Genomic DNA, 72,089 nt, shown 5'->3' on the forward strand with positions numbered 1-72,089 from the left:
GACTTGAGATGGTAATGGCAGAAGTTAGAAAAAGATTTGTTTAGATAGGGTGTGAATGGCAGGATAAATACCAGCTGTCATGGGAAACACAGAGAGAGAAAAAATATATGAGCAAAATATGGGCAGAGGTTAAGCTCTGAAATTCTGTGTTGAACTCTATGTTAACCCCTTAAATACTATTCACCTCAACTACTCCCTGTGGTAGCGAGATCCACATTCTAACCAATCTCTGGGTAAAGAAATTTCTCCTAAACTGCCTATTGGATTTATTAGTGACTATCTTTATTTATAGCCCCTGGATTTGGTCTCTCTCTGATGCTGAACAAAAGGAAAAAAGGGAAAGCAGATAAAAAGGATCGGAGGTGCAAGTCCTAGTTAAAGAGAAGAGTTTCTGAGAGGCTTTTGGAAGAAGTGAGGGTGATGGCAGTTATTTGGGAATGGAGTTTTAGGCAGCAGGGTGTAAAGGGTTTATGAACGATTATTGATGGTAAAGTGGAATGTGCGAGAAAAAGGAGTAAAGCAACGTGAGGAGCAGTGGGTGTGTGCAGATGTGTAGGTTTTGGGGAAGATAATTGAGATAGGGTGGGGCATGGTCAGGATGGGATTTGAAAACAAGGGTGAGATCGCTAAATCAATTCGCTGGGGCATGGAAATTAGGCAAGGAAAGTTAACCTTTTTTATTAGAGATGCTGGCAGGTCTGCTGTCTATTTCTAGCATGTTCTTGTTTTTATTTGGGATTTCCAGCAGTTGAAGTTGTTTCATTTTTTTCTTTACAGATGACTGAGTCCCTTTTTTGCAACATTGATTAAGAGGGTTTTTTTCGCTTTGATGAAGCAAACAGTTCAATGTCTTGTTGCATGTCGTGCTGGACAGATAACAGAATAAAAGAAAGTGTATAAGGGATACATCGGGGACAACCAGGCTTCTTATTAAGCTTAGCAGAATTAAAGAGAAAACAGTTCAGAGATATAGGGCGAAAATGCAGCGTGACAAACAAAGTATGACAGAAAGCGATATTGCTGAAGTTCATGGAAAACTGTACACAGCACAGTCTGCACACAAGGGACAATGATTCCGCCACAGAGGAAATGATGTTGTGTGTGTACAAAGTGACATCAGATACAATATTTTTCTTTCATGCTGGCACTCCTGAGGAAAAAATCTGCTAAAAGGTTTATACACAAAAAAGCCATTTGTCTTCAAACGCCTATAGACTAAATTTCCCTCTTAAATGGCATTAGCTTTTGTCTCCAATGCAAATGCACTGGGTAAATTGACTGAATCTGTTCTGGAGAGAAAAATGATAATATTTAAACCCATAGCACAACTAGCTATTTGAAGTTTTAATTAAATTGCCAACTTGGGCTGGACATGAGTTTAATACCAAATAGGGGATTCAAAGTCTGGCGTCAGGTAAGGCTCTTTCTCATATTGATTTGTTTTTGTTATATTAATGTTCTCCCTCAATTAAAGGACCACGAATACATTTGGTGATGTTATTGTACAAATAGTTAACACACTCAAACTACATTTCTCTCTCCACTATTTTAAAAGAGAATTAAATTGTTTCAAGTAACAGAATTCGATGTAAGTACATTAAATATTCATATCTGTCTTTCAGATGAGATGTTAAACTGAGGACCATCTAAGGTGAACATAAATGATCCCATGTCACTATTTCCAAGAAAAACAGAGGAGTTCTCTCCATTGTCCTGCCCAATCTTTATTCCTCAAACGAACATCGCTAAAAACAGATTGTCTAGTTATTATCTCATTGCTATTTGTGGAAGCTTGCTGTGCGCAAATTGGCTGCCGGGTTTCCTACATTGCAACGGTGACTACACGTCCAAAAAAGTACTTCATTGGCGGTAACACGCTTTGGGGCGTCCTGAAGTTGTGAAAGGTGCAAGTTCTTTCTTTCTTATTTAGTAACATTACTGACAGTGATTTATACCCGAATATGTCTGTAGCAATTGAAAGCTTTCATTGATAATTTAGGTGGCAGAAGATAAAAGAAGCTGACCAACATCTCTTGAACTGGCCTTCCCCTGTCACATCGCTGCAGCAGCAACTCCACATCACACATACTGCTAGGGGAAGAAAAGAACTGCAGTTGTGACAAAAGTGCAAGTTTGTAAACAGGAAATTTCAGAATCACAACAGCCCTAACCAAAATCATGAATGACATTCTCTGTAACTCTCCCCATGGAGCCTCATCCTTCCTTATCCTCGACCGCTCTGTGCCTTAGGCACAGTTGACCATACCAACTTCCTCCAATGCCTCTCCTTCATTATCCACCTTTGTGGGACTGCATCGCTTGGTCCCACTATTACCTAAGGGCCGGAATGTTGCCGGTGCTGAGGGTAGGTTTGGAGGCGGGTTTGCTATCAAAATATAAAAGATTGACAGTGGATCAACAGCCAGCTGTAAACCCGCAGCGATGTCAGTTCCCCAAGTGCCGGGTCTGCCTGCACTTTACAGACCCAACACCAAATGGCGAGGGAGCCAATTGGTTTAGTCAAGAGTTTGGTAAAAGGTACTTAAACAGCATTTTATCATGTACTTAACATTTTTCTGGCTTTTTCACCAGGTTCCCGGCACTCGGGGATCACGTCAGTAAGTAAGTCGGGTTTTCAATGCCTCTCCATTCCTCTGAATCGTTGACAGCTGCAAAAGTGGTATAAAAACTACCATTACACAGCTGTTCACTTTCCAATCTTGGAAGCTGGAGACTTCAGGATTTGGAAAACACTTTTCAGCTTTATGCAGGTTGGAAGTGTTTGAAGTAAATTCTCTATCCACTGTCACCTCCTTGGAGCAAGCTCTCTCATGATTGACAGATCGCTTCTGTCATCTCAACTTCAGCTGCCATCTATTCCATCAGCACCGCTGCCCTTGAAAAAATCTCACCTTGGTCCTCAAAATCCCACTACAATCAGTCCCAACACCAGCAGCACCAACAATAACACCAACCTTCTCTGCAATCACCTAATACTGCACAGGACACATGGCATCAGCACCTGACCACATTTCTGCCCGGGAAGCCAGGGAGGGTCTCACTATGGCCAGATTTGCATCAGTTGAGGCTGTCCACCCTGGCTGCCACATGATGCACCAGGTTGGCACCACACCAGCACCTTAAAGCAGCCCTGCAATGCCCAAACCAATCCTTTCACACTCATCACCATTGTGCGGGGTACCGTTATGTCTCACCATTCACTAAAACTCACTAAACCACTTCCAAAAGTGCACACAAATCTGTCCAAGAAGGCAAAATGTTGAAAATAAAGATTTCAATGTATGGCAACACATCAACAGAAACTTTATATAAACATTGGCTAAAAGACACGAATGCCTACCATTGAGTGCTGTTAGTTGGTATGAATGGACAAGGATGAGTGTGAGGGGTGGCTAGTGAAGTGGGGATGTGATAATGCAGATAAAGAGAGAGGGATGGGTGGAGGGGCAAGGTAAGTTGGTGTGAATAAGGATGTGCAGGAATCGGGTAGGGAAGGCAGAGTGATGAGGATGTGATGAGTGGCGCAGCAGGATGAGGTTGAGTGTGGCTTTGCAGTAACGGTTCATGATCTACTGAGATCATTGAAAGGTTTGAGCCACTGCAGCCAGATCCTGTGATGACAGCCCTGCTTGTGCCCTCCTGTGCAATGTGCAACCAGGCTGCGTGGTGTCCTGGGGAGGTCTCTTCAGTCAACTGGAAGGAAAGAGAACCTCCCTGCATGCTGTGCCTCCCTCCATAAGTATCTGGAGGGAGACATGGGAGAGCCTGGGTGCAGCCGTGCACCTTTGTGCAGTGCTTGTCAGTGTTTGCTACACCTCAATGCTGCAGAACACTGACAGTACAACTGTCAACATTAATGTGGCCATGGTTCCTTTAAGGAAACAGCTGATGACACTTCATCAAATGATGTAATCAGGCCCACTTCCTTTTAATTGGCCAGGAATCTCGCAGGGCTGGCTTAGCAAGCCCCATCAATGGAAGATTCTTTTCATAGAGCGCGATGGAGCCGAGAGTGGGGTCACAACCTGCCACCTACCTCGGCCGCACTGAGCCCGACACGGTAGGCGAAATCGCGGCCAAAGTGTGTGACTTGGAGGGCAACTTGGAGATGACGGTGTTCCCGTGTGTCTGCGGCCCTTGTCCTTCTAGGCAGCAGAGGTCACAAGTTTGGGAGGTGCCGTCTTATTAGACTAGGGAAGTATTATTTAGCCATAATAAAGTGAAAAGGAAAACTGCAAGTGCTGGAAATCTGAAATAAACCAGAAAATGCTGGAATCGAAGCTAAGTAATAAACTTGCATTTTAGTTATAGAGAGAAACAGGGAGAGGGGGGAGAGGGCCAACAGATATACCAATCACAGACAGGGTGGTCATGGGTTAATTGAATTGCCATATTTGTTTAACAGTTTTTTGTTCGGTAGACTTTCTGACAAGATGATATTTGCATGGTGCATCATAGATCTATTACACGTTTTATAAGATTATCCACTCTCACAATGTCATGTGCACTAATCTAAGCTCTCTCCATTATTATTAGGATCAAAGCTCTATATTGTAAAGGACAGCATCCTATATTTGTCTGCTCAGTAGCTATTTCCATGTTTCTAATCGTTGCAAGTCATAGCCATCTGCTAAACCATTTTTATTTAGGTGTCTATAATTTATCAGCTTTATCATGATTACAGTGCTGTCCACAACCCTAGGACATTTTCAAGACTGTCAAATGGACCACATTTGATGAAGTTGACCTCAATGTCGGAAAATGAGACAATCGAAATTAATGACTTCTATTAGTGGAATAAATGTGGTATTGTTTTGTGAAAGGTTCAGTTTAATGTCTATAATGAAAAGTAACAATATCTTATGGATTGCAATAAATTGTTAGAAATATACTCATAGCAAAATGGATTAAAGCAATATTAAACAAATGGGCAATTGGTTTTAAACCCAGTCGATAAATTGGATCCCATTTGTTCTGTAGCTTAATGATTTAGTCTGCCTTTATTATATATGTGCTTCTCAGATTTCTACAAAAGTTTTTTTTTTCAGTTGGTCTTTGCAGTAAGTATTTAAAATGTTCAGGAGGTTCAATGGAATACATTTGAACCCAGTTTCACGTCATACGAGAGTTATAATTCCATCAGATACCAAGCCAAAGGAGACCATCTCACATCACTTAGTTTTAGTGCATTCTGAAGTCAGGCAAGTACCTGATTCCAGAATTATGCTGAAATTTTGCCTCAATGTGTCTGAAAAGGCTTGTGTTTCTGCAAAATTAGCAGTGTAAGAGCAGTCTGGATGAGTGCACGATGATGAATATCATATCAATGTTAAATTTCCAGGTAAAACAAATACTGACCATGATCTTGGTGCTTTATGCATCCAAACTCTGGCCTCAGTCCGCAGGCACTGTTTCAATCTATGTGTTGTAGACATTGGGGAACCGTAACCATATTCTACCATTGCACAACCTTAAAAGATTTGATTGCTACATTACCTCAGAGGCCATGTAACAGTCCAGATATATCAAAGCAGTTAAAGGGATACAATATATTTTAGAAGAGTTAAAAGCCACAAAGGGTTCAAATGTGCTCTCTGGGCAAAGTAGAATAATAGATTACCCAAAGTGGCAGTATTGGCTGATAGTGAGAAAACAAAAAGAGAAAGCGTTTTTGAACTAAGGGCATGAAATGGATGGAAACATTATACTTGACAGGTAGTCAGTTCAGGCTAGCTTCCTCTGGTGCTCGTGCCATGACCTTAACAATTGACACAATATTTGGACTATTGGAAAACTTCGAAGGAGCTATTTGGAAAAGCTTTATTTGCAAAACTAGGCCACATTTCCACAGGGGAAAGAAAATCACTTGCAAGTTCCCCACCAGCTGATGCCAGTTTCAGCATTTTCCACCAGAAGAGCAAGCAGGTGTGTAATGCGTCCAGAATTGAGCACCCAATCCAGGCTAATTCTGCTGAGGGAGCACTGCACTGTTGGAGGTGCCGTCTTTTAAATGAGACGTTAAACCTAAACCCCGTCTGCCCTCTCGGGTGGATGTAAAAGATCCCATGGCACTATTTCAAAGAAGGGCAGGAAAGTTCTCTCTGTTGTCCTGCCCAAAATTTATCCCTTAACTAACATCACTAAAATAGATTATCTGGTCCTTTATCTCATTACTGTGTGGCAGACCTTGCTGTGCACAAATTGGCTGCTGCGTTTCCCACATTACAACAGTAACTATACTCCAAAAGTATGTAATTGGCTGTAAAGTGCTTTGGGATGTCTTGAGGTCATGAAAGGGGCCACATAATTGCTAATCATTCTTTCTTCTCATCCAAAGATGGATGGAAATATTTGATGCAAATAACGGAAATAAATGTTTCCTGTCATTGGCACCTTAGCACCAATTGGCGCAAGGTATTTTGACGTCCAGTTTTGCTCTGGGCTGAGTGAGGGTGTGGGTTAAATTTTAACGGGCTGCTTTGCCTACGTTAATCAATTGCTGAAAAATTTATTGCATTTGGCAACGGAATACTTGTGAAAAGATTTTGGCACCGAACTTGGTGCAAGCATTGGGCCGCCCGTTTCTCAGCGGTCCCCGGGCGGAAGGTGAGTTTTTCCCGCCCGCTGCCGCTGGGGCCAGTCGGGCGCGAGTTTAATCGCGCTTTTGTCAGCGGCAGCAGGAGTGGCAGGCAGCGGGAGTCGGCGGGCAGGAGCAGGCACGAGCGAGTGGAAGCAGTGGGCGGTAGGTGCAGGCCTCTCGACTCGGCAAACATCGGAAGCCATGCACCACGCATGCATGAGCTTTCAAAAAAAAAATTGTAATTTCTTGTGGCTGATGACTTCACTTTCACCGCGATTGGGGCTGAGGGCTCAGCTGTGCATGCGCATATAACCTCAGTACTCACTTGCACCTGTCAGTTGCAGAGGGGTCTAACTTAGAGAGAGAGAAGCAACATTATCATCAGACATCCATCTTACAAAGCTCTCATGAAAGAAAGAAGAGCTGCCAAGAAGTCTAATGGAGGGAGGCCCAGAGCTCCCTGGTTTACTGAGGAGGAGCTGGAGGCACTTGTCTCAGAGGTGGAGTCCCGTTATATAGACCTCACCCAGGATAGTCGTGGCAAGCATGCACCACCCCAATATAGATGCATTTGGAGGGAGATTGGTGAGGCCGTGTCCTCAGTGGGCAACACTGTGCTGTATGGAGACCAGTGCAGGAAACGATGGAACGATGTGGTTGCATCAGCAAAAGTAAGTAAATATCTTATTGTTGCACTCCCGTACCAATTAAAAAGGTTCTGTGGCCGTTGTGTCTGTGTGTGTGTGTGTTACATAGAAACATAGAAAATAAGTGCAGAAGCAGGCCATCCGGCCCTTCGAGCCTGCACCACCATTCAATAAGATCATGGCTGATCATACCTTCAGTACCCCATTCCTGTTTTCTCTCCATACCCCTTGATCCCTTTAGCCGCAAGGGCCACATCGAACTCCCTCTTGAATATATCTAATGAACTGGCATCAACAGCTCTCTGTGGTAGGGAATTACATAGGTTAACAACTCTCTGAGTGAAGAAGTTCCTCCTCATCTCAGTCCTAAATGGCTTACCCCTTATCCTAAGACTATGTCCCCTGGTTGTGGACTTCCCCAACATCGGGAACATTCTTCCCACATCTAACCTGTCCAGTCCCGTCAGAATTTTATATGTTTCTATGAGATCCCCTCTCATCCTTCCAAACTCTAGTGAATACAGGCCCAGTCAATCCAGTCTCTCCTCATATGACAGTCCTGCCATCCCAGGAATCAGTCTGGTGAACCTCCACTGCACTCCCTCAATATCAAGAATGTCCTTCCTCGGATTAGGAGACCAAAACTGAACACAATATTCCAGGTGAGGCCTCACCAAGGCCCTGTACAACTGAAGTAAGACTTCCCTGCTCCTATACTCAAATCCCCTAGCTATGGAGGCCAACATACCATTTGCCTTCTTCACCGCCTGCTGTACCTGCATGCCAACCTTCAATGACTGATGAATCATAACACCCAGGTCTCGCTGCACCTCCCCTTTTCCTAATCTGCCGCCATTCAGATAATATTCTGCCTTCGTGTTTTTGCCCCCAAAGTGGATAGCCTCACATTTATCCACATTATACTGCATCTGCCATGTATTTGCCCACTCGCCTAACCTGTCCAAATCACCCTGCAGCCTCTTAGCTTCCTCCTCACAGCTCACACCACCACCCATTTTAGTGTCATCTGCAAACTTGGAGATATTACACTCAATTCCATCATCCAAATCATTAATATACATTGTAAAGAGTTGGGGTCCCAGCACTGAGCCCTGCGGCACTCCACTAGTCACTGCATGTGCAAAAGGGGTAAAGGCTGCAAATGTTATTTCTGCAGAGGAAGAGAACAGCCAACGCGTCAAAGCAGAGTGGCACGGGAGGGGCCCACCAGATGTCATTGAGGTGAGTAAAATAGAGCAGTGTGCATTGGTGGATGACCAGCCCCGTGCCACCACACATGGTGGTGTCGTTCCCGTGCTCGAGGATGGAAAGTTTAAACAACTCACCGGTCTGTGTGATGCTCATGTCATGGATGATCATGTAATGTGATGGCAAATGATTTTTTATGCACTGTCTGTCAGCCATTCATGGTGTGGTGATGTGCCGATGGTAGTCCTTGAAGTAAGAATGTGAGATGTGACAGGACTCATGTCAGCTTGACCAACCACACCCTCCAGCTAAACACTTAAATGTTGTCTTGTACGTACAGATGATCAATCGGACAGCACCGATCTATACACCCCATCCACCTCTGACACACAAAGGCAGTGTCTAACACCAACACCTTCCACCTCGACTTCACCAGGAGCCCAACACACCGGCTCCTTCTGCCCAAGATCCCCCATATCCACCGCATCCACCTCCACCACTCAGAGACACGAAGACCAGGAGGAAGAGGAGGGAGAAGGCCCAGTGTTTGTACCACTTGAGGTTACAGAGGTGGAAGAGGGGGACTGCAGCCTCCTGACGTGTGTGCCACCTGTGCGGCTAACATCAGTCTCGGGGTCCGACTTTTTGGGCTTCGAGTTGGACAAAGCGGGATCAAGTGTTGGGAAGTACAGAAGCCGTGCCGGGAAAGCCACCAAGCCGTAGCCACTCAGGATAACACCACAAGCAGATGAGGATGCAGGACGGGTGGCAGCAATGCAGGAAATGGTGCAGCTGTCCAGGACGAGCATCGACCTAGGCCGCGATCTGCTGCAGGCCATGACTGGGATAGCTGCCAGCATCGCCACCTTTGCAGAGCAGCATACTGCCAGCATGTCGCGGCTCATCAGTGCGGTGGAGTGAAACACCGACACTGTAGATGCCATGCGTCAATCGACCATGTCATGGAACCCCCCCCCCCACCGATGCCACACCAGTGACCCCGACAGACCCCGAGGAGCCGGAGATGCCAGCGGCTTCCATCTCACCCCCTACATTCTCTCCACAACGCACACGACAGCAGCACTCCGGCTGGCTGCCCTCCTGCACAATGTCATGGAGCAGAGGCGCTGAGGGGCAGGGGTGCAGGTCGCCGTGGTGATGGCGGAGCCATGAAGAGGACAATGGGCCTCACATCGCGGGGGGGGAAGAGAGGTGGTGGTAGTGGGTAGAGGGTTGGGTGTTGGTGCTGGTGATGTTGTTAAATCTTCTTAATGTTGTTGGTCTTCTTTCACATGTTTCCTTTTGATTGTCACTTAAATGTTTTTTGAAATAATGTAAAAGATTTGGCTTCACGTGTTTGCATGTTCTGTCACTTTGGAATGCTGTACAATTCAATACAGACACATTTTTGAACAACTCTTGTTCAGTGTTTCACTTTTAGATAATCTTGGGTACGTGCTGAGAAACAGACAAATCTCCTTCAAGTGTACTGGTCTCTGAGCAATATCTGGCCCTGCACTTATGATGCAACTCTATAATGGGTCCTGACATCAGACAATTTAGCTCCGATAAGGAAGGGTCACCAATGCAGGAAGGCTGCCATTGAATCACAGATAGTTGCAGAACTTGAAGGGCAGACATTAAGGCTGGCATTTGAGTCCACATTCTTGTAGGTGCAATATCACCGAGACCCCCCCCCCTCCCGACATGTTCAGTCACATCGCGATCCATTACAGATAGTTTTCCGTCTTCTGTACTTGAGCTCATGTTGTTCTCAGGATCACATCCTGCCACATAAGAGAACCTCACAGGATTTAATTGTTGCCTATTTTTGTTTACATTACCTCATACCATCTGTCCATTGGGCCCAAGTTTGCCCCCCACCGCCCCGGTTAAAATGGCGTACCTCCGTGAGGTGCGCCGACTTTCTACATTAAAAACGACGCCGAAAACTTACCTAGGTATTCTCCCCGCTCCTTGGAACGTCGCTGGCCTTCGTATGGGGCAGCACAAACAGTGGGGGGGGCGGAGCCAGGCTGAAAACAACGGCGGGACCTCTGCAAATGCACGCTAGAGTGTGCGCGCATGTGCAGTAGCTCCTCTTCTCTGCAGGCTGTGTGGGAGGGGCCCGAAGCATGCCGCCCCAGCCCTGGACAAATGGGCTCCCTCATCGGCTTTCCCTGCCACATTCAGCCTCCCCCCACCCTTTACCAATGCTGCATTCAGCCTCCCCCGCCCCCCCTTTACCAATGCCGCATTGAGCCTCTCCCCCCCCCTTTACTGATGCTGCGTTCAGCCTCTCCCCCCCCTTTACCAATGCTGCATTCAGCCTCCCCCCCTTTACTGATGCTGCATTCAGCCTCTCCCCCCCCTTTACCAATGCTGCATTCAGCCTCCCCCCCCTTTACTGATGCTGCGTTCAGCCTCTCCCCCCCCTTTACCAATGCTGCATTCAGCCTCCCCCCCCTTTACTGATGCTGCATTCAGCCTCTCCCCCCCCTTTACCAATGCTGCATTCAGCCTCCCCCCCTTTACTGATGCTGCATTCAGCCTCCCCCCCCCCTTTACTGATGCCGCGTTCAGCCTACCCCCCCTTTACCAATGCTGCATTCAGCCTCTCCCCCCCCTTTACCAATGCTGCATTCAGCCTCCCCCCCCTTTACTGATGCTGCATTCAGCCTCCCCCCCCCCTTTACTGATGCCGCGTTCAGCCTACCCCCCTTTACCGATGCCGCATTGAGCCTCTCCCCCCCCCCCCTTTACCGATGCCGCGTTCAGCCTAGCCTCCCGGTGTGTGTCTTACCGCCCCTAGCCCTGGCCAAATGAGCTCCCTCATCGGCGGCCAGCTGCTAGTGTTTTTCTGCAATAAAGCTTTGTTGAAGGTAGGACTTCTATTTTTTATTTGTTTACTTATTTATTTATTGATTGTTTATGTGGTCCTAAATTATTGTTTGATTTACATTCAAGTTTACTCTTCATCTGCTTTCAAAAGGAATTCTGTAAAATAGTTTGGCTGAAACTGTTATTTACAGGTCTTGCTATAATGTATTTGCTAGTTTACCAATCCATTTTTAATCTAGTTGTTTAGTGATTTGTAAGTCTTGGTGCTAGGTGCAGGTCCTCTCAGCTTCCTTGTATTTTTTATTTGTTATTGAATGCTTATTTTTGTGCTTTGTTTAGTGCTTGGTGCTTTAAATGTACTTACCTGTGCTGATTTCTTAGCTCACCATAAGGTTTTTCTGTGCAGCCACAAATAGCCACATACGCTGGCCTAAGTTAGTTTGGAATAACTTTTAGCTGTCTAAACTTACTTAAATGGCCAAAACAGTTGGAAGTGGCTGGTAACGCCACCTTTTGAAAAAAAAAACTAAAAAAAAAAACCTAACTAACTCACTTACACTGGAGCAAATTAAATGGGCAGAATTGCGATTTTTAAGATACTCCAAAGAAATCTAGTTGCTCCTGTTATATATGTAAACCTGTAAATACCTTGTTTAACCACCAGAGAGCTCATCCCCTGGCCTCATCCCCTGAACGCACCGAGGCCACAGAACGTGATGGAGCTGCGGTCGTTTCTAGAACGCCTGAACTACTTTGGTAACTTTTTACCGGGTCTTAGCACACTGTTAGAACCACTGCATTCTTTACTGCATAAAGGAGATGAATGGGTATGGGGTAAAAGTCAAGAAAATGCCTTTGAAAAAGCAAGGAAACTGTTATGCTCAAACATATTGCTTGTGTTGTATGATCCATGTAAGCGTTTGGTACTAGCATGTGATGCATCGTCATACGGTGTCGGGTGTGTATTGCAACAAGCTAATGAATCTGGGAAATTGCAATCGGTTGCTTATGCATCGAGAAGTCTGTCTAAGGCTGAGAGGGCCTACAGCATGATCAAAAAAGAAGCATTAGCGTGTGTTTATGGGGTAAAGAAAATGTTTGGGCTCAAATTTGAATTGGAAACTGACCATAAGCCACTGATATCCCTCTTTTCTGAAAGTAAGGGGATAAGTACAAAAGCATCGGCCCGCATCCAGAGATGGGCGCTCACGTTGTCTGCATACAACTACTCCATCTGCTACAAGCCAGGCACAGAAAACTGTGCCGATGCTCTCAGTAGGCTGCCATTGCCCACCACAGGGGTGGAGATGGCACAGCCCACAGATTTACTTATGGTAATGGAAGCATTCGAGAGTGAGCAATCACTTGTTACCGCCCGACAGATTAGAACCTGGACGAGCCAGGACCCCTTTCTGTCCTTAGTAAAAAACTGTGTGCTACACGGGAGTTGGTCTAGTTAGAGATGCACGATGAAATAAAGCCGTACCAGCGGTGCAGAGATGAAATGTTCATACAGGCAGACTGCCTCCTATGGGGTAACCAGGTAGTGGTGCCAAAAAAGGGCAGGGATACCTTCATTAGTGACCTCCACAGTACCCACCAGGCATTGTAATGATGAAAGCGATAGCAAGGTCCCACGTGTGGTGGCCCAGTATCGATGCAGACTTAGACTCCTGCATGCACAAATGTAACACATGTTCACAGTTAAGCAATGCACCCAGGCAGGCACCACTAAGTTTATGGTCTTGGCCCTCCAAACCGTGGCCCAGGGTCCATGTCGACTATGCAGGCCCATTCTTGGGAAAAATGTTCCTTGTGGTTGTAGATGCGTACTCCAAATGGATTGAATGTGAGACAATGTCGGCGAGCACGTCTGCTGCCACCATTGAAAGCCTGCAGGCCATGTTTGCCATGCAAGGGCTGTCTGATGTCCTTGTGAATGACAATGGGCCGTGCTTCACCAGTGCTGAGTTCAAAGAATTCATGACCCGCAATGGGACCAAACATGTCACATCTGCCCCATTTAAACCAGCATCCAATGGCCAGGCAGAGCGAGCAGTGCAAACAATCAATCAGAGCTTGAAGAGGGTAACTGAAGGCTCACTGCAGACTCACCTATCCCGAGTCCCGCTTAGTTACCGCACAAGACCCCACTCACTCACTGAGGTTCCCCACGCTGAACTGCTCATGAAAAGGGCACTTAAGACAAGGCTCTCGTTAGTTCACCCTGATTTACACGAACAGGAGAGAGCAGGCGGCTTCAACAGAATACATATCATGATCGCGTAAATGTGCCACGCGAAATCGAGATTAATGATCTGTATTTGTGTTGAACTATGGACAAGGTCCCAAGTGGCTTCCTGGCACTGTCGTAGCCAAAGATGGGAGTAGGGTGTTTCTGGTCAAACTTTCAAATGGACTCACCTACAGAAAACACTTGGACCAAACCAAACTCAGATTTAGAATATCCAGAATGACCCACAATAGACTCTACCTTTTTTGAACTCCCAGCATATACACAAGTGGCAACCAACCCAGCGGTTGGCCACGAAGCAGAACCCATCACCTTCAGCAGCAAAGCAGGACAAAGAATTCTACCATTTTATGGTCATTCTTCCCCAAAGAGCCTTGCACAACAAACATAGAAAATAGAAACATAGAAAATAGGTGCAGGAGTAGGCCATTTGACCCTTTGAGCCTGCACCACCATTCAATAAGATCATGGCTGATCATTCCCTCAGTACCTCTTACCTGCTTTCTCTCCATACCCCGTAAGGGCCATATCTAACTCCCTCTTGAATATATCCAATAAACTGGCATCAACAACTCTCTGCGGCAGGGAATTCCACAGGTTAACAACTCTCTGAATGAAGAAGTTTCTCCTCATCTCAGTCCTAAATGGCCTACCCCTTATCATAAGACTGTGTCCCCTGGTTCTGGACTTCCCCAACATCGGGAACATTCTACCCGCATCTAATCAGTCCCGTCCCGTCAGAATCTTATCTGTTTCAATGAGGTCCCCTCTCATCCTTCTAAACTCCAATGTATAAAGGCCCAGTTGATCCAGTCTCTCCTCATATGTCAGTCCTGCCATTCCTGGAATCAGTCTGGTGAACCTTTGCTGTGCTCCCTCAATAGCAAGAACGTTCTTCCTCAGATTAGAAGACCAAAACTGAACACAATATTCCAGGTGTTGCTTCACCAAGGTCCTGTACAACTGTAGTAAGATCTCCCTGCTCCTTTACTCAAATCTCCTAGCTATGAAGGCCAAGATACCATTTGCCTTCTTCACCATCTGCTGTACCTGTATGTCAACTTTCAATGACTGATGAACCATGACACTCAGGTCTCATTGCACCTCCCCCTTTCCTAATCTGCTGCCATTCAGATAATATTCTGTCTTTGCGTTTTTGTCCCCAAAGTGGATAACCTCACATTTATCCACATTATACTGCATCTGCCATGCATTTGCCCACTCACCTAACCTGCCCAAGTCACCATGCAGTCTCTTAGCGCCCCCCTCAAAGCTCAGACCGCCACCCAGTTTATTGTCAGCTGCAAACTTGGAGATATTACACTCAATTCCTTCATCCAAATCATTGATGTATATTGAAAAGAGCTGGGGTCCCAGCACTGAGCCCTGCGGCACTCCATTAGTCACTGCCTGCCATCCTGAAAAGTACCCGTTTATCCCGACTCTCTGCTTCCTGTCTGCCAACCAGTTCTCTATCCACGTCAGTATATTACCCCCAATACCATGTGCTTGGATTTTTCACACCAATCTCTTGTGTGGGACCTTGTCAAAAGCCTTTTGAAAGTCCAAATACACCATATCCACTGGATCTCCCTTGTCTACTCTACTAGTTACATCCTCAAAAAATCCAGAACATTTGTCAAGCATGATTTCCCCTTCATAAATCCATGCAGACTTAGACCGATTCTGTCACTGCTTTCCAAATGCACTGCTATTTGGTCATTAATAATTGATTCTAACATTTTCCCCACTACTGATGTCAGGCTAACCGGTATATAATTACTGGCTTTCTCGCTCCCTTGTTTCTTAAAAAGTGGTGTTACATTAGCTACCCTCCAGTTCATAGGAACTGATCCAGAGTCGATAGACTGTTGGAAAATGATCACCAATGCATCCACTATTTCTAGGGCCACTTCCTTAAGTACTCTGGGATGCAGACTATCAGGCCCCGGGTATTTATCGGCCTTCAATCTCATCAATTTCCCTAACACAATTTCCCGCCTAATAAGGATATCCTTCAGTTCCTCCTTCTCATTATACACTCAGTCCCCTACTACTTCCAGAAAGTAATTTGTGTCTTCCTTCATGAAGACAGAGCCAAAGTATTTGTTTATTTGGTCTGCCATTTCTTTGTTCCCCATTATAAATTCACCTGAATCCGACTGAAAGGGATCTCCGTTTGTCTTCACTAATCTTTTTCTCTTCACCTATCTATAGAAGTTATTGCAGTCAGTTTTTATGTTCCCTGCAAGCTTCTTCTCGTACTCTATTTCCCCCCTCTTAATTAAACCCTTTGTCCTACTCTGCTGAATTCTAAATTTCTCCCAGTAGTCAGCTTTGTTGCTTTTTCTGGCCAATTTATATGCCTCTTTCTTGGATTTAACAGTATCCTTAATTTCCCTTCTTAGTCACGGTTGGGCCACCTTCCCCATTTTATTTTTACTCCAGACAGAGATGTTATATTGCTGAAGTTCATCCATGTGATCTTTAAATGTTTGCCATTGCCTATCCACCATCAACCCTGTAAGTATCATTTGCCAGTCTATTCTAGCCAATTCAAGCATCAAACCATCGAAGTTACCTTTCCTTAAGTTCAGGACCCTAGTTTCTGAATTAACTGTGTCATTCTCCACCTTAATAAAGAATTCTACCATGTTATGGTCACTCTTCCCCAAGGGGCCTTGCACAACAAGATTGTTAATTAGTCCTTTCTCATTACACATCACCCAGTCTAGGATGGCCAGCTCCCTCGGATGGTTCCTTGACATATTGGTCTAGAAAACCATCCCTAATACACTCCAAGAAATCCTCCTCCACCATATTGCTACCAGTTTGGTTAACCCAATCAATATGTAGATTAAAGTCACCCATGATAACTGCTGTACCTTTATTGCATGCATCCCTAATTTCTTGTTTGATGCTGTCCCCAACCTTACTACTACTGTTTGCTGGTCTGTACACAACTCCCACTAGCATTTTCTGCCCCTTGGTATTCCGTAGCTCCACCCATACCGATTCCACATCATCCAAGCTAATGTCCTTTCTTACTATTGCATTGATTTCCTCTTTAACCAGCAATGCCACCCCGCCTCCTTTTCCTTTCTGTCTATCCTTCCTAAATGTTGAATACTCCTGGATGTTGAGTTCCCAGCCTTGGTCACCCTCGAGCCATGTCTCCGTAATGCCAATTACATTCAACCTATTAACTGCTATCTGAGCAGTTAATTCGTCCACCTTATTCTGAATACTCCTCACATTGAGACACAGAGCCTTCAGGCTTGTCTTTCTAACACACTTTGCCCTTTTAGAATTTTGGTGTAATGTGGCCCTTTTTGCTTTATGCCTTAGGATTCTCTGACTTCACTTTTACTTTTCTTCTTTCTATCTTTTGCTTCTGCCCCCATTCTACTTCCCTCTGTCTCCCTGCATAGATTCCTATCACCCTGCCATATTAGTTTAACTCCTCCCCAATAGCACTAGCAAACGCTTCCCCTAGGACATTGGTTTCAGTCCTGCCCAGGTGCAGACTGTCCGTTTTGTACTGGTCCCACCTCCATCAAAACCGGTTCCAATGTCCCAGGAATTTGAATCCCTCCCATGTGCACCACTCCTCAAGCCACATATTCATCTGAGCTATCCTGCGATTCCTACTCTGACTAGCACGTGGCACTGGTAGCAATCCTGAGATTACTACTTTTGAGGTTCTACTTTTTAATTTAGCTCCTAGCTCCCTAAATTCATCTTGTAGGACCTCATCCCATTTTTTACCTATATCGTTGGTACCTATATGCACCACGACAACTGGCTGTTCATCCTCCCTTTTCAGAATGCCCTGCACCCGCTTCGAGACATCCTTGATCCTTGCACCAGGGAGGCAACATACCATCCTGGAGTCTCGGTTGCGGCCGCAGAAACGTCTATCTATTCCCCTTACAATTGAATCCTCTATCACTATAGCTCTCCCACTCTTTACAGTACGCTCAGTCCCTTCTTCCAAGTCGTTTATATAGATTGTAAATAGTTGGGGTCCCAGCACTGATCCCTGCGGCACCCCACTAGTTACTGGTTGCCAAACCGAGAATGAACCATTTATCTGTTAGTTAGCCAATCCTCTATCCATGCTAATATATTACCTCCAACCCCGTGAACTATTATCTTGTGCAGTAAGCTTTTATGTGGCACCTTGTCAAATGCCTTCTGGAAATCCAAATACACCACATCCACTGGTTCCATTTTATCCATCTTGTTCATTACATCCTCAAAGAATTCCAGCAAATTTGTCAAACATGACTTCGCCTTCATAAATCAATGCTGACTCTGCCTGACCAAATTTTGCTTTTCCAAATGTCCTGCTACTGCTTCTTTAATAATGGACTCCAACATTTTCCCAACCACAGATGATAGGCTAACTGGTCTATAGATTCCTGCTTTTTGTCTGCCTTCTTTTTTAAATAGGGGCATTACATTTGCAGTTTTCCAATCCGCTGGGACCACCCCAGAATCCAGGGAATTATGGTAAAATCATAGAATTTTGTTTACATCTTTTCAGATGTACCACGCAAAATCAGTAGGACCAACACTTGTGCACTTGGCCGCAGGCTCCCCCACTTCTAAGTTGTAGTGTGTTGCATCTGTTTTATGCCGACAAAATGGGCATAGTGCCTACCAAATCCTATCCTTTGGTCCCTTAGTAATTCTCACTATTTTTAACAGCATCTGGTCAGAATTGAGTTATGTAAGTTTTGGTAAAAGAGATTATGGGCTGCAAGCTATATGATGCAGCAGAAAATTGAGTGTCATATTGAAATGTTATCTGTGAGAAGCAGGCTCTAGTAACATTGATAACTTTCCAAGCTTCTCATATCATATTATAATGTTATCTAAGTGCATATTGGATGGCCTGACACATCTGATCACACTATTTTCCGCATTATAACAGCACAGCGGCAGATAATCCGCTGAAATCCGGTGCCTGAATTTCTAGTGATGGGCAGAGCTATGAAAAGTTGAGAGAAAAAGGCCATTGTAATGTTTGTACTCAAGTGGCATAACTAACCTAGGTTAAAGAGTACGTATGACCAGGTAAGTGTTCCACTTAACTCCTACTCTAGAGAGTAACTGTTACAGTAAAGTGTGATTATATTTACATTAAATTTCACTAACAGAGCCAAAAAATATCAGGTGGAGAGTGAATTCTCTTTTACCCACTGCTCCTCCTCAACCATTACTGGGCAGAGCACCTTGGTGCTAAAGATTGACTTAAATTAGAAATCATCAGGTTATCTGGGCACTGTCACCATATTGTGGAATCCATAGTAAGATTTACTAAAAAACACACAGTTCTGCTACATATTCAATCTTTAGAAGATGCAATAATAGATTGTCTGAATCAAAAAATATTGCGTGCCTACAAAACCCATTCTGGTGACAATTGGATCTCTGAACTGGTAACTACAATTCTGTAATAATCTCAAATTGTGAGGAGAAAACAAAGTATGGACTGAAGATGCACTCTTTAAATCTGTCATACAAACACTTCATTGTCTGAAAGGTGTATTGAATATTAACTCGAGCGGCTGTCAACTTTTCTTTTATCATCTGAAATGCTTCTTCCCTTTACTGCAGGGTGTATAAACCAACAAAATGTTAGTCAGTTCATGGGAATTCTCAGTGGCATTGCAGAACAGATCCTCAAAATCAGATGAATCTCCTAAATAATCCATGTGATGTATTGACTGGCATGCATGCCTCTAAAAACATTTCTCTCGAAGGCTTACAGGGCAACTTTCAATGGGTAGATTCAACAGTGCTTTGTGCAGGGAGAGCAGGTGCACACTCAGCCTTCAACTGTGCACCCTGCTGAGTGACAGGTCTGAATGAAAGGCTATGGAAGAGCTGGAAGGTTGCAAGGTCTTGGCATAAGCAAACAGTAAACGTGGAACAGATTGACTGCCAATGGCACTGTACAGTGGAATCTTGAGCCATTTACCTGCCACCAAGCTCATGGTCTACAGGGCTGTAATAATACCCGCCCTCCTGTATGGTTCAGAAACATGGACCATGTACAGTAGACACCTCAAGTCGCTGGAGAAATACCACCAACTCTGCCTCCGCAAGATCCTACAAATCCCCTGGGGGGACAGATGCACCACGTTAGCGTCCTCGACCAGGCTAACATCCCCAGCATTGAAGCACTGACCACACTCGACCAGCTCCGCTGGGCAGGCCACATAGTTCGCATGCCAGACACGAGACTCCCAAAGCAAGCGCTCTACTCGGAACTCCTTCACGGCAAACGAGCCAAAGGTGGGCAGCGGAAATGTTACAAGGACACCCTCAAAGCCTCCCTGATAAAGTGCAACATCCCCACTGACACCTGGGAGACCCTGGCCAAAGACCGTCCTAAGTGGAGGAAATGCATCCGGGAGGGCGCTGAGCTCCTCGAGCCTCGTCACCGAGAGCATGTAGAAATCAAGCGCAGGCAGCGGAAAGAGCGTGCAGCAAACCAGTCCCACCCACCCCTTCCCTCAACGACTATCTGCCCCACCCATAACAGAGACTGTGGTTCTCGTATTGGACTGAACAGCCACGTAAGGACTCATTTTAAGAGTGGAAGCAAGTCTTCCTCGATTGCAAGGGACTGCCTATGATGATGATGATTGGATAGTTTACCGTGCCAAATTCCTTAAGGTGTGCCATCTTCTCCCACATCTTGTTCTTATGCCGTGCAGCTATTCTAGGCAGCATTAAACCTGGCCATCACATCCTACTAGCAATGGAGCATTTCATGTCCTCTGGGGAGGGTGCCGGGGAGTGCTAGTTGGTGCAACTTTGCTTGCACTCACCTGAGGCAGCAGCTCATCCTCTTTGCCCCCATCAAACCAGGAATTCTGGCTCTGCTCCTTGCCCACAATTCTGTTTTGCGTCTCCACATCGGGCTTTCTCTCCCTTTGGTTTTGTCATTTCTTCCTCTCAACATGCAGACTTTTCAATTAAAAAAAATATAACTGTTTCGATCCTTTAAAAATGTTCAAATGTTGACCCCATTCATAGCCCCCAAATGACTGTTAACATTTGAGCTGCAGTCCTTTAACATCTTATAAAATTTCCCAACTCTCGTTGTGCTTCCTGGGCAAAGCACAACTTGCACAGACAGAGATGCACTCAAACTGATGTCGCGAGATTGAGTGGGGATCTCCTTCCTCTGCTACCATCAAGCAGTAGACCCAACATGACCTGGTCTCAGTGGCTCTTGTGTCTGGACTGGAAAGTCTATAGACTGGATTTTCGGCTTTGCTCATTTTGGGGCGGTAATGCCGGCGGGGCGGTAAAGTTTACGCGCAGGAACAGGTTGTGCCTCACTCAGCAAAATTCAGCAGCTGGGCTCTGAGTGTGTGCCGGAGTGCTAAGGGAGGTGTTGCACACCTCTCTTAGGGTGCTAGGTCGGCTGAGCATGCGCAAATCCCGAGCTAAACAGCTGGCCTCAGAGCGCTCTAAGAGGGGTCTGGGGAGAAAAAAAACCTGAAAAAAAGCACCAAAAACGTTCCCAATAAATAACTCACGCCACCCACAACAAAAATCGTAAAAAAAAAATAAAATACAATCACACTTACCTGAGGTCGACATTACTTACCTCGCTGTAGCCGCTATAGGTCGGACCGCCCACTTTCACAGGCAGTCCCAGCACAGTGCTCTGCGGAGCGCTACCGATCGGGCAGGAGCCAAAAATCGAGCCGGTATCGCAACCAGGGGCGTTGCATACCGGCTCGCCGCTTCCGGGCAGTGATGCTCCGCACCCCGCCAATCCGGCAGGGCGCTGGAAGCTGGCCGGCCGCCTGGAAGGGCTTACCACCACCATTGCCGCCCCTCTGGTGCGAAAACAGAGGCTGCAACAACCAAAACTCCAGCCCTACCTGTTACAGAACTGGTTGGCAGATAGGAAGCAGAGAGTCGGGATAAACAGTACTTGCCTTTATGCTATGTAACTAAGACAGCTCTGTTGCTAGTTGTTAGGGTTGATTTGCCATCCAGTGAATCTCTATTACTGCTGAATTGTGTGGCTAGCATTTCCACCTGGTCCCCATTGAAAATACACTCTGCTGGCTTTTATGCTTGAGCTGCACATCCCGTGTTCACTGTGAGTCATTGCGAGCAGGTACCTAACGACATAGAACCACACAGAAGTTACAAATCTTTTAAATACTGCCGATTTTCCAATTGAATTCAACCATGTGCCCCCTTGTTAAAGGGCACAACCACTAGAACCTGTAAATTAACAAAAAAAATCATTTAAAGGAACCTCTATAAATCAAATTAAAAATGTGTTCCTGGTTGTGCTGATGCACTCCAGTCCCTCCGGTGCCCACCTGTGGCAGAAGGCCTTGCGCGTGCCAGTGACACCGTGTGCTCCATTATAGCATGGATACAGGTTTCTTGGCTCAAACAATCCATGTCAGCTTTTATCTTCCACACAAACGATTGAAGCATGACTCGAGTACGCTAGCAAAATCCTTCTTTGTTAGAGGCAAGTGCCATTTTGAAGGAAAGTCATTTACGTTTTACAATCTTTCTTATTGTACTTCTAGTGTTTAGTGTCTTCATATATATTTACTGTACAACTGTTATAATTTATTTCACAGCCTTTAAGTGTACAAATTAAATTTTTCTGTTCAGCTATTATTTCCTGAATTTTTTCTACGTTTTCTGTTTGGAGCCATGGAAGAACTATTTGGAGCATTCTGTTGATGTAATAAGAGAATCATTGGTACCAATATGTCTGCCCTTGTTGACAGTAAGCTCCCGAGGTATGGAAACTAGTCCACGTTGTCCAAAGCCTTGTCGTGGATTTTGATAATCGGGGTGCAGTGCTGTGTGGGGGGGGCAGGTTGGTAGACGACCTTTGTCCTTACGGATGTTTAGTGTAAGGCCCATGCTCTCGTATGCTCCGGTGAAGGTGTTGACGATGGCTTGGAGTTCGGCCTCCGAGTGTGCCCAGACGCAGCGACTCCTTGAAAAAATTTAACACCCCGACACCTGGGAATCCCTGGTCCAAGACCGCCCAAAGTGGAGGAAATACATCAGGGAAGGCACTGAACACCTCGAGTCTCTTCGCCAAGAGCAATCTGAAGCCAAGCGTCAACAGCAGAAGGAGATCGCAGCAACCCAGGCTCCCCACCCAACCGTTCCTTCAACCACCATCTGCCCCACCTGTGACAGAGACTGTAGGTCCCGCATTGAATTCTTCAGTCACCTGAGAACTCATTTTTAGTGGGGAAGCAAGTCATCCTCGACTCCGAGGGACTGCCTATGATGTTGGTACCAATATCACAGAAAGATTGACCGTACAGAAACTCTTTCCAAGACTTTTGCAGACGCGCAAGCTCTTATATGCTCATGTTCCCACACCCCACTTCCTCCCATCTCACATCGGCGTCTCCCATAAACTCTTTTCCTGAAACAATGGCAGGTGAGATGGATTTCTCTGGTTGCCATAGCGACAGTGGTTCTTCTGCAGGGCGGCACTTCTGCCCGTGCCCTTGGCCCGAGCCAAGTTTTCTGTGGTCAGGGTAACTATCATATAGCTACTGACTGTCGGACTGCACATGCCGCCGCTGGTGATGCCCGAGATATGGGAAAGTGGGTGGGAACTTGTTTTGGCAGCTGTGTAGCTTGGCAGGTGGTGCTGGCTGCAGGTAAAATATGTTTGAAAAATGTCAAGGCTCCGATCCTGGTCAATGTACCACCCACTACCGCCCACATCCGCCGTGGTACCACCCAAAAATACTAATTTTGAGGAAAATCCTCAGCTACCCCTGATGTGTCGCCCAGGTCCCGCCCGGCAGCAGTTTCATCGGGGAACCGTTGGCGGAACTTCCTACTGCCCACCCATGCTGGAGTCTGAAAAATCGCGATTTTGGTTCCTACGATCCTCAAAGATTCTGCTCCTGCTCGCCAGAACGACCACTGGGAAAAAGATGATCTGAGCTGGCTGTAAATCGGGCTGGAGGGACAATCGCGCAGAGTGGTCCAGTGCTGCACTTCCCGGCTCACATATATATGCTGGACCCGTATAACACCCTCAACTAAGTTCACAGATGGAAATTACACTGCTCACAAACACTTTACACATGGAAATGAAAAGTGCTCCGTTGAAGGGCAGGTGTGGGATAGGAAGCGAAATGAGGTGTGAAAGACAGTAAAGGCTAATGTAACACCACTTTTTAAAAAGGGAGGGAGAGAGAAAGCGGGTAATTATATATCGGTTAGCCTGACATCAGTAGTGGGGAAAATGTTGGAATCAATCATTAAGGATGAAATAGCAGTGCATTTGGAAAGCAGTGACAGGATCGGTCCAAGTCTGCATGGATTTATGAAAGGGAAATCATGCTTGACAAATGTTCTAGATTTTTTGAGGATGTAACTAGTAGAGTGGACAAGGGAGAACCAGTGGATATGGTGTATTTGTACTTTCAAAAGGCTTTTGACAAGGTCCCACACAAGAGATTGGTGTGCAAAATCAAAGCACATGGTATTGGGGGTAATGTACTGAAGTGGATAGAGAACTGGTTGGCAGATAGGAAGCAGAGAGTCGGGATAAATGGGTCCTTTTCAAAATGGCAGGCAGTGACTAGTGGAGTGCCGCAGGGCTCAGTGCTGGGACCCCAGCTCTTTACAATATACATCAATGATTTAGATGAAGGAATTGAGTGTAATATCTCCAAGTTTGCAGATGACACTAAACTGGGTGGCAGTGTGAGCTGTGAGGGGGACGCTAGGAGACTGCAGGGTGACTTGGACAGGTTAGGTGAGTGGGCAAATGCATGGTAGATGCAGTATAATGTGGATAAATGTGAGATTATCCACTTTGGGGGCAAAAACGTGAAGACAGAATATTATCTGAATGGCGGCAGATTAGGAAAAGGGGAGGTGCAATGAGTCCTGGGTGTCATGGTTCATCAGTCATTGAAAGTTAGCATACAGGTACAGCAGGCGGTGAAGAAGGCAAATGGTATGTTGGCCTTCATAGCTAGGGGATTTGAGTATAGGAGCAGGAAGGTTTTACTGCAGTTATACAGGGCCTTGGTGAGGCCTCACCTGGAATATTGTGTTCAGTTTTGGTCTTGAAGGAATGCAAAATTCACAAGCACCCTCCCTGTGTTTGGGCTCATTCGAAAGAAAATTTAAGTTGGGACTATCTACCGAAAAGTTTGGAACTCTAAAGTGCTTATGGTAGAAACTATGAACTTTAATAGAATTTTGGATTTTAAAAGACAAACTGAAGGCTGTGGGCGGACCTACGGAATTAGCATGAGACAGTCTAATTAATAAAGCTACCTAGGTGTGAGAACTGAGTTAACCTGCCTGGAAGAATGAGTATTTGAAAATCCTTCTCCACAAGAGACATTAACATCACAAAATCACCCACAAAATCATCAACATGGGTCTGGACAAACCATTTTTAGCATATACATCACAAAGAGGCCCAATCCAGCCTGTATGCAAAAGACTAAGCACGAAAGGACATTGCAATTACAAAACTAATATTTCCATCAGGAAATAGTTTTCGAAAATCAACCCACCCAAGACATATCAACTTTTAACGACAAAATATTACAAAGAAGAGCCAAGCCCGCCAAAATTATACAAAAGTTTTTGAACAGATTGGGTGGCAAGATTAGAAACACTGAAATCGTATAACTGACCCCTGTTTTCAACAGAGGTTAGGTGGTTGCTAGTTAGCTACAAGGATGCTACCATCGCAGATGACACTTTGTCTGACAGACTAGTACAACACTACGCTGTGTCATCAAGACAAGGAGAGAAACCAACGCAACAGTTGTAAATTAACTTCTCAGCCTCAAAGTCCTGAAGTCCTGAAGGAAAGAAGAACATCACCATCGCAGCAGCGACCGACCACAGTCAATGTGGTATCGAGGGAAAACACAACCTCGATCTACCATTAACTATCAAATGGATTGGTAAGCATAAGTCCCTGCCTGCCCTGGAGTCTAACCTAACTAGAATTAGGTATTGGGAGGTGGGAGGTATAATTTATTGTAACCCCCTTTGAATGTGTAGTGTACGGTTCTTTTTGTTTGAGTGATTTGTGATTTTAATTTTGACCTTGTACCTTTCCTTGTATTTTTCTTTATTAGAGTGATTGTAAGTTTGGCCTTGTATTTTCTTACTAGAATAATAAGCCTGTATTATTCTGACTGTCATAAAACCAAAGTTCTTTGCATCAAACTAGTGTCCTCTGCACTTATGTCACACCCCCCAAATAAATCCAGATTACAGAACCCAAGGCAGTGGGAGCGATTCAAACTGCTCAAGTTGGTCAGAAGGGAACCTGACCCCCTCATAGAGACCACATCCCCCTTTACAGTCTCCTAATCTGAGGAAGAACGTTCTTGCTATTGAGGGAGTGCAGCGAAGGTTAACCAGACTGATTCCTGGGTTGACAGGACTGACATATGAGGAGAGACTGGATCAACTGGGCCTTTATACATTAGAGTTTAGAAGGACGAGAGGGGATCTCATAGAAACATATAAGATTCTGATGGGACGGGACAGGTTAGATGCGGGTAGAATGTTTCCGATGTTGGGGAAGTCCAGAACCAGGGTCACAGTCTTAGGATAAGGGGTCGGCCATTTAGGACTGAGATGAGGAGAAACTTCTTCACACAGAGAGTTGTTAACCTGCGGAATTCCCTGCCGCAGAGAGTTGTTGATGCCAGTTCATTGGATATATACAAGAGGGAGTTAGATATGGCCCTTACGGCTAAGGGGATCAAGGGGTACGGAGAGAAAGCAGGAAAGAGGTACTGAGGGAATGATCAGCCATAGTCTTATTGAATGGTGGTGCAGGCTCGAAGGGCCAAATGGCCTACTCCTGCACTTATTTTCTATGTTTCTATGTTTGCTGACGGTACAAAGATGGGAGGAAAAGCAACGTGTGAGGAGGACTCAAAAAATCTGCAAAAGGACATAGTGCGTAGGCAAAAATTTGGCAGATGGAGTATAATGTTGGAAAGCGTGAGGTCATGCACTTTGGCAGAAAAAAAATCAAAGAGCAAGTTATTTTTTAAATGGAGAAAGATTGTTAAGTGCCGCAGTACAGCGGGACCTTGGGGGTACTTGTGAGAAACACAAAAGAATAGTATGCAAGTACAGCACGTGATGAGAAAGGCCAATGGTATTTTGGCCTTTATTGCAAAGGGGATGGAGTATAAAAGCAGGAAAGTCTTGCTACAGCTATATAAGGTATTGGTGAGGCTACACCTGGAATACTGCGTGCAGTTTTGGTTTCCAGATTTACGAAAGGATACACTTGCTTTGGAGGCAGTTTAGAGAAGGTTCACTAGGCTCATTCCGGGGATGAGGGGGTTGACCTATGAGGAAAGATTGAGTAGGTTGGGCCTCTACTCATTGGAATTCAGAAGAATGAGAAGTGATCTTATCGAAACATATAGGATTATGAGGGGGCTTAACAAGGTGGACGCAGAGAGGATGTTTCCACTGATGGGGGAGACTAGAACTAGAGGAGCCGCCCATTTAAAACTGAGATGAGGAGAAATTTCTTCTCTCAGAGGGTTGTAAATCTCTGGAATTCACTGCCTCAGAGAGCTGTGGAAGCTGGGACATTGAATAAATTTAAGACAGAACTAGACAGTTTCTTAAACGATAAGGGGATAAGGGGTTATGGGGAGCGGGCAGGGAAGTGGCCCTGAGTCCATGATCGGATCAGCCATGGTCTTATTGAATGGCGGAGCAGGCTCGAAGGGCCGTATGGCCTACTCCTGTTCCTATTTCTTATCTTCTTATCTTCTTAAAGTATGCCTTGCCCTGACCTCCTGGAAAATCAGGCGGTTCAACCATCACGTCGGCGAAGAGGTGAGTAATGGACTAAGGTAAGTGTCAATGTTTTTTCTTCCCATTTTGTTAGCGATTTGTTTTGTGGAGGCATGGGCAATGTTTTGGGAATGTTTTTGTGGGGTTTTTAGGTGTGTCCCCCACCCCACCAGCCCCCCCCCCCCCCACCCCACCCCCCACCACTCCAGACATCTCTCGGAGCGTTCTTGGGCTGGCTCTTTGGCTCTTTAGCTCAGGAGTTTCCCATCCTTGTGCTAAGAGAGGTGTACAATGCCTCCCTTAGCACCGTGCCCCCTGACACAGGGCCCAGATGCCCAAACTTACCTACTGAGGCGCAAACTATTCCCGGCCACTAACTTTCCCGCCCAACCGCCATTATCGCCCCAAAAACATAAAAGCCTAAAATCCAGCCCCTTAAGGATTAATTGAGGAAAATAGCACAGATGGATTTAAAGGGAAGCTCGATAAATACCTGAGGGGGAAAGGAATAGAAAGATATATTGATAGGGTTAGATGAAGAGGTGTGGGAGGAGGTTCATGTGGAGCACAACACCAACATGGACCAGTTGGGCTGAATGGTCTGTTTCTCTGCTGTAAATTCTGTGTAACGGTCCATGAAAAACCCAAATTAAATGTTCTGTTTCTCCGAGATTTCCGCTGATCTTCTACTAAAGTTATGATGGGAGTTCAGCAGAAGCCCACTGAAATTAATGGTAAAAGATAACTTCTCTCACAAATGACTGTGTCCACTCTTTAATGCTGCACATCCTCGTATGGTGGCTGCCTGCAGTAATGGACCCATATCAGATTTAGCATCTGTCAGGTTTTTGAGTGATGCTTGTATGTTTACATGTGGTAATTAGTGTCATTACATTAATAGAACCGAGGCAGCTCTTGCCCATGATCCTCAATTTGTTCTTGGGAGTGAAAATGTTTCATGCATATTAATGGCAGACCTGGCAGAAACTTTTATTTTTGCTTATTAAAGGCCAATTACGATGTTATTAGCTGGATTCGTACAAAATTACTTAGACTGAACTTCAAGCACACATCATGTTAATGAGTTCACCAAGAGACTCCTTTTTGACCAAATCTGTAAGCTATCTTCTTTGCTGCTCGGCCCTTGAATTCTTTGCTCTTTCTAGATTTTTAACTCTAACCTCCATTGTGTGAGATTAATATGATGGGCCCGATTCTAAGTGTCCACGCCTGGTGTAAACAGGGTCGTATAGTGGCTGGAAAATGACATTAGGTCACTTATTGCTTTATTTACGCTGACACTCCCACTGTCGCCATCCTGGGTAACGCCCCGAGATGGGCGGTCACAACACCTGCCTGTTTCAGGCGGGAAGCCACTTGTCATACGCAACTCAAAGTCCTGTGATGCACTTAGGGCACAACTTCAATTTTTAGGTACAATTCGGAGGAACTGGATAACAGTCATAGAATCATCAAATCATAGAAATTAACAGCACGAAAGGAGGCTTTTTCGGCCCATCGTGTCCGCGCCGGCCGACCAAGAGCTATCCAGCCTAATCCCACTCCCCAGCTCTTGGTCCACAGCCCTGTAGGTTACGTGCACATACAAGTATTTTTTTAAATGTGGTGAGACTTTCTGCCTCTATCACCCTTTCAGGCAGTGAGCTCCAGACCCCCACTACCCACTGGGTAAAGAAAGTTCTCCTCATATCTCCTCTATACCTCCCCCCAATTACAAATCTATGCCCCCTAGTTGTTGACCCCCCATGCCAAGGGAAACCGGTCCTTCTTATCCACTCTATCTTCGCCCCTCATAATTTTATACATCTCAATCAGGTCTCCCTTTATCCTCCTCTGTTCCAAAGAAAACAGACCCAGCATCTCCAATCTTTCCTCATAGCCAAAATTCTCCAGTCCAGGCAACATTCTTGTAAAACTCCTCTGCACCATTTCCAGTGCAATCACATCTTCCCTGGAATGATGTGACCAGAATTGCATGCAGCACTCCAACTGCGGCCAACCAGTCCCACCCACCCTTCCCTCAACGAGTCTGTGGCTCTGGTATTGGACTGTTCAGCCACCAAAGAACTCACCTCAGGAGTGGAAGCAATTCTTCCTCGATTCTGAGGGACTGTCTATGATGATGGAACCAGTGTTTTTGCAGTTCAAGCATAGTGAATGGTGACAGATTAGAAAAAGGGGAGGTGCAACGAGACCTGGGTGTCATGGTACATCAGTCATTGAAGGTTGGCATGCAGGTACAGCAGGCGGTTAAGAAAGCAAATGGCATGTTGGCCTTCATAGCGAGGGGATTTGAGTACAGGGACAGGGAGGTGTTGCTACAGTTGTACAGGGCCTTGGTGAGGCCACACCTGGAGTATTGTGTACAGTTTTGGTCTCCTAACTTGAGGAAGGACATTCTTGCTATTGAGGGAGTGCAGCGAAGATTCACCAGACTGATTCCCGGGATGGTGGGACTAACCTATCAAGAAAGACTGGATCAACTGGGCTTGTATTCACTGGAGTTCAGAAGAATGAGAGGGGACCTCATAGAAACGTTTAAAATTCTGACGGGTTTAGACAGGTTAGATGCAGGAAGAATGTTCCCAATGTTGGGGAAGTCCAGAACCAGGGGTCACAGTCTAAGGATAAGGGGTAAGCCATTTAGGACCGAGATGAGGAGAAACTTCTTCACCCAGAGAGTGGTGAACCTGTGGAATTCTCTACCACAGAAAGTAGTTGAGGCCAATTCACTAAATATATTCAAAAGGGAGTTAGATGAAGTCCTTACTACTCGGGGGATCAAGGGGTATGGCGAGAAAGCAGGAAGGGGGTACTGAAGTTTCATGTTCAGCCATGAACTCATTGAATGGTGGTGCAGGCTAGAAGGGCTGAATGGCTTACTCCTGCACCTATTTTCTATGTTTCTATGTCTATGTTTCTATAACGTCCTTGCTCTTGTATTCCATGCCTCGGCTAATAAAGGCAAGTAGACCATTTGACTTCTTAACCACTTTATCTACCTGGTCTGCTACCTTCAGGGATCTGTGGACCTGCACACAAGGTCCCTTTGTTCCTCTTCACTTTTCAGTGATGTACCATTTAATGGGCCCAAAGTTCATCGACATACCGCCCACTACCGCCCACTTACCGCCCAAAAATGCAATTTTGGTGAATAAACACCTACATACCGCTGACATACCGCTCGGTGGAAATTTCATCAGTGACATACCGCCGGGCGGTGTGCACACTGTACGCCCATACAGACCGCTGACATACCGCCCAAAAGTGCAAAATTCATGACATACCGCCAACATACCGCCGGAACTGCATCCTGGGGATGGTGCTTTTAAGTGAATTTTAAGTGGGTGGTATGTACACAGAGCTGACAGGTTTGTTTGATATTACACAGATCTTTATAGTTCTCCACAGTTTGATGTATTTTTAAATGGATTGTAATATTTTCTAGTATTAGGCAATAATATAAATGGTCTAATAAAGCCTTATTTACTCCTTTATTAATGAACTATAATAAAAATTTTATTAGTCTCTCTCCCCACCAGTCTCTCACCCCCCCCCCCAGTTCCTCTCTCTCTCCCTCACCTCCCAATCTCTCTCTCTCTCTCTTTGCCACCCTCCCCCCCCCCACAGCAATCTCTTCCCCCCTCCTCCACAGCGATCTCAGACCGACCCACAGCGATCTCCCCACCCCCCCACCCACAGCGATCTCACCCCTCCCCACAGCGATCTCTTCCCCCCCATAGCAATCTCCCCCCCCCCCCCCCCGCCCGCCACCCCCACAGCGATCTCTCCGCCCCCACAGCAATCTCAGGTCAGCAGTCTCTGGCCTCTCATCGGTGCCTCTCAGGGGACGGAACTTGAGAGTCGCAAGTGTGTGCGCATAACTCGGGAGCCGAGGATTCCGAGTCAAAAGGCCTCCTCCGCCACACACCACCGGCTGCACTCCACCACCGCCCGCTGCACTCCGCTTGGCTTACCGCCGAGAAAAGCGGGATGAAAATCCTGCCTACTCGGCCCCAGCGGTACCAGGCGGTAAAAAATGATACACCACCCGGGGACCGCCAAAAAACAGGCGGACTATGTGTTTCACCAATTTTATCCCCACTGTGCCTTCCTTTGCCTTGTTAGACCACCCCAAATGTATTACCTCACACTTATCCGGATTGAATTCCATTTGCCACTGTTCTGCCCACCTGACCAGTTCATTGATATCTTCCTGCAATCCGCAACTTTTTTCTTCATTATCAACCACATAGCCTATTTTAGTGTCATCTGGGAACTTTTTAATCCTACTCCCAACATTCAAGTCCAAGTCATTGATACCTATCACAAAACCCCACTGGACACAGCCTTCCAGTCACAAAAACACCCATCAACCATTACCCTTTGCTTCCTGCCTCTCAGCCAATTTTGGATCCAACTTGCCACTTTGCCCAGGATCCCATGGGCTTTTACTTTCATGACCAGTCTGCCATGAGGGACCTTATGAAAAGCTTTGCTAAAATCCATATACACTACATCATACGCACTGCCCTCATCGACCCTCCTGGTTACCTCCTCGAAAAATCCAATCAAGTTAGTCAGACACTACCTTCTCTTAACAAATCCATACTGACTGTCTTTGATTAACCCATGACTTTCCAAATGAAGAATTATCCTGTCGCTCATGACTTTTTCTAATAATTTTCCCACCACCGAGGTTAGGCTGACTGGCCTGTAATTACTCAGTTTATCCCTTTCTCCCTTTTTAAACAAAGGTACAACATTAACAGTCCTCCAGTCCTCTGGCACCACACCTGTAGAGAGGACTGGAAAATGATGGTCAGAGCCTCTGCTATTTTCTCTTTTGCTTTTCTTAACAGCCTGGGATACATTTCTTCCGGGCCTGGGAATTTATCCATTTTCAAAGCTGCTAAGCCCTTTAATACCTCCTCTCTCACACTCAAGCAGAGTGCTGGGCTGACCAATCACGGCACAGACCTGCGTTCAATGCAGCAATGGGGTGGAGGAAAAAATTGGATAAAATGTTTTTACCGCTGCACACCTCCCCTTGAATTTTTGCCCCGCTGGGTGCTTTGGGTTACTGCTGCCGCTAAACTCTGCCAAATTTAGTGGCCGTCGTTAGTGGCACCGCGCCCAGTTACAAAGTCGTTTGCGTCCCGTTGGTGCCCCCCAGGAGCGCGAACAGGAGGCGTAAATTTCTAGGCCTCAGTATAGCCACAGCAAAATTGTGAGCTCACCAGACCATAATAATGGAACTGTTCTCCTTGATGCCTTTGGTGTATGCATCAGATAGACACAGGGGGAATTATGAACAAGAAGTACTCTTGTAGGGGGATAGCAGAAAGGCTTCTCTTTCCACAAGCAGACCCCCGATATAAAGAGTCGAAACTCGTCCCAATCCATGTAGCGACCCTCGAAGTGAGTAGACGAAGACTGTGACCCCAGCTCTTTACAATATACATTAACGATTTAGATGAAGGAATTGAGTGTAATATCTCCAAGTTTGCGGATGACACTAAACTGGGTGGCGGTGTGATCTGTGAGGAGGATGTTAAGAGGCTGCAGGGTGACTTTGACAGGTTAGGTGAGTGGGCAAATGCATGGCAGATGCAGTGTAATGTGGATAAATGTGAGGTTATCCATTTTGGGGGCAAAAACACGAAGGCAGAATATTATCTGGATGGCGGCAGACTAGGAAAAGGGGAAGTGCAACGAGACCTGGGTGTCATGGTTCATCAGTCACTGAAAGTGGGCATGCAGGTACAGCAGGCGGTGAAGAAGGCAAATGGTATGTTGGCCTTCATAGCTAGGGGATTTGAGTATAGGAGCAGGGAGGTCTTACTGCAGTTGTAAAGGGTCTTAGTGAGGTCTCACCTGGAATATTGTGTTCAGTTTTGGTCTCCTAATCTGAGGAAGTATGATCTTGCTATTGAGGGAGTGCAGCGAAGGTTCACCAGACTGATTCCCGGGATGGCTGGACTGTCATATGAAGAGAGACTGGATCAACTGGGCCTTTATTCACTGGAGTTTAGAAGGATGAGAGGGGATCTCATAGAAACGTATAAGATTTTGACGGGACTGGACAGGTTAGGTGCGGGAAGAATGTTCCCGATGTTGGGGAAGTCCAGAACCAGGGGACATAGTCTTAGGATAAGGGGTAGGCCATTTAGGACTGAGATGAGGAGAAACTTCTTCACTCAGAGAGTTGTTAACCTGTGGAATTCCCTGCCACAGAGAGTTGTTGATGCCAGTTCATTGGATATATTCAAGAGGGAGTTAGATATGGTCCTTACGGCTAAAGGGATCAAAGGGTATGGAGGGAAAGCAGGTAAGGGGTACTGAGGGAATGATCAGCCATGATCTTATTGAATGGCAGTGCAAGCTCGAAGGGCCGAATGGCCTACTCCTGCACCTATTTTCTATGTTTCTATGTTTCTATGTCTCCTTCACAGTGTCTTATCTTGTATTCCTTCCCTCCCAGAATGTACCCTGGCGGCCTTCTGCTCAGGCTGGTTATGCATCAATGTTATCAGGTCTGCCTCAAGTTTAATTAAGTCAAATGTTTATCATATATGCCTTTTCTCCTTGTCCTCACAGATTATCCTCTGTCCTCTGCACTGGAATGTGTGGAGTCAGCTATACACCTTTCTGGCTAACTAACCGGCTTAGAAGTCTGCACTTAAAACATTTGTTTCGTATATACCCCTAATGCCAGATCTAGTTTTTCTCTTACACTCTGCTTATAGAATCTTTCTAAACTATTGCATGTGAATACTGCAGTAAAGTCAGTGGGGTGGGCATGGGAGGGGGAAGCTGCTGAGATGGCAGGTGGCTGGAGTAACTTGCATCATCAACAAAATAACTTTTCTTTCCATGCCACTGGAGAGATTAAAATCAATTCTATTGCTTAGTCAGAAGACTGTCTGAATTAGTGATGAAGTACAGTGATTTGAAGGAACTTTGACTGTTCTAGAATATAATTTTTATCATGATGTACTTTTAATATTATGGAATTGTAGAATCAGAGAATGTTGCAACACAGAAGAAGTCCATTCAGCCCATCGTGTCTGTGCCGGCTCTTTGAAAGAGCTGTCCAACTAGTCCCACTCCCCTGCTCTTTCCTCTTCAAGTATTTGTCCAATTCCTTTGGAAAGTTATGTTTGAATCTACTTCCAGCACCCTTTCAGGCAGTAAATTCCAAATAATCACGGCAGATCATAACTGATATTACCCTGATTAAAAGAAGTTAACTTTATCCAGTTTCTTGTCAATTTGAGTTGGATATAACCTCAGTGAAATTATTCAGTACTTGAAGAGCTAAGAAATATTTGCACGCAGCAGTTTAAATTTTCCTATCACAAACTCAGGAATAGTCTGAACAAAACAGTCATGGGCAGAAGCTACACTATACTTAAAAGGATTACTAGAGGGTAAACTAAAATATTTAATTATAAAAACATAACCAGTTTCTTAAAAATGATCATTAAAAAAAAATTGTTTAGACTTGTATTGAAAATGAAGAAATTCCACGTGTAGAATATCATAATACAGCAACTGGGTACAAAATAAAATACCAGAATGGTTCCGCTTGGAAAAAAAGCATTAATTTTATTTTCCAGCTAAGAATAGGGTTGATGTATCAGTGCTGTATTGTGCTTATTTTGATCACATAAAAAGAAATAGCCTGTGGAGGTCTGAATGAGACCAGAATAGGATTTGTTTGTAAAGTGGCTCATGTCTTGTAATTCTTGACTGGTGAAAAATATTGATTTGAATTGTTGCAGCGATTAATGCTGCATTTAATGGAAGCGCATGTTATTCTAACAAAGACTGAAGAACAGTGCAAGAAATTATGTGCAGCCTCATTACACATGCTATTAAGATAGAGTTTCTAGCGAGCTAAATTATTAGTGAAATGGGTTTAGAACACGCTGGCTGGAGAAATTAATCTTTGACACAGCACAAAACAGGCGCTAATGAATCAGCAGCTCGTTCGTACTGAAAGGAAAATCAGGCGGGGTGTAAAACGGACCAGTGATTCACTGTCACCTGTTTTCCACTGCTGCCCACGACAAATTTCACCGTCGGGGTAACATTTCCCTTTCACTGGAGTTTGGTCACTTCTGAACATAAAATAAATCTGTCAGCCAGCCATACGTTCTCCTCACTGTCCGGTGTGATTATGAGGTGCCAAACTGATCTTTATTAAGTGTAATTAGTGAGAATCTAACGATTGATATTTTCACTCTTTGTGCACAATTCCCCAAAAAGATATATTTGAAATAGGCAGCTGTTAATTATTATTCAAGTATCTTTCTATATTTGAAAACTTCCAGCACCATTTAGAGCATTTGTTCAACTAAAAATAAATCAAAGGTGGAAGACAATAAATATGTTCCCACTGTAAGCACGTTAAAAATATTTATGCTATGAGAGACATGAACACCTTCCTGATACTCATTTTGAATAGCTCATTAGCCATGCCCTGCAGAAGCTGGAGTGTAGTTGTCATAGGTCAAGTAATATTTATATATATATATATATGTAACTTCATGTTAAATTATTTATACACTCTTGTCTAAGATTTACTTGACAGGACTAATGCATGTCAGTCTCCAGATCTCACATGCTAATACATTCACCTCCTGGCATGTGAAGCTGTGTGAGCCCAGCAAACTGCGAATGTTTAACGCTTCTGATGTGGTTCTGCACATACACTAATACCAGCTCTATTTCATCTGTTGTCGGCAGTTGTGTCTTCCCATTGATTTCCCACCGGGAAACATTTGTTATTCCGTTTTATCTCCACTTACTAAATCTCGTGTTGGATCTGTAAGTAGTCAAATGTCTGACAATCCACAGGCCTTTAATGCCAGCGTAAGTGCCAGGATCAGCCCACTGGGAACCTCCACCCCTGATCCCACTGAAGTATCCAGGGCTGAGTGAGGTTCTCCCATTTGCATCTTACTGATGGGCACCTGCGCCACCAGAGCTGGGAGGAAGAGGGAGAGAGAAGTCGATAAAGCAGCACTCACTGAGCTACCAGTGCCACCAGCCCATGTGAATTTAGGGGAGCTGATTCCCTTCAGGTGCCGGCAAATTATTCTGTGGGTCCAAGCCAGGACCCTTTCATTCTGCCTGCCAGATGTCTGGTCAGAAGTGAGGAAAATGCCGACCTGGGAGTCACTACTCCAGTCGTTCCCCCTCTGGCACAGGAAAACTTATTTGGGGAGGATGGAGGTACATATCTGAGTTCAGGCCTAATTTGCTAGCTTTCCAATATACTTATGCCTGACTTGCAGATGGCCCCTGGATTTTCAGGGCTCATCACTTTTACTGTCTCTCTGAGTTGAGTTAGCCTCAAAAAATGTGTTTTTTAGCACTGGTATCAGAATTTTAACACAGTCTTTTTGCCTGCATTGAATTTTGGCCCCTCTGTGGGACTGACTTTATACAACCACATTTTGCTACTTTCACGCCCAATTAATACAATTTTTTTTGCTTTCTACCCATACTTTTCTATATTCTTCTTTAATTAATCCTCTGATACATTTTTTGAACGTTGTAATCGATTTAACATTGAGCGCCATATGTGACAAAGCCATCCACATTCCGATAATTCAGCGTGAAGATGTTCCGATTCATCTTTCTCATTACGTATCTAGTGCTTGAGTTCACATCCTTGTGTCATTGAGTAACACAAAAATGGAAAAATCAATTCCATTTACTCACTAGGGTAGGTTTTGAGGCCTGCAGGCCAGTGGAAATGAGGCTGCAGTGCACCGGAAATGGCGGGAAATGACTTACTACCTATCCCCACTGAGGCTGTGCCACTGCAATCTCCCCCCAGGCCTACCACTGGACATAAGAACATAAGAAATAGGAGCACGAGTAGGACATTCAGCCCTTCGTGCCTGCTCCATCATTCAACATGATCATGGCTGATCTTCTACCTCAACTCCACCTTCCCGCACTATCCCAGTATCACTTGATTCCCTTCATATACAAAAATCTATCATTCCCTGGCTTGAATGTACTCTGGACGACTAGAGCACCTGTCCAACTCAGGAGGTAAGAACATTGGAAATGCAAATCGGGGTCCTGTGAATGCTTATTGTCTGTTCCATCACTCTTCTTGTTGTAACATGGGTCTCATTATGTCTGTTGTCCCCCCTCTTCTGTCTGCAGATAGTCTTGATCACCAATCAACCGTCCTGATTCATGGCCCTGCGTAATGAGCACTGCTTTGTTGTTGCATGATGAAAGCTTCGACATGTATGATAAGATGATTGATATTGTACATTAGCAGGATGTTTATTGAATGAAAGTCTTTCCTATTCATAAAGAAGAAGGGGTTGCAATATGGACCTTTCAATACCACGTGTCCCCCATGATGGGGGTGCCAGATTGTGATTGTGGTGAGATTGTGGGGGGGTGGGGGAGTTGCCGATCGTAGAGCTGGAAGCAGGTAAGCTTGTTGACCGGGGGTAGAATACACTCCTGCTCCTCCTGGCCCACAATCAGTGGTGTAAAGGCACTTATTTTATGGATCCATCCCTTCTCACCTCCTTTTACCTGCTGGGTTTCCAGAGGCCTGGGAAAGCCGTCCGATATTAGTTACAAATAAATAGCTTGTTAGAATGGAGTCACGCAGCCTCATGAAAAGCCAATACCGACCAACCCGCCCCCTGGGAGTGGAGTAGTCGCCTGCCGGCGGTCCCACCTCTGTTAAAACTGCAAGTGGACGGGTCAAGATGGGTTGGGGTCACTTTTGAAATTGTAAAAATAGCAACTTCTCACCCAACCAAAAGCCACTCATTTTTGGGGAGTTAAATTTACCCCCCTAGTGACAGACAACACACGACAATGCTTTGCTGTAGATCACGGGCTTCAGTGTTGTGCTCAGCCTCGCCACAAACCTGGCGCATCTACTGCCTTTTTTCGTGCCATTACTGCCGCTATGTTTGCGGTGGCCACTCGATCCATATTCACTACATTTATTTTTCAAATGGTTTCCTATGGTAATGAACGGCGGGAATTGGGAGTTTGCAGCAGTGTGGGTAGCTTGATTGGAGTGGGATAACCACGGGGAAATTCAACATTGTGGTCGTGTGCAGATAACGAGCCAGCTGCTCCCTGGCCTTCTTAAAGGCCAGGGTTTGCAGCTAGGCCCTGAGGAGCAAAGGAGTTGGAACAAAGGAGTTGGCTTGAAGGATGGCTGGTGCTGTTGGACAGAGAAGGGCAAGCCGATTTTCTGACGCAGAGCTGTAGACCCTGATTCAGGTAGTCGAGGGCAGGAGGTGAGTCCTGTACCCAGACATGGGGTGAACCACTCGTGAGGTGAGATGGCACCCTGCACCCTGGGGAACCCTGCAATCCGGACAAACCCGGCCTGCCACTCCACCTGCTTCTCCCTGGTCATGGGGAAGGAGATATATTCAACTCTTCGCCTATACAGAGCATCAGTCACCTGCTGGATGACGCGATGGGCAGAGAATTGGGAGATGTTCGATATGTCTGCAGTTGCAGACTGGAAAGATCCCGTGGTGTAAAAGTTGAGTGCTATAGTGACCTTGGTCTCAACGGTGAGAGCTGTCTTCAGCCTTGTGTGAGGCTCCAGATCTGGCCGCAGGACATTGCTCAGCTCCCTCTGTATGTCCTTTCTAAATCGCAGCCTTCGCAAACATTGCTCATCACTGAGCTCCAGGAAGGAAAACTAACGTCGGTAGACCCTTTGACGGTAGGGCTCTTTCCCCTCAAGTCTGTGCTGGGCCCCTCCAATGGCACCAGGCTGATCACCTTCTCCCTGTTCCTGCTGATGTTTCTCAGTCTCTGCAGGCTGTTGCTGGCAAGGCCTCTGGCCCAGTATTTGGCGCGGGAGCTCAGCATACCTGACCCTCCTCCTCACGCTATCTCCCTCCTGGCCAACCTCTCTACGTGGAGGTCTGCGGCCATCTGCAGGCCCTTCTCCCTGTTGGGCAGCCATGGCTGCTGCCTCCCTTGCCCGCTGTTTCTGTACCCGTTGCTGACAGCGCTGCCTTCTCCTGCGTGCCGCCCTGCGTCTCACAAGGTGCAAGGTGTTCCCCTTCCAACACTGAGCCCATTCTGTCTGAAAGCTCGACCCTCACAAGCAGGTCTGTGTGTAGCAGAGAATGAGGCCCACAGGCCACGACTAATCAGTGAGAGTGAAAAATTTCCCTAAACTCACAAAAAGATCTGTAAAGTCCGTTGCAGGTTTAGCAAATCTCCACAGAGAAATCTAAAAATGATTGGACCACAAATACCCGAGTGCACAAAATCTCCGTTCTTCTCCTCTGGCGGTCTCGAGCAGCCCGACAAAGTGCCCCGACCCAAAAAGCTGGCGGGGACACTGTCAGGAAAAAAGCAGCCTTTTTTATAGCAAATATGGTTGGCATCACAAATGACGTCATCACAGCCGCAGGACCCACACTACAGCGGAAGTTGGAGGTTTGGGGCGGAAGTGGACACCACCCCAAAAACTCCAGCGCTGAATATAGGTCACGGGGGCCAGTCAACTGGAACACGGCGGCCTCTCGATTCCGCCGCATGGCCGCCGCAAACCCGCGGTAACGGGCCTTAGCGGGACCCTGATTTTCGGCCCCCAACTCTCTTCTGATTCATCTCCTAACCTCACATTACAATCATGCCCCTTTCATATCTTTCTAACTACATAACTTCATGTGCTTTGCACCAGCTCGTTCTGTCTTTATCAAGAAGTTTCAGGCTATCTAAGCAGCTATCATCTGTGGTCCCAGAGGCTACTTGAAGCTGCTGGTGCTTAGGTTTGAAACAAAGCCGAGAATGTGCATCTTATGGCAATAGTGCAGAGATGTTAGTCTCAAAGAATGCATTAATTATGAGAAGGTTCAGATATAAATGTACTCAGTGTGTTGTTTAGTCTCGAAAGCAGGCTCTTTATGACCTCTGTGATGACTGTTACTATCAGCCAAGTTCTGCAGACTCTTAGCCTTAGGGCCTAATACAAAATGTATTACTCACTTGCTTGTTAACACTGTTGTGCTGGTGGAAGTTAGCCGCAGGTCTTCAGCCAACAGTTGGCAGAACTCCCTAATCATCCCCTGTGGGGAAAACAGGCTTCTGGGACATTGATGGGCAGAGAAATCCAAGTAAGGCCTTCGAGCTCTGTAAATTCTGTGGCGTGGGTATCAATATATGTCAAATGTCTTCTGTGGTTCTGGGCTTCCAGAGCCTCCAATTCAACCTCTTGCATATCCTCATCCTGTTCCTCATCACAGAACAGGCATAGAGGGGTTTTCCTCAAGGTTACTGTTGTGCCGCTCATGCTACTGCTTATATGGTAGTAGCACTCTCAATGGTTGTGACAGGAGTAATAATTGTGGGAAATTATTCACCTAGGCCGAGCCATGCCCGTCCTTCCCAATCTTCATGCAGCGAGGCAGCCTGCCATGGTGGGGTTTTAAGATTGAGAATTCGGATGCAACTTATTTCAGGGCAGAGTTGCGACTGTAGGCGATAGTGGTTTTAGCAGCCAATGCTGACTTAAAACGGAGGAATAGTAAAAAGGATGAAAAATCCAGCTAAAATCAAGCCAAAATTAAACTTAGAGAGTTGTGGGAATCAAAGAGAAATGGTTTAATTGGAAGTTGGAAAAGGAAGCTTCTTCTTAAATTAAAAGTAAAGAGAATCGAAAGCACCGATATAAATTTCTGAGAAATGTCTCCCGATCAACATCTTTCCAATTCAATCAGGGGATACAATTCTCTGCAGCAGTGTTTTTAGATATATACATTTATAAGAGTTGTACAAGTGAGGTGAATATGAGCAATTTGGATCTGTGCTTTGGGGGTTATAAGACTCTGCCTGAATATTCTTCAATCCACTCTTCAAAGATCTTGGGACACCCTTGCAGAATAACACTGATCAAAAATAAGAAATAAGCTGTTCAAGTTTCATAAACCTGAAAATTCTGGTATTAATAAAAACACCACTATATTAACCACACCTTGTATATTCCTTGGACCAACTCTAACAGAAATAAGATCTAGCATTTCTGAAGCAATAATTTTCATCAGATCAATACCTCAGAGGTAATATAAAGGTAGATGTCATAAATTTAGATAAATTGATGCTACAGGTGCAAGGCTTTCCACGCCTTGAGCATTATTGGAGATTTGGACGCAGAGATCAGTGTGCACCACAGGATTGTTCATAAAAAGAAAAGAAAAAGAAAGACTTGCATTTATATAGCACCTTTCGTGATCACAGGATGTCCAAAAGTGATTTACAACCAATGAAGTACTTTTTGAAGTGAAATCACTACTATAATGTAGAAAAAGAAATTAGAAAGTCTTGTAATGCAAAAGAATCAATCCCAAACAAAATTAATGCAAAAATAACAATGCGGATAAAGCAATATAAGTTTGGAAAGGAATTTTCCATCATTTGCACCATAATGACATTGGATCCATTGTTGTAATGTTCATCCATTAAATTCATGGCTGGAAAATCACACGGGACATATTAAACACCATGCTCTAATTCCTGATATGGAGCAATTCCTGAAATCTGCTCGAGACTATTGATCAGATCTTGCACTTTCTCAAAATACAGAATCTGACATTCAACGGGTGATTGAATAAAGAGATATCGGGCCAAATGTTCTGCTATTCCAGAATCCACGCGTGCCTTTGATGGGGTAGAACTTCCGCACGCTACAAAGATGAAGAAAGAAAGAAAGAAAGAAAGAAAGAAAGAAAGAAAGAAAGAAAGAAAGAAAGAAAGAAAGAAAGAAAGAAAGAAAGAAAGAAAGAAAGAAAGAAAGAAAGAAAGAAAGAAAGAAAGAAAGAAAGAAAGAAAGAAAGAAAGAAAGAAAGAAAGAAAGAAAGAAAGAAAGAAAGAAAGAAAGAAAGAAAGAAAGAAAGAAAGAAAGAAAGAAAGAAAGAAAGAAAGAAAGAAAGAAAGAAAGAAAGAAAGAAAGAAAGAAAGAAATTTATTTATTTGCATTTATGCATATAGCCAATTTCAGCACTTTAAAGGGGGAGTAAGGATAGGGGGATAGCACTGCATAGTCTCAACTTATTATGTAGAGGGGGAGTTCTTGAATTTTTATGTAACGGGATGATATTATTTTGTAATCATGTGTGGCCAATTCATTAGTTTGACATGGATATCCAGCTCCCAGCTCCAAAAAAGATGGATATAGAATCATAGAATCATGGACATTTATGGCATGGAAGGAGACCATTTCGGCCCATCATGTCCACGCCGGCCGACCAAGAGCTATCCAGCCTAATCCCACTTTACAGCTCTTGTTCCATAGACCTGTAGGTTATAGCACTTTAAGTGCACATCCAAATATTTTTTTAATGTGGTGAGGCTTTATGACTCTACCACCCTTTCAGGCAATGAGTTCCAGACCCCCATCACTCACTTGGTAAATAAATTTCCCCTCATATCTCCTCTATACCTCCCCCAATTATTTTAAAATTAGCCCTCTGGTTGTTGAACCCTCTGCCAAGCGAAACAGGTCCTTTCTATACAGGCAACCTCATAATTTTATACAGCTCAATCAGGTCTCTTCCCAGCCTCTCCTGTTCCAAAGAAAACAGACCCAGCATCTCCAATCTTTCATAGAAATATAGAAAATAGGTGTAGGATTAAGCCATTCGGCTCTTCGAGCCTGCACCACCATTCAATAAGATCATGGCTGATCATTCACCTCAGTACCCCTTTCCTGCTTTCTCTCCATACCCCTTGATCCCTTTAGCCATAAGGGCCATATCTAACTCCCTCTTGAATATATCCAATGAACTCGCGTCAATAACTCTCTGAGGTAGAGAATTCCACAGGTTAACAACTCTCTGAGTGAAGAAGTTTCTCCTCATCTCGGTCCTAAATGGCTTACCCATTATCCTTAGACTATGTCCCCTTGTTCTGGACTTCCCCAACATCGGGAACATTCTTCTTGCATCTAACCTGTCCAGTCCTGTCAGAATTTTATATGTTTCTATAAGATTCCCTCTCATCCTTCTAAACTCCAGTGAATACAAGCCCAGTCGATCCAGTCTCTCCTCATATGTCAGTCCTGCCAGCCTGGGAATCAGTCTGGTGAACCTTCGCTGCAATCCCTCAATAGCAAGAACGTCCTTTTCCTAATCTGCCGCCATTCAGATAATACTCTGCCTTCCTGTTTTTGCCAACAAAGTGGATAACCTCACATTTATCCACATTATACTGCATCTGTCATGCGTTTGCTCACTCACCTAACATGTCCAAGTCACCCTGCAGCCTCTTAGCGTCCTCCTCACAGCTCACACCGCCACCCAGTTTAGTGTCATCTGCAAACTTGGAGATATTACACTCAATTCCTTCATCTAAATCATTAATGCATATTGTAAATAGCTGGGGTACCAGCACTGAGCCCTGCGGCACCCTGCCTGCCATTTTGAAAAGGACCCATTTATCCTGACTCTCTGCTTCCTATCTGCCAACCAGTTCTCTATCCACGTCAGTACATTACCCCCAATACCATGTGCTTTAATTTTGCACACCAATCTCTTGTTTGGGACCTTGTCAAAAGCCTTTTGAAAGCCCAAATACACCACATCCACTGGTTCTCCCTTGTCCACTCTACCAGTTACATCCTCAAAAAATTCTAGAAGATTTGTCAAGCAGGATTTCCCTTTCATAAATCCATGCTGACTTGGACTGATCCCCTCACTGCTTTCCAAATGTGCTGCGATTTCATCTTTAATAATTGATTCCAACATTTTATCCACTACTGATGTCAGGCTAACCGGTCTATAATTACCCATTTTCTCTCTCCCTCCATTCTTAAAAAGTGGTGTTACATTAGCTACCCTCCAGTCCATAGGAACTTATCCAGAGTCGATACACTGTTGGAAAATGATCACCAATGCACCCACTATTTCTAGGGCTATTTCCTTAAGTACACTGCGATGCAGACTATCAGGCCCCGGGGATCTATCGGCCTTCAATCCCATCAATTTCCCTAACACAATTAGCCACCTAATAAGGATTTCCTTCAGTTCCTCCTTCTCACTAGACCCTCGGTCCCCTAGTATTTCCGGAAGGTTATTTGTGTCTTCCTTCGTGAAGACAGAACCAAAGTATTTGTTTAACTGCCATTTCTTTGTTCCCCATCATAAATTAACCTGAATCTGACTGCAAAAGACCGGTTAGCCTGACATCAATAGTGGGGAAAATGTTGGAATCAATTATTAAAAATGAAATAAGAGCGCATTTGGAAAGCACTGCCAGGATTGGTCCAAGTCAACATGGATTTATGAAAGGGAAATCATGCTTGATGAATCTTCTGGAATTTTTCAGGGATGTAACTAGTCGAGTGGACAAGGGAGAACCAGTGGATGTATTGTATTTGGACTTTCAAAAGGCTTTCGATAAGGTCCCACACAAGAGATTGGTGTGCAAAATCAAATAACATGGTATTGGGGGTAATGTACTGACGTGGATAGAGAACTGGTTGGCAGATAGGAAGCAGAGAGTCGGGATAAAAGGGTCCTTTTCAGAATGGCAGGCAGTGACTAGATGAGGGTGCCGCAGGGCTCAGTGCTGGGACCCCAGCTCTTTACAATATACATCAATGATTTAGATGAAGGAATTGAGCGTAATATCTGCAAGTTTGCAGATGACACTAAGCTGGGAGGCGGTGTGAGCTGTGAGGAGGATGCTAAGAGGCTGCAAGGTGACTTGGACAGGTTAGATGAGTGGGCAAATGCATGGCAGATGCAGTATAATGTGGATAAATGTGAGGTTATCCACTTTGGTGTCAAAAACACGAAGGCAGAATATTATCTGAATGGTGGCAGATTAGGAAAAGGGGAGATGCAACGACACCTGGGTGTACATCAGTCATTGAATGTTGGCACGCAGGCACAGCAGTGGGTGAAGAAGGCAAATGGTTTGTTGGTCTTCGTAGCTAGGAGTTTTGAGTATGGGAGCAGGGAGGTCTTACTGCAGTTGTACAGGGCCTTAGTGAGGCCTCACCTGGAATATTGTGTTCAGTTTTGTTCTCCTAATCTGAGGAAGGACGTTCTTGCTGTTGAGGGAGTGCAGCGAAGGTTCACCAGACTGATTCCCGGGATGGCTGGACTGACATATGAGGAGAGACTGGATCGACTGGACCTTTATTCACTGGAGTTGAAAAGGATGAGAGGGGATCTCAGAGAAACATATAAAATTCTGACAGGCCTGGACAGGTTAGATGCAGGAACAATGTTCCCGATGTTGAGGAAGTCCAGAATTAGGGGACACAGTCTAAGGATAAGGGGTAAGCCATTTAGGACTGAGATGAGGAGAACCTTCTTCACTCAGAGAGTTGTTAACCTGTGGAATTCCCTACCGCAGAGAGTTGTTGATGCCAGTTCATTGGATATAGTCAAGAGGGAGTTAGATGTGGCCCTTATGGCTAAAGGGATCAAGGGATATGGAGAGAAAGATGGGAGCCTGTGCAGGGAGGCAGAGGGAAGATGAGGGGAGACGGGGGTGGGGGATAGAGGGGAGAGTGGTGGAGGTGGGGGGCGGAGAAACCCAGGGCGGGGGACAGGAGGGGCCACATTGCAGCGAAGGTCTGAGGGGGCGAAGTGTGTTGGAGGGGCGGGCCTGGGGGCTCTGCGCCTCGGTGCGGGGAGTGTTCAGAGTGGGGTGGACGGGTTGACTGTGCAGATGGCGGTTGGTGGATGTGGTGTGGTTGGCGTCGCGGGGGCGTGGCTCCGGAGTGGCCGGGGCTGGGGGCTCGACATCCAGGGGTGTTCAGCATTTGGGAAGGATTCTGACGGGACGGGGCGGGTTGGGTCCGGGGGGAGTGTTCCCGGTGTTGGGTGGGTCCGGAGCCGGGGGTGTGGTACGCTCTTGGGATGGGGGGTAGGCTGTTTAGTGCTGGGATTGGGAGAGACTTCTTCACTCGGGGAGTTGTTGGCCTGTGGGGTTCCCTGCCGCGGAGAGTTGTTGATGCCAGTTCATTGGGCGTTTTCGGGAGGGAGTTGGATGTGGTCCTTGTGGCTGGGGGTGGTCGGGGTGTGTGGAGGGGGCGTGGGGAGGAGGTGCTGGGGTGGGTGATCAGCCATGATCTTGTTGAATGGCGGTGCAGGCTCGAAGGGCCGAATGGCCTACTCCTGCACCAATTTTCTATGTTTCTATGTTTCTATGAAAGCAGGAAAGGGGTACTAAGGTGAATGATTAGCCATGATCTTATTGAATGGTGGTGCAGGCTCAAAGGGCCAAATAGCCTACTCCTGCACCACCATTCAATAAGATCATGTTTCCATGTTTCTATGACCTACGTTTGTTTTCACTAATCTTTTTCTCTTCACATATCTATAGAAGCTTTTGCAATCAGTTTTTATGTTCCCTGCAAGCTTCTTCTTATACTCTAGTTTCCCCATCCTAATTAAACCCTTTGCCCTCCTCTGCTGTATTACAAAATTTTCCCAGTCCTTAGGTTTGCTGCATTTTCTGGCCAATTTATATGCTTCTTCCTTGGATTTAACACTATCCTTAATTTCCCTTGTTAGCCACGGTTGAGCCACCTTCCCCGTTTTATTTTTACTCCAGACAGGGATGTACAATTGTTGAAATTCATCCATGTGATCTTTGAATGTTTTCCATTGCCAATCCATTGTCAACCCTTTAAGTATCATTTGCCAGTCTATTCTAGCCAATTCACGTCTCATACCATCAAATTTACCTTTCCTTAAGTTCAGGACTCTAGTCTCTGAATTAACTGTGTCACTCTCCATCTTAATAAAGAATTCTACCATATTATGGTCACTCTTCCCCAAGGGGCCTCGCACAACAAGATTGCTAATTAGTCCTTTCTCATTACACATCACCCAATCTAGGATGGCCAGCCCTCTAGTTGATTCCTCGACATATTAGTCTAGAAAACCATCCCTAATACACTCCAGGAAATCCTCCTCCACCGCATTGCTACCAGTTTGGTTAGCCCAATCAATATGTAGATTAAAGTCGCCCATGATAACTGCTGTATCTTTATTGCACGCATCCCTAATTTCTTGTTTGACGCTGTCCCAACATCACTATTACTGTTTGGTGGTCTGTACACAACTCCCACTAGCGTTTTCTGCCCTTTGGTATTCCGTCGCTCCACCCAAAATGATTCCACATCATCCAAGCTAATGTCCCTCCTTACTATTGCATTAATTTCCTCTTTAACCAGCAATGACAACCCACCTCCTTTTCCTCATAGCCAAAATTCTCCAGTCCAGGCAATATTCTTGTGAATCTCCTCTGCACCCTTTCCAGTGCAATCACATCTTTACTGTAATGTGGTGACCAGAACTCCAGCTGCGGCCTAACCGGTGTTTTAAACAGTTCAAGTATAACAGGAAATTAGGAGTGCATGCAATAAAGGTGCAGCAGTTATAATGGGTGACTTTAATATGCACATAGATTGGGCTAGCCAAACTGGAAGCAATACGGTGGAGGAGGATTTCCTGGAGTGCATAAGGGATGGTTTTCTAGACCAATATGTCGAGGAACCAACTCGGGGGGAGGCCATCTTAGACTGGGTGTTGTGTAATGAGAGAGGATTAATTAACAATCTCATTGTGTGAGGCCCCTTGGGGAAGAGTGACCATAATATGGTGGAATTCTGCATTAGGATGGAGAATGAAACAGTTCATTCAGAGACCATGGTCCAGAACTTAAAGAAGGGTAACTTTGAAGGTATGAGGCGTGAATTGGCTAAGATAGATTGGCGAATGATACTAAAGGGGTTGACTGTGGATGGGCAATGGCAGACATTTAGAGACCGCATGGATGAATTACAACAATTGTACATTCCTGTCTGGCGTAAAAATAAAAAAGGGAAGGTGGCTCAACCGTGGCTATCTAGGGAAATCAGGGATAGTATTAAAGCCAAGGAAGTGGCATACAAATTGGCCAGAAATAGCAGCGAACCTGGGGACTGGGAGAAATTTAGAACTCAGCAGAGGAGGGCAAAGGGTTTGATTAGGGCAGGGAAAATGGAGTACGAGAAGAAGCTTGCAGGGAACATTAAGGCGGATTGCAAAAGTTTCTATAGATATGTAAAGAGAAAAAGGTTAGTAAAGACAAACGTAGGTCCCCTGCAGTCAGAATCAGGGGAAGTCATAACGGGGAACAAAGAAATGGCAGACCAATTGAACAAGTACTTTGGTTCAGTATTCACTAAGGAGGACACAAACAACCTTCCAGATATAAAAGGGGTCAGAGGGTCTAGTAAGGAGGAGGAACTGAGGGAAATCTTTATTAGTCGGGAAATTGTGTTGGGGAAATTGATGGGATTGAAGGCCGATAAATCCCCAGGGCCTGATGGACTGCATCCCAGAGTACTTAAGGAGGTGGCCTTAGAAATAACGGATGCATTGACAGTCATTTTCCAACATTCCATTGACTCTGGATCAGTTCCTATCGAGTGGAGGGTAGCCAATGTAACCCCACTTTTTAAAAAAGGAGGGAGAGAGAAAGCAGGGAATTATAGACCGGTCAGCCTGACCTCAGTAGTGGGTAAAATGATGGAATCAATTATTAAGGATGTCATAGCAGCGCATTTGGAAAATGGTGACATGATAGGTCCAAGTCAGCATGGATTTGTGAAAGGGAGATCATGCTTGACAAATCTTTTGGAATTTTTTGAGGATGTTTCCAGTAAAGTAGACGAAGGAGAACCAGTTGATGTGGTATATTTGGACTTTCAGAAGGCTTTCGACAAGGTCCCACACAAGAGATTAAGTGCAAAGTTAAAGCACATGGGATTGGGGGTAGTGTGCTGACGTGGATTGAGAACTGGTTGTCAGACAGGAAGCAAAGAGTAGAAGTAAATGGGTACTTTTCAGAATGGCAGGCAGTGACTAGTGGGGTACCGCAAGGTTCTGTGCTGGGGCCCCAGCTGTTTACATTGTACATTAATGATTTAGACGAGGGAATTAAATGTAGTATCTCCAAATTTGCGGATGACACTAAGTTGGGTGGCAGTGTGAGCTGCGAGGAGGATGCTATGAGGCTGCAGAGTGACTTGGATAGGTTAGGTGAGTGGGCAAATGCGCGGCAGTAGAAGTATAATGTGGATAAATGTGAGGTTATCCACTTTGGTGGTAAAAACAGAGAGACAGACTATTATCTGAATGGTGACAGATTAGGAAAAGGGAAGGTGCAACGAGACCTGGGTGTCATGGTACATCAGTCATTGAAGGTTGGCATGCAGGTACAGCAGGCGGTTAAGAAAGCAAATGGCATGTTGGCCTTCATAGCGAGGGGATTTGAGTACAGGGGCAGGGAGGTGTTGCTACAGTTGTACAGGGCCTTGGTGAGACCACACCTGGAGTATTGTGTACAGTTTTGGTCTCCTAACTTGAGGAAGGACATTCTTGCTATTGAGGGAGTGCAGTGAAGATTCACCAGATTGATTCCCGGGATGGTGGGACTGACCTACCAAGAAAGACTGGATCAACTGGGCTTGTATTTACTGGAGTTCAGAAGAGTGAGAGGGGACCTCATAGAAACGTTTAAAATTCTGACGGGTTTGGACAGGTTGGATGCAGGAAGAATGTTCCCAATGTTGGGGAAGTCCAGAACCAGGGGTCACAGTCTAAGGATAAGGGGTAAGCCATTTAGGACCGAGATGAGGAGAAACTTCTTCACCCAGAGAGTGGTGAACCTGTGGAATTCTCTACCACAGAAAGTAGTTGAGGCCAATTCACTAAATATATTCAAAAGGGAGTTAGATGAAGTCCTTACTACTCGGGGGATCAAGGGGTATGGCGTGAAAGCAGGAAGGGGGTACTGAAGTTTCATGTTCAGCCATGAACTCATTGAATGGCGGTGCAGGCTAGAAGGGCTGAATGGCCTGCTCCTGCACCTATTTTCTATGTTTCTATGTTTTAACCCGCTGCTCTTGTATTCCATGCCTCGACTAATAATGGTAAGTATTCCATATGCCTTCTTAACCACCTTATCTGCCTTGCCTGCTACCTTCAGGGATCTGTGGACCTGCACTCCAAGGTCCCTATGTTCCTCTACACTTCTCCGTGTCATTCCATTTAATGTGTATTCCCTCGCCTTGTTAGACCTCCCCAAATGCATTAGCTCACACGTCTCCAGATTGAATTCCATTTGCCACTGTTCTGCCCACCCGACCAGTACTTTGATATCTTCCTGCATTCCACAACTTTCTTCTTCATTATCAACCACAAAGCCTATTGTAATGTCATCTATAAACTTCTTAATCATACCCCAACATTCAAGTTCAAGTTATTGATATATAACCACAAAAGCAAGAGATCCAGCACTGAGCCCAGTGGAACCCCACTGGATACAGCCTTCCAGCCACAAAAACATCCATCAAACATTACTCTTTGCTTCCTACCTCTGAGCCCATTTTGGATCCAACTTGCCACTTTGCCCTGGATCCCATGGGCTTTTGCTTTCATGAGCAATCTGCCATGTGGGACCTTATCAAAAGGTTTGCTAAAATTCATATACACTACATCATACGCACTGCCCTCATCGACACTCCTTGGAAAATTCAATCAGTTCGTCAGACACGACCTTCCATTAACAAATTCCTCTTTCATTCTTCAAATGATCATCTTAGATTGTGTTGTCTTGATACTGATTTGCCAACCAACAGAAGCAATCTTTCACTAGTTAGCCTCACAAACCTCTTCATAATTTTGAAAAATCCCGAAGGCACAATTAGAGTCTATTGATCCTTTTGAAGTGCTAGTACCGGGTCAGGGGCACTCGGCTGAAGAACCTGCATCTGTGCTGTCATTTCTGAAGTTCTTTTCTGGTTCCTCAACATGTCAGGTGGGACTCTGTGTGCTTAGACGTCAACAAAACTTTTTTTTCTTTTGATATGCCACAAGTTGTCTCCAACAGATATCTTGTGGGATACATCTGAATGTACACATTGACCAAGAATTTTGAACTATGAACCGAATTATAGATATCGTGTGCTCTCAATGCTCAGGGACTACATCAGAGAACCCTGCAGTCTTAGAAGTGTGGCTCCTTGAGAATAGCAAGAAAGAATATTTCTTTGATCAGAGGAAAAGAAAGAAAATGAGAAAAGATGGTGTAAATCAACGAGTCTGCTGCAATCCAGTTAAAAAGTTGACAGAATACAGAATTACCATAAACACCATGTCAATCATTTTCAAATATTTTCAAGTAACAGTTGGAGCATTTTAAAATTTGAAAACCATTTATTTTCAAGAAACAGTATGTATTATTGTCGGAGGTTTAAGGGAACAAGAGTCACTCGATACGCGTTCATTGTTATGCCTGGGTTCTTCACATATATTGAATGCAGTCAGTTCATTGAAAATCATTTTTGTCATAAAGATGCTCTGCATAGTAATTGTCCTTAATAGATAACTGATACTGGAAATGTCCAGGTACAATGGGGCAGAAATTCAGCTTGGGCGTAACACAGGCGGTATCACATCAGCCGCCCATTATATACCCAGCCTGATAGTTAGTTCAATTAACATTAATGGGACTCACTATTAGGCAGGGCATATAACATGCAGCCAATATCATACTGCACGTGTTACACTACCACCTAATATGAAATTCTACCCCAATATCTTAATCCTCAGAAAAGTTTTTTAAAAATTGGGGTGGAGTAGCATAGTGGCTATGTTACTGGACTAGTAATTCAGAGGCCTCGACTATTGATCCAGAGACATGAGCTCAAATCCCACCATGGCAGCTGGGGAATTTAAATTCAGTTAATTAAATAAAAATCTGGAATATTATCTGTAATGGTGACCATTGCTCAGAAATTGCTGAGCTCAGAGGTTGGGTTCGGAGGACGGTCTGTTATCAAAATATAAAGGATTGACAGCAGGTCGGGATCCCGCTGTGAATCCGCCCGCGTGTCAGTTTCCCAAGTGCCGGGTCTGCCTGCGTTTTGTAGACCTGACACTAAGCAACGGGTGAGCTAATTAAAATAGTTAAGAGGTTATTAAAAGGTACTTAAACAGTATTCTACTTACCATTTTTCCAGCTTTTTGACAATTTTTACGGCGCTCGGGGATCACAACAGGTAAGTAGGTCAGGTTTTCAAAGAATCTCCATTCCTCTGAATCATAGACACTGGCAAAAGTGGTATAAAAGCTACATTTTCACAACTGTTCACTTTCCAATCTTAGAAGCTGGAACCTTCAGGATTTGGAACATACTTTTCAGCCTTATGCAGGTTGGAAGTGTTTGGTGTAAACTTTCTATCTACTGTCACCTCCTTTGGAACAACCTTTCTCACCATTGACAGATCACTTCTATAATCTCAACTTCAGCTGCCATCTAGTCCAGCACATTGGTGCCCTTGAAATAATCTCACCTTGGCCCTCAGAATCGCACCATAATCAGCCCCAACACCAGCACCACCAGGCACACCAGCATCACCAACACAAACATGCTCCACAATCACCTGATGCCGGACAGGACACAGGCCATCAGCACCTGACCACATTGCTGCCCGGGATGCCAGGGAAGGCCTCACTATAGCCAGATTTTCTTCACTTGACATTGCACACCCTAGCTACCACATGATGTGCCAGGTTGGCACTAACCCACACCAACATCATAAAGCAACCCCATAAGGCCCAAGCCATTCCTTTCACACTCATCACTATTGCGGGGGGTTACCGTTATGTCTCACCATTCGCTGAAACTCACTAAGCCACTTCCAAAGGTGCACACAAATCTGTCCAAGAAAGCTAAGTGTTGAAAATAAAGATTTCAATGTTTGAACAGAAACTTTATATGAATATTGGTTAAAACACACAAATCCCTTGTGTGTTGTTAGTTGGTATGATTGCACTAGGATGAGGATGAGTGTGAGGGGTGGCTAGTGAAATGGAGATGTGATAATGTAGGCAGAGAGTGATGGGTGGAGGTGCAAGGTAAGTTGGTATGAGTAAGGATGTTCAGGAGTAGAGTAGGGAAGGCAGAGTGATGGGGATGTGATGAGTGGCACGGCAGGATGAGTTTGAGTGTGATTTTGCAGTAACGTTTTGTAATCTTTTGAATTCATTGAAAGGCTTGTGCCACTGCAGCTAGGTCCTCCTGATGACATCGCTGCTTGTGGCCTCCTGTACAATGTGCAACCAGACTGTGTTGATTTCCTGGGGAGGTCTCTTCCACCCATTGGAAGGGAAGAGAACCTCCCTGGGTGCTGTGACTCCCTCCATAAGCATCTGGAGGGAGTCATGGGAGACCCTGAGTGCAACCATGCACTTTGTGCAGTGCTTGTCAGTGTTTGCAGCACTTCAATGCTGCAGAACACTGACAGCAAAACTGTCAAAATAAAGTTGGCCATGGTCCCTTTAAGGAAACCAACTGATGACCTGTTATCAAATGACGTCATCAGACCTGCTTACTTTTAATTGGCCGGGAACCTCACAGGGCAGATTAACAAGACCAATCAGGGGAAAGTCATGGGAAAAGCCCGCATGGAGACAGCAGAGGGGTTGGAACCCACCCACCGACATCACAGCACCCCCTCCCTCCCGACCCCTTAAATGAAATCGAGACTCATGTCATAAAGACCTATCTCGTTCACTAATGTCAGTTAGGGGAAGGAAATCAGCCGTCCTTACCTGGTCTGGCTTATGTGTGACTCCAAATCCACAACAATGTGGTTGACTCTTAACTACCCTCAAAATGGCCAAGCAAGCCATTCAATCTTCTTTCAGTTGTATCAGGTGCTCTCCACCACCTCAACAGCAATTAGGGATGGGCAATAAACGCTGACCTTGCTAGCGATGGATTTAATAAAAAATGTTAAAGAATCCTGAGCGGGGCAGGCTTGACACCTGACTGTCTATCAGTGACTAATTTCTCAAAGGGGTCCTTTAACAGACATTAGCCAATTAATTTACATATCCAAGGGGCCTGACACCTATTTTAGGTGCCCACCCGAGACCAACGCCTGCGAGATTGGGCGCAGTCCCTCCCATGTTTTACACATGAAAACCAGGCGCAATGCATATTAACTCCTGCCCAGATATACCAATCATTGGTCTGGCTTCAGTGTCTGTACACCTGAATATCTTTGGCTTTTTTATGCAGTCGTGGGAAACCTCCAGTGGAGCAGTCACTGCCCTCCCTCAAATGTGGCAGTTGACCAGAGAACAGGCCAGATTTTGATGTACGGAGAATTTGTGGGCAAAATATTCCTGTTGTGCGCCTCCCATTAGTGCCTCCAGGGGGGTGCTAATGGGGCAAGAACATTTTTTGAGCCCATGGTGGGGGGACGCTGTCATGTATGTAACCTTCATGTAACAACACTGTACACTGTATACACCTAAGAAATGCACACCTTGACCACAGGGGGTGAACTTGTGGGAGACACTCTTCACCTGGTCATCCAGGGATATAAAGGGAGGTCCAATGCAGGGTCATCACTTCTTGGTCCTGTGAATAAAGGTTCGGGTCACAGAGTGACCTTGTCTACAGAATGTGCCTTTATAGTAGTGTGTAAGGAAATTACATTTGGCGACGAGAAACGGGAATCAACGACTCACGAGAATGGCCACCAGTAGCACAGAGGAACTGTACTGTGTTGGTGATGTCTGGGACGATTTCATTGAGAGGTTCCAGCAGAGCTTTGACACGAAGGACTGGCTGGGAGATGCAGCGGCTGACAAGCGAAGGGTGCATCTACTGACCAGCTGTGGACCGAAGACGTACGCGCTGATGAAAGACCTGCTCGCACCCGAGAAACCGGCGGACAAAACCTTTGAAGAGCTCAGCAAACTGATCGGTGAGCATCTCAAACCGGCGAGCAGTATACACATGGCCCGACATCGATTCTATACCCACCAACGTCGTGAAAGACAGAGCATACCGGACTTCGTTGCAGACCTTCGGCGCTTGGCCAGCCTCTGTAAATTCACAGAGGCCTGCAGGGGGGAGATGTTAAGGGATTTCTTTATTGAGGGCATTGGTCATGCCGGGATTTTCAGAAAGCTAATTGAGACCAAGGACTTGACTTTGGAAGCGACGGCGTTGATGGCTCAGACCTTCATGGCGGGGGAGGAGGAAACCAAGATAATATACACACGCAACTCTGCTTCCAACGTGGCGATGGATCAGGGAGTTAACATTGTAAACGCGACTCAGAATCCCGCAGGCAGGCAAGGGCAATTCGACACCACCCAGGCAGCAACAGACTCTAGAGTGGGTCCTCAACAGAGACAATGGCAGGTTGAACGGATATTTACACCATCACGGCGGACAATGCGTCCCGTGATGGGGCCATTGACACCCATTAACAGAGTGCTCAAGAGTAATCAAAGAGACAATCAGAGAGGAATGCCTGGTAACAGCCCTTTTGTTCATAACAATCTCAGCTCATGCTGGAGGTGCAGGGGCAGACATGCTGCATAAACCTGTGGGTTTCAACAATTTATCTGTAGAAATTGTAACTGCAGTGGACATTTAGCCAGAATGTGTAGGAAGCCCACAGCGAGGCTAATTTACAAGGCAGATGAACCAGAAGAGTGGTCTGCAAGGCAGGTTGATGCTTGGGACAAAGCAATAGACGCTGAAGTTCAGCGGGTTCATGTGGCAAACATCCACAGCTCATATACCTAAACGCCACCTATGATGATGAAAGTCCTATTAAACGACATCCCGGTACACATGGAGCTGGACACAGGGGTCAGCCAGTCACTTATAAGTGTCCAACAATTCGAGAAACTATGGCACTCAGAGCTAGCAGACCCAAACTAGAACGCATTGACACGCAATTATGGACGTACACCAAAGAGATCATCCCAGTGCTCGGCAGCGTAATGTTGGTGGTCACACATATGGATCAGAGAACCGGCTGCCACTCTGGATTGTCCCGGGAAATGGTTCTGCACTTTTGGGGAGGAGCTGGCTAGCCGAGATGAACTGGAAATGGGGGGATGTGCACGCCATTTCATCTGTGGATCGAAGTTCATTCTCATAGGTCCTACAGAAATTTAAGTCACTATTTCAACCTGATGTCTGGACATTCAAAGGTACCAAAGTAGCGATACGCATCACCCCGGACGCCAGACCAGTGCACCACAAAGCCAGAGCTGTGCCGTATGTGATGCGGGAGAAAATTGAGAGTGAGTTGGACAGGTTGCTAAGAGAGGGCATAATTTCACCCGTTGAATTCAGCGACTGGGCAAGCCCCATCGTCCCTGTCCTAAAAACGGATGGCTCGGCCAGGATCTGTGGCGACTACAAGGCCACTATCAACCGAGTGTTACTACAAGACCAATACCCGCTTCCGAGAGCGGAGGATCTTTTTGTCACGCTGGCAGGCGGCAAGCTGTTCACCAAGTTGGACCTCACTTCAGCCTACATGACCCAGGAACTGGCCGAAGAATCCAAGCTACTGACCACCATCACCACGCACAAGGGGCTGTTTGTCTACAACAGCGGCCGTTATCTTTCAAAGGAACATGGAAAGCCTGCTCAAATCCATCCCTGGAACAATCGTATTTCAGGACGACATCCTTATCACGGGTCGAGACACCGAGGAACACCTCCACAACCTGGAGGAGGTGCTACGCCGACTGGACCGGGTAGGCCTGTGACTAAAGAAGTCCAAGTGTGTGTTTTTGGCCCCAGATGTCGAGTTTTTGGGCAGGAGGGTTGCCATAGACAGGATCCGGCCTACCGAATCCAAAACGGAGGCGATTCGTTGTGCGCCCAGGCCCGGCAACACATCGGAGTTGCGTTCATTTCTGGGACTCTTGAACTACTTCAGGAACTTTCTGCCGAACTTAAGCACATTGTTGGAGCTGCTACACATGCTCCTGCATAAGTGTTGCGATTGGTTTTGGGGGGATTGTCAGGAACGGGCTTTCAATCGGGCACGAAACCTGCTTTGTTCTAACAAGCTGTTGACCCTGTACAACCCCTGTAAGAAATTGGTTCTGACATGTGATGCATCATCCTATGGGGTTGGGTGCGTATTGCAGCAGAGTAATGAAGAGGGCCACCTCCAACCAGTGGCTTATGCCTCCAGGTCGCTTTCCCAAGCAGAACGGGATATGGGATGGTTGAAAAGGAAGCACTCGCATGCATGTACGGGGTGAAAAAGATCACCAGTACCTTTTTGGCAGAAGGTTCAAGTTAGAAACAAACCACAAGCCATTAACATCCCTGTTGTCAGACAGCAAAGCTGTCAATGCCAATGCGTCAGCTCGCATTCAGCGATGGGCTCTCACACTGGCTGCGTATGACTACACCATACGGCACCAACCAGGCACCGAAAATTGCGCTGACGCGCTCAGCCGGCTTCCACTAGCCACCACTGAGAGGGCAGCGGAGCAAAGTGCTGTGATGGTCATGACCATTGGTGCCTTTGACAGCGCAGGCTCCCCCATCACAGCCCGCCAGATCAAAATCTGGACCAACAGAGATCCCCTACTATCCTTGATTAAGAAATGTGTCCTGACTGGGGATTGGGCACTCGCACATGGAGTATGACCCGAGGAGATCAGACCGTTTCACAGACGGATGGATGAGCTCTCCATCCAAGCCGACTGCCTACTATGGGGTAGCCAGGTAGTCATGCCCCAGAAAGGAAGGGAAGCATTCATCAGGGAACTCCACAGCGAGCACCCAGGCATCGTGCTAATGAAGGCCATTGCCCGGTCACATGTATGGTGGCCGGGAATTGACTCAGACCTGGAACACTGTGTTTGCAGGTGCATGATGTGTGCCTGGCTGGGTAATGCCCCCAGGAAGGCCCCACTCAGCCCGTGGCCCTGGCCCACCAGGCCATGGTCACGTATTCACGTAGACTACGCGGGCCTATTCATGGGAAAAATGTTCCTCATTGATCGAGTGCATCATATTGAATTTGTGCACGACATCCACCACTGTGGAGAGTCTGCGTGCGGTCTTTGCGACCCACGGCTTGCCGGACATCCTGGTTAGCAACAACGGCTAGTGTTTCACTAGCTATGAATTCCGGGAGTTCATGTCGGGTAATGGCATCAAACACGTCAGGACGGCACCGTTCAAGCCAGCTTCCAATAGCCAGGCAGAACATGCAGTCCAAATCATAAAACAGCGTATGCTCCGGATTCAAGGACCCTCCCTTCAATACCATCTATCGCGCCTCCTGCTGGCCTATAGGTCCCGACCGCATTCGCTCACGGGAGTCCCGCCAGCGGAACTACTCATGAAACGTATACTTAAAACTCGGCTGTCCCTCATTCATCCAGTCCTGTCAGACATTGTTGAGGGCAAGCGCCAGTCCCAAAATGAGTGTCATGACCGTAACTCAAAGGGGAGATGTATAGAAATCGATGACCCTGTATTTGTTCTTAATTACGCTTTGGGGCCCAAGTGGCTTGAAGGTACTGTAATTGGCAAAGAGGGTAATAGGGTCAGACTTAACAATGGACAGATATGCCGCAAGCATCTGGACCAAGTCAAAAAAAGGTTCAGCATGGACACTGAGGAACCTGAGGAAGATCATGAGATGTTGCCCACACCACTGCCAATGAACGAGCAACATGATCATTCAGCAGCATGCACAGTCCCTGCGGCCAGCCCGGACAAGCCGGAATCACCACAGATGACAGAGACGCATGCCAAGGCTCAACAATCAGAGCCCAAACTGTGGTGCTCCACGAGAGAGCGTCAACCGCCTGAAAGACTTAATCTTTGACCCCATAAGACATTGTGGGGGGAGGTGATGTCATTTATGTAACCTTCATGTAACTGTAACCTTCATGTAACAACACTGCATACTGTATACACCTAAGAAATGCACACCTTGACCACAGTGGGTGAACTTGTGGGAGACACTCCTCACCTGGTCATCCAGGTATATAAAGGGAGGTCCAACGCAGGGTCATCACTTCTTGGTCCTATGAATAAAGGTTCGGGTCACAGAGTGACCTTGTCTGCAGAATGTGTCTTGTGTGAATTTATAGTAATGTGTAAGGACATTACAGACGCTACCAGCTCCCACGCGAAATTGCGTCGGAGTTGTGGAGGCACGAGCATGATAGTGCCGCACCCCGCCGGTAGTGTCCCAGGCCGTAGCGCAACAGGCAATTACATCATCGCCGTGCGCGCCAAACCCTTTCCTGCCCCGTGGCGGAAATTGGCCAGCGCCCCATGAGACAGCTGCTGGCGGTGTCAGCGCCAGCCTCGAGGGTTGTGAACTGGGCCGACCTCCGCTCCCGGGGTGGAACTTAATAGGGAGATGCACTGCGCCGCGAGCCACCATTTTGTTGTTTTGTCCAACTCACTGCTCGGCCCATCTTGATGGTCCATGGTGTGGTCAGGGCTATCATCGTGCAGCCCGGCATTCCCCTTTAATGGAAGAGGAGGGGCGTTGAAACATGTCAGCCATATGTGGAGAGGCCGCGTAGTGCTGTCGCTCTCACCCGAGTAGCGCCCTGGATACCACCCCAACAGGAAGTGGAGCAAGTGACATTGCGCTCCACTTCCTGTGAGGGGCAGTAACCCCAATTTTGCGGCCGGGGCAGGATTTCCGCGCTGGACACAGAGTTACCACCCTCAAACGGGGCGCTTTGGAATTTTGCCCCCTTTGTTTCTTTTGTCTCTTTGTTTGCCCCATTACCATTTCCTTTTGCCTTGCACCATCATCCCTTTTGCCATTTAATCTCTCCTGTCTTCCACCCTATCACAGACCTTCCCTTTTATTCTTTCCTCCCTTCTCTTCTTTCCCTGCCCCTGTACTTGCTTAATACCTGTTGCATTTCTAACTTTTTCCAGTTCGGATGAAAGGTCATCGACCTGAAACGTTAACTCTGTTACTCTCTCCACAGATGCTGCCTGACCTGTTGAGTATTTCCAGCATTTTCTGTTTTTATTTGCTTTTGAAAGTCCCTATGGATTCTGATTCCACTCCCCTTTCAGGTAGTGTGTTCCAGATCTTAACAACCTTCTGTGTAAAGACATTTCTCCTCATTTCCCCTCAAGTTCTTTTGCCAATTATTTTAATCTATGACCTCTGGTTACTGACCCACTTGCCAGAGGAAATAGTTTTTCCCCACTTGCTCTATCAAAACCCTCGTAATTTTGAATACCTCTCTTAGTTCTCCCCTTAACCTTCTCTGCTCTAAGGAAAACAATCTCAGCATCTCCAATCTCTCCACATAACTGAACTCCCTCATCCCTGGTATCATCCTGGTAAACCTCCTCTGGTACCTCTCCAGGGCCTTGATATCCTTCCTAAAGTGTGGTGCCCAGAATTGTACACAATATTCCAGCTGAGGCCTAACCAGAGATTTATATAGGTTGGCATGAATTCCTTGTTTTTGTATTCAATGCCCCTATTTACAAAGCCAAGTATCCCATATTCTTTCTTAACCACCTTTTCAACTTGCGCTGCCACCTTCAATGAGTTGTGAATATGCACGCTAAGGTCCCTCGGTTCTTGCACCGCCCCCCCCCCCTCAGAATAGTAACATTTAGATTATACTGTCTCTCCATGTTGTTTCTCCCAAACTGCATCACTTTGCACTTTTCCACATTAAATTGAATCTGCCATGTGTCTGCCCATTTCACCAGTCTGTCTATGTCCTCCTGAAGTCTGTTACTATCATGCTTAGTATTCACTACGTTGCCAAGTTTTGTATCATCTGCAAACTTCAAAATTGTACTCCCTATTCTCAAATCTAGCTCATTTATATGTAACAAGAAAAGCAATGGGACTAATACCAAACCCTGGCGGACCCCATTGCATATTTCTCCGGTCAGAAAAACATCCATTCACCACTACTGTCTACCTCCTATCCCTTACCCAACTTAGTACCCAAGTTACCACCGTCCCTCCGCAAGATCCTGCAAATCCATTGGCAGGATAGGCGCACCAACGTCAGTGTTCTCACTCAGGCCAACATCCCCAGCATCGAAGCATTGACCACGCTCGATCAGCTCCGATGGACGGGCCACGTCGTCCGCATGCCCGATACTAGACTCCAAAAACAAACGCTCTACTCAGAGCTCCGACACAGCAAGCAAGTTCCAGGTGGGCAGAGGAAACGATTCAAGGACACCCTCAAAGTCTCCTTGAAGAAGTGCAACATCCCCACCGACACCTGGGAATCCCTGGCCCAACACTGCTCAAAGTGGAGGAGAAGTGTCCTGGAAGGCGCCGAACAGCTCGAGTCTCTTCGCCGAGAACAAGTGGAAACCAATTGCAAACAGCAGAAGGAGCGCACGACAAGACAAGCACCCCACCCACCCGTCCCTTCAACCACCATCTGCCCCACCTGTAACAGAGACTGTAGGTCCTGCACTGGACTCATCAGTCACCTGAGAACTCATTTTTAGTGTGGAAGCAAGTCATCCTCGACTCTGAGGGACTGCCTAAGTAGAAGATACTCACAGGTGCATACATTACACACAAATACACAACATCTACTGCACTACTTTCATCAACTTTCTCTGTTACTTCATCAAAGGACTAAATTAAGTTAGTCAGACACGATTTGCCTTTAAAAAATCCATGCTGACTGTCCCTTATTAACCCAGGCTTTACCAAGTGAGAATTAATTTTGTCCTTGACAATGGTCTCTGGAAGTTCTCCCACCATTGATGTTAGACTAATTGGCCTATAGTTGCCAGGTGTAACCCTCGCCCCCTTTTTGAGGGGTGTGACATTTGCAATCTTCTATTCCCCTGCCACCACTCCCATATCCAAGGAGGATTGAAAGATTGTGGTTAGAGCTTCTGATATCTCCACCATAGCTTTCCTCAGCAACCTAGGAGGCATTTCATCTGGAGCAGGTGATTTGTTAACTTTTAAGTGATGCCAACCTACTTAGCATCTCCTTTCTATCTATTTTTATCCAATCCAATATCTCGACTTCTCCAGGAGCAAATACAAATGAAATGGATTAACAAACTTTCTCACATTTGTATTGGCTGAAGGGCTGTTCAGCTCTTTGAAAAGTGTTATAAGATCGTTATTACAGTTACATCATAATTGGCTGATTTTTTTCATTCATGCTAACAAGTCTGCACTGTACAAAATTTCACTTCACTGGATTGTCCGTTCCTGTGGTTTTATTACTGGATCGATAGTAACAAAGAAAAAAGATCTTTTCTCTTTTTTTTGCAAACACAGAAAAATATGATCCCAAATTATTTAAAGGCAGGACCTTAGCAGAAGTATTTTTATTTTTCACTCATGAAAACATCATATTGACCTTTAGAGCAGGGAAAACGATCAATAGTAACAAGAATGTTATATAACCATGGAGTTCAGAATATCAACATTTATTATGGCTTGAGGCAAAGATTGAATAAGCTGTAATGTCAAAGCCGAGGTTCATTGAAAGAATTTTAAGTGGATATTGTTTGCTTTAATTGCGTACTTATTATTCAAGACATAGAAATACTTAGAAGTTACAACACAGAAAGAGGTCATTCAATTCAACTAGTCCAATAAATAGTCCTAATCATATTTATCCAGTTACCCATCCAATCTAATCTTGAATGTTAACATAGTACCTGCCTCAACCACTAACCTTGGAAATGAATTCCAAAACCCAACAACACTCTGTGTAAATAAATTTCTCCTTCTCAAGCCTCTGGAGTGCGACTCCAACTCACAACTTCTGACGCAGATGCGAGAGTGCTAACACTGAGCCAAGGCTGATACTTTGAAGCTGATCCAATCACAACATTTACGAAGGGTTAGATCAACACTTGAAGAAGAAAAAATATAAAATAACATGGGGAAAGAGCAGGGAAGGAGGTCTTAAGGAGATAGGCCAGCACAATGGTCTAAAATTGTTTCCTTCAGTGGTTGATGCTCCCTGTCAGGAGTAGGCACTTCTATAATTGGACCTCATGATATCCTGAAGGACTAACATAGATGAAAAGATTTGCATTTTCACATGTGAAGTTTTATGTAATTGTGCTGTGCCGCTGGTTAGCTTAGGATTTCTCTGGAAGCTATCAGAATATATTATTGTATTGTACTCGCAGATTTGAAATTTGTGGTGTTGAAGCACTCAGCATATCATGTTGTGTGAAGCAGGTAGAATGAGCGAATTGTAACCCGCCAAAATGTTTTATTTTATAACAACTTGTAATTGCAGCAATAGAAAATGACTTGCCAATTTTGCAGCTGACGGATGCAATGCTTTTTTTTAATGGTAATGTTCAGGATTATAATATAAAATTTAAGGTTTAAGTGTCATTTACAGCAGCTAACGCAGTATGCTGTTCCTTCTGAAAGCATTCCTGTGAAGAGCAAATAATCTTCTGGATAACAGAATTTCTACCGGGCTTTAATCTAAGGGCTGTAATCCATCATGTTCTCACAGCTGTAACTACATTCGACTGAGAGTCCAAGGCAACAATTTTGATTGGAATTCTACCTGGTTGATCATTTAGATTTTCTGAATTTGGCCTGGTTGATCCTTGAATTTCCTGAATTCTGCCTGATTGATTCATGGGTCAGATTCTCCTCTGCAATTCTGCCCAAAATCAGCAGCGAGTGAGGGAAAATCCGGGCTTCACTTCACTATCCTAACCTATATTTTCCTCCTAACGTCTCCACTGCTGACTATTCCTTCCCTGTCCACCTCATGCAACTGGTGGTGGGGTGAGGCCCCAGTGTCCAGTGATATTTCCTGGTGCCCCTGCCACTTATTGGCACTTCCCTGGGGGGGGGCTGCCATATGGAAGGTGAAGGTAGGGCCCTGAACACGCCAGTAATGGGGTGGCCTACCCTCTCTCTCCGTAAAAGCCCACACCGAGACCTACAAGATAACTGCTGTACGGAACTATGGGAAATTCTGCCCCTTTAACTGCTCTTTTGTGCTGCAGCAGTGGTCTGGCTGAGATTTGGGGCCAAGCACAGGCAGGCACCTCTTGGCAGTAGGGAACCCGTTGGGAGCCCACCATACAGCTGAAATGACCACAGCCCAGGGAAATGCGTTGCGGTTGAGGTGGCTTCGAATTGGTGAGTGGAATTCCTACTCCACCAGAACTCCATTCTGAAAAGGAGAATCCAGCCTATGATTTCTCTTTGTGCCAAGCCAAATGGTTGAGCTTACTTGTGACAATCAGTATGTTGTGAGTTGCAGCAATGAGCCCAAAGGACATCAGAGCATGTGGAGTCAGGGGACAAGTAGCAGTATGACCAGCAATCTGGCTACAAAACAGGAAACAGAGAGTAGGGGTTATGGAGTAGACTAGGCCTATGTTCTCTAGAGCGTCGAAGAATGAGAGGTGATCTCATCAAAACATACAACATTCTTACAGGGCTTGACAGGGTAGATGCAGGGAGGATATTTCCTCTGGCTGAGAACTCTAGAACCAGAGATCACAGTCTCAGAATAAGGGGTTAGCCACTTAGGACTGAGATGAGGAGAAACATCTTCACTCAGAGGATGGTGAATCTTTGGAATTCTCTACCGCAGAGGGCTGTGGAGGCTCAGTCTTTGAGTATATTCAAGACAGAGATTGATAGACTTTTGAATATTAAGGGCATCAAGAGACATGGGGATAGTGCAGGAAAGTGGTGTTGAGGTAGAAGATCAGCCATGATCTTACTGAATGGCAGAGCAGGCTCGAGGGGCCAAATGGCCTAATCCTGTTCCTAATTCTTATGTTCTTATGTAACATTAGTTACTCAGATTGTCAAAAGGGGGAATTGGTGTTCCATAGGGATCAGTGCTGGGACCACTGATGTGAACCATTTACATAAACGATTTGGACTTGGGAATCGGAAGCACAATTTCAAAATTTGCAGGTGACACCAAATTGGGTGGCATACTGAGAAAGACTGACACATTAAATGAAGACATTAATAAATTGCAGAAGGGGCATGTAATTAGCAAATGAATTTCAATATCGAGAAGTGTGAGGTGGTGCATTTTGGTGGTAAGTTTAAGGAGACCACATGCTCTTTGGAAAACAAATGTCTAAATGGGGTAGGCGAACAAAGGTTCTAGGGCTACCAATACACAAATCACAAAAAGTAGTGACACAGGTTAATAAGGTTGTAATTAAAAAAGCGCTGGGTTTAATTTTTAGAGGCGTAGAATTGAAAAGCAGCAAAGCTAAGTTAGACCTATATAGAGCCATGGTTAGATCACACTAGGGGGCCGAAATTTGTGAAACAAAAGTTCTGCCCGTTTTTCGGTGGTCCCCACGTGTTGTGTCATTTTTTACTGCCTGGTACGGCTGGGGCCGAGTAGGCGGAAATTTTATCCCACTTTTCTTGGCGGTAACCGGAATGGAGTGCAGTGGGCAGTGTTCGGCGGAGGAGGCCTTTCGACTCGGGAATCTTCAGCTCCCGAGTTGTGCGCACACGTGCAGCTGTCCAGCTCCGCCCCCCGAGTGACACCGATAAGAGGCCAGAGACTGTCATGGGGGGGGGGATCACTGTGGGGAGCGGGGAGAGACTGGGGGGTGGGGGGAGAGATCGCCGTGGCGGGGGGGGATCACTGTGGGGGGTGGGGAGAGACTGGGGGGTGGGGGGAGAGATCGCTGTGGGGGGGGGATCACTGTGGGGGGTGGGGAGAGACTGGAGGGTGGGGGGGAGAGATCGCTGTGGGGGGGGAATCACTGTGGGGGTCGGGGAGAGACTGGGGGGGGAGAGACTGGGGGGGTGAGAGAGACTGGGGGGGTGAGAGAGACTGGGGGGGTGGGAGAGAGAGAGAGAGAGAGACTGGGGGGGGTGAGAGAGACTGGGGGGGAGAGATCGCCTTGGCGGGGGGGGGGCGGGGGAGAGATCGTTGTGGAGGGGGAGAGACTGGGGGGTGAGAGAGACTGGGGGGGTGGGTGAGAGAGAGAGAGACTGGGGGGGGTGGTGAGAGAGACTGGGGGGTGAGAGAGACTGGGGGGGTGGGAGAGAGAGAGAGAGACTGGGGGGGGTGAGAGAGACTGGGGGGGTGGGAGAGAGAGAGAGAGACTGGGGGGGTGAGAGAGACTGGGGGGGTGAGAGAGACTGGGGGGGTGAGAGAGACTGGGGGGTGAGAGAGACTGGGGGGTGAGAGAGATTGGGGGGGGTGGGAGAGACTGGGGGGTGAGAGAGACTGGGGGGGTGAGAGAGACTGGGGGGGTGGGAGAGAGAGAGAGAGAGACTGGGGGGGTGAGAGAGACTAGGGGGTGAGAGAGACTGGGGGGGGGGAGAGATCGCCTTGGGGGGGGTGGGGGAGAGATCATTGTGGAGGGGGAGAGACTGGGGGGGTGAGAGAGACTGGGGGGGTGGGAGAGAGAGAGAGAGAGACTGGGAGGGTGAGAGAGACTAATAAATGTTTATTATAGTTCATTAATAAAGGAGTAAGTAAGGCTTTATTAGCCCATTTATATTATTGCCTAACACTAAAAAATACTACAATCCATTTAAAAATACATCAAACTGTGGAGAACTATAAAGATCTGTGTAATATCAAACAAACCTGTCAGCTCTGTGTACATACCGCCCACTTAATCTCCACTTATAAACACCTTCTCCAGGACGGTATGTAGTTCCGGCGGTATGTTAGCGGTATGTCATGAATTTTGCACGTTTGGGCGGTATGTCAGCGGTCTGTATGGGCGTACAGTGTGCACACCGCCCGGCGGTATGTCACTGATGAAATTTCCACCGGGCGGTATGTTGGCGGTATGTACCTGTTTTTTGATGAAACATGTATTTTGGGCGGTAAGCGGGCAGTAAGTGGGCGGTAGTGGGCGGTATGTCGATGTATTTCGTTTCGGCCCCCTAGGAGTGCTGCATACAGTTCTGGTCTCCATTATAAAAAAGATAAAGAGGCACTGGAGAAGGTGTAAAAAGATTTACAAGGATGATCTGAGAGGTTATACCTATCAGGAAAAATTGAACAGCCTGCGGCTGAGGGGTGACCTGATGGAGCTCTTTAAGATTATGGAAGCATTTGATAGTGTAGATATAGAAAGTTGTTTCCACTTGTGGGGAGTCCAAAACTAGGGCCATAAATATCAGATAGTCACTAATAAATCCAATAAGGAATTGAAGAGAAACTTGAGGGCGCAGACTTGAACGGATGAGGTGGACAACTAGTTCAGCCATTCACCACCAGATCTGGCTCAAACACATATATTATTGGGTCCTACCCGTGGTTACAAAAACTGCTCACTATTCCAGGATCATTCTGGAATGCAAAAATAAACTACAGCTACTATTCTCTACTGCTAACCATCTCCTTAAACCACTCTCCTCTGTCTCCACCACACTCACTGCCACCAACAAGTGTGAGGAACTTCTTTGTCTCAAAGATTGAGACCATCCGATCAGCTGCCTCTGCAAGTTCCCTTCCCTCAACTAGCCCACAGGGCCAAACTTCATCTGAGGCTCCCTCTTGCCCTAGCCCCAAACTCACATCTTTCTCTAGTTTCTCTTTGATCTCCCCTCTCGATCTCTCCAAACTCACCTTGTCCATGAGACCCACTTCCTGCTCCCATGACCCTATTCCCACCATCCAACTTCCTTTTCTGGCTCCCATGTTAGCCCGACATTGTTACCGGTTCTCTCTTCTCGGGTACTGTTCCCCACTCCTTCAAATCTGTGGTCATCACCCCTCTCCTCAAAAAAACAACCCTTGACCCCACTTTGCTTACTAGCTATCGCCACAGCTCCAACCTCACTTTCTTGTCCAAAGTACTTGAACGTGTTGTCGCCTCCCAAATCCGTGACTATCTTACCCAGAACTCAATGTTTGAATCCCTTATCAAATGACATCCTTTGTGACTGTGACAAAGGTAAACTATCCCTCCTCGTCCTTCTGGACTTGTCTGCAGCATTTGACACAGTTAACCACTCCATCCTCCTTCAACGCATCTCCACCATCGTCCAGCTGGGTGGGACTGCACTCGCCTGGTTCCATTCTTATCTATCTAGTCGTAGCCAGAAAATCTCCTGCAATGGCTTCTCTTCCTGTCCCCGCATTGTTACCTCTGTTGTCCCACAAGGATCTATCCTTGGCCCCCTCCTATTTCTCATCTATATGCTGCCCCTTGGCGATATCATCCGAAAACACAGAGTGGTTTCTACATGTACGCTGACGACACCCAGCTCTACCTCTCCACCATTTCTCTCGAACCCTGCTTGGTATCTAAATTATCAGACTGCTTGTCTGACATCAAGTATTGGATGAGGAGAAGTTTTCTCCAATTAAATATTGGGAAGACAGAAGCCATTATCTTTGGTCCCTGCGTTCACTAACCACTGATTCCATCCCTCTCCCTAGCATCGATCTGAGGCCGAACCTGACTGTTCATAATCTAGGCATCATATTTGACCCTGAAATGAGTTTCATGCCACATATCCACGGCATAACTAAAACCGCCTATTTTCACTTCCGTTACATTGCCCGCCTCTGCCCCTGCCTCAGCTCTTCTGCTGCTAAAATCCTCATCCATGCCTTTGTTACCTCTAGACTTGACTACACCAACTCACTCCTGGCTGGCCTCCCACATTATACATTACCTAAACTTGAGGTCATCCAAAACTCGGCAGCCCATGTCCTAAATCGCACCAATTCACGAAATCTCATCACTCCTGTGCATTCTGACCTACATTGGCTCCCAGTTAAACAATGTCTCGATTTTAAAATTCTCTGCCTTGTTTACAAGTCACTCCATGGCCTTGCCCTTCCCTATCTCTGTAATCTTTTCAGCCTCACAACCACACAAGATGTCTGCGCTCCTCAAATTCTGCCTTCTTGCACATCCTTCATTATAACGGCTCAACAATCGGTAACCGTGCCTTCAGCTGTTTGGGCCCTAAGCTCTGGAACTCCCTCTCTAAACCTCTCCATTTCTATCTTTCTTTCCTCCTTTGAGACGCTCCTTAAAACCTATCTCTTTAACCAAGCTTTTATCATCTGCCCTAATTTCTTCTTATGTGGCTCGCTGTCAAATTTATCTGTTTTGCCTTGTAACTCTGCTGTGAAGCACTTTGGGACATTTTACTACATTAAAGGCACTATATAAATAAAAGTTGTTGTTGTTGTTGTTGTTGAAATTTTTTACCCAGAGTGGTTCGAAGGTGGAACTCACTACCACAAGCAGTAGTTGAGGCGAATAGCATAGATGCATTTAAGGGAAGCTAGATTAGCACATGAGGGATTAAGGAATAGAGGGCTATGCTGCTTGGGTTAGATGAAGAAGGGTGGCAGGAAGCACGTGAGGAGCATAAACACTGGAATGGGCCTTAATATGCCCTTACTATACAGTACAAATGCACACGAGGCCCATACTTGAGAGAAGGTCACTCTGTGACTAGTAACCTTTATTAGCCAGCACTGAAGTGAAGAAGATGGGTGGAGCTTCCCCTTTTATACCTGAAAGTCCAGGTTAGGAGTGTCTCGCACAAGTTCACCACCTAATGGTCAATGTTCTCACGGTGTACAACTTAGGTCAGTTTTTACATGGGTTACAATGACAGTTGAATACATGACATCACCTCCCCGCCAAAGTCTTATTGGGATCACAGGTTAAATCTCTCTGGTGGTTTACACTCCCTTGTAGAGCGCCTGAGTTGGGGCTCCGGTTGTTGGGCGCTGGCCTGAGTGTCTGCTGTTGCGGTGCCTCAGGCCTGTCCGGACTGCCCACAGTGACTGGGCTCTCCTCCACTTGGTTCCGGTGTTCGGTCACCTGTGGTGGAGTGAACTCTACATCGTTTTCTTCCTCTGCTTCTTCTATGGGGTTGCTGAACCTCCTTTTTGTTTGATCCACGTGTTTGCGGCAGACTTGTCCATTGGTAAGTTTAACTACCAGAACTACCTTTCTGCCTGGGACAGACTCTGGAGGCCTAAGCTATCGGCTGTAACTGACCCTTGGCATTAACATGCTGCAACACACACGCGACCCCATACGACGACGCATCGCACGTTAACACAAGTTTCTTACGTGGGTCATATAGCGTTAGCAGATTGTTGGAGCATAACAAATTGCGTGCTCTATCAATAGCACTTTCCTGGCTGTCCCCCCAGACCCATTCGCGACCTTTGCGTAGGAGCATGTGTAGCGACTCTAACAGCGTGCTCAATTTGGGAAGAAAGTTACCAAAATAGTTCAGGAACCCCAGGAACGAATGCAGCTCCGTCGTGTTGCGGGGTCTGGGTGCTCACAGGATCACTTCCGTTTTTAACGCAGTAGGTCTGATCCCGTCTGCTGCTACCCTCATCTCCAGGAATTCTACCTCTTGAGCTAGGAAGACGCACTTCGCCTTTTTCAGTCGCAGACCTACCCGGTCCAGTCTGCGTAGCACCTCCTCCAGGTATCGCAACCCGTGATGAGGATGTCATCTTGAAAAACCACCATCATTGGAATCAACTTGAGGAGGCTTTCCATGTTTCGTTGAAAAATCTCGGCGGCCAAGCGAATCCCGAATGGACATCTGTTGTACTCAAACAACCCCATGTGTGTCGTGATGGTGGTCAGCTTCTTCGACTCACTCGCCAGCTCCTGGGTCATGTAAGCTGAGGTCAGGTCCAATTTTGAAAAAAGTTTGCCACCGGATAGCGTTGCAAAGAGGTCCTCCGCTCTCGGTAGCGGGTACTGGTCTTGGAGTGACACCCGATTGATGGTGGCCTTGTAATCACCACATATCCCGACGGACCCATCCGCCTTGTGCACCGGCATGATCGGACTCGCCCAGTCACTGAATTCGACTGGCGAGATGATGCCTTCCCTCAGCTGGCGGTCCAATTCGCCTTCTATCTTTTCCCGCATCACGTACGGCACCGCTCTGGCCTTGTGGTGTACTGTCCTGGCGTCTGGGTTTTTGTTAATCACTACCTTGGTCCCCATGAAACTGCCAATGCCGGGTTGAAATAGTGAGTCAAGTTTGTCCAGGACTTGTGAGCATGATATTCGCTCCACAGAAGAAATTGCATTGACATCGCCCCATTTCAAGTTCATGACAGCAAGCCAACTCCTCCCCAGTAGTGCGGGACCGTCCCCCGGGACAATCCAGAGTGGCAACCTGTTCTCCGAATCTTTGTGGGTCACGACTACCGTGGTGCTGCCTCGCACCGGAATGATCTCCTTTGTATATGTCCGTAGCTGTGCGTCAATCGGCACTATTTTTGGCCTCCTGGCCTTGGACACCACAACCTTTCGAACTGTTTGATATTCATCAGGGACTGGCTGGCCCCCGTGTCTAGCTCCATTGATACTGGGATGCCATTATCGGTGGCGTCCTGGTGTATAAACTGTATATGTGCTCCACATGAACTCGCTAAACTTCAGCTTCCAGCGATTTCCCCCAGTGTCCATCATAGGGCTTACATCGGGCCCATCCTCCTTGTACATCAACCTGGCTGCAGGCTTCCTGCACATATGCGCCAAGTGACTGCTGATGTTGCAGTTTCTGCAGGTATATTGCTGATACCTGCAAGCTCTGGCTGTGTGTTTGCCTCCACACCTCCAACATGAACCGTTGTTGGAAACAAAAGGTCCATTACCAGTCGATCGTCTCTGACTGTCTCTGTAACTTTCCTTAAGCGCATCATTGACAGGTGTTGATGGCCCCATTACTGGTCGCATTGTCCCTTGCAATGGCATGAATTGCCGTTCAGTTAGCCATTGTCTCTGTTGAGTTCCCCCTTTGGGTTCGACTAAATGCTCGGGCATGTCCGATTGC

Source organism: Pristiophorus japonicus, chromosome 7 (genome assembly GCF_044704955.1).
Source record: "Pristiophorus japonicus isolate sPriJap1 chromosome 7, sPriJap1.hap1, whole genome shotgun sequence".
Taxonomy (NCBI): domain Eukaryota; kingdom Metazoa; phylum Chordata; class Chondrichthyes; family Pristiophoridae; genus Pristiophorus; species Pristiophorus japonicus.